Consider the following 64,168-nt stretch of genomic DNA (forward strand, 5'->3'; position numbering starts at 1 on the left):
AAATCACAATTTTTACATGGTATATTATAAATACATCCTTCTTTACTTCTTGGGGAATTTTTAATTAACAGACTCTTAATGTTGTTATTATTTTTTAATACTATCTGGATACCAAATTTTTCAAAAATGCTAGGAAGATGGATTAAATTTTCGTGGTACGGAATTGTTAGCATATTTTTATAATTAAATGGTTTGACCTGCGACGTATTAAGAAAACATTTCCTAGCTTTGGTTTTTGTTTTATCAATAAGATGTTTTGGATATTTTAAATTTTCTCCAATGTCATAGATGAATTGTATTTCTTGATCCAAGAACTCAGGGGAACAAATTCTATAAGCTCTCAGGAACATTGAAGAAAAAACTGACAGCTTGGATTTTTGACTGTGATACGAGTAAAAATGAATGTGCGAGAGGACATTGGTCGGCTTCCTGTAAACGTCAAATTTAAAGTATCTTCCACATCGGTAAATATTTACATCTAAAAATGGTAACATATTATTTTCTTCAACCTCTACTGTGAATTTAATGGAATGCACCAAATTATTTAAATCTGACAAAAAAAGTATCCAAATGTTGATCATTAGGCCAAATGCATAATATGTCGTCAACATACCTGTACCAAACTGCATTAATTGGAAGAATGTTTGGTAATAACTCTCTTTCAAAAAACTCCATATACAAATTGCTAAGAATTGGAGACAGACAGTTCCCCATGGCCATACCAAATGTTTGAGTATAAAAGTTTCCATTAAATTCAAACTTAGAGTCTATTACACATAATTTGATTAAACTAATAATAGTATGAGCAGGGAGTGTAAAGTCATGTTTCTTTAATTCTTTTTCTAGAAATCCTAACAAATCTAAAACCGGGACTCGGGTGAATAAACTTTTAATTTATATAGGCCAAACAGGCAAAGGCTTAGAAAAAAGAATAGGCCAACATAAATATAGTATTAGAACGGGGCAAGTGTCCAGTGGATTATTTGTCCACCAAAGGGATTATGGTCATAATATTGACTGGGGAAATTCTAAAATAATTACTTCTTGTAATAATATTATAGAAAGAAATATTATTGAATCTTGTTTTATAAAAAGAAATTTTGGAAATAACATGAACTTGAGTTTAGGTTTATTTAAATTGGACAATTTTATTATTGACAAAATTGTGTGTGATAAAATGTAACATGGGACCTCTCCGAGTATCCTTGTCTTCGTATGTATTTATTGTTTATTTCTGTATTGATTTTTTTGTACCTTTGAAAATGTCTAAATAGACGAAAACGTTCGGTATCTGTTTTTTCTATTTCCCGGTGGTTTCTGCAAAAATATTTTATCACGTGTGTTTTGTGATTTCTTTGCATATATATATATATATATATATATATATATATATATATATATATATATATATATATATATATATATATATCATTATTAATATACAGGTAATTTGATATTAAAAACAACTGTATATTAGACATGGGTATATATACACTAAAAACCCACTGTTGAAATCGTTATTTCCTTTCTTTTCTTATATCCAATCAACAGTGGGTTTTTAGTGTATTTATTAATGTGTTACGACATTACTGGACAATGTGTATATATGTAAATAGTTCCAATCATATAAACATATGGCACCTTAAGTGAAGCGGTTGTAAGCGTACCCAAGGACGATCATCAGTTCCTTTGTCCTCTTCCCCTTCCTCCTCCTCCTCCTCCTCCTTCTTTTTCCCTTCCTCCTCTTTCTCCTCTTCCCCTTCCTCCCTATCCTCCTCCTCCTTTTTCCCTTTCTTCTCTTTTCCTCTTCCCCTTCCTATCCTCCTCCTCCCTTTCCTCCTTCTCCTGTTTCAGTCCCTTCTCCTTCCTCCTTCTCGTCCTCCTCCTTTTCCTCCTTCTCCTGTTCCCCTTCCTCATCCTCATCCTCATCCTCCTTCCACTCTTCTTCTTCCTCCTCATCATCCTCCTTCTTCTCTTCCCCTTTCTCCTCCGCCTCTTTCCCTTTCTACTCCTCCTTCTCCTCTTCCTTTTCACCCTCTTTCTCCTCTTCTTTTTTCTTCTCCTTTCTCCTTCGCTTCCTCTTCACCCTCTTCCTCCTCATCCCCCTTCACTTCCTTTTCCTTCCCTCCTCCTCCCCCATTTTGGCCTGGCACTCTCGGTGAGGACAGAGGGGACTCTCCCTCTCTCAGGTGTTTTGGTTAAAAGTTGTAAATAAATATATAGATAAACAAATTTAAAGAAATACCTTTCTCTCTCTGTCTAGGTGATCTGGTGACATAACCGGAAGCGTGCGAGTTTGGCATTCACTTAACTCTGGTTTCGAATCCCTCACCCTTCTCAGATTCAAAGCAATAACAACGACAACTGCCACCAAATTCCTCCAAGCGCATAATACAACAATCGTGACTGCTTCAGCCTCAACTACTCAACGCCTCCTGGCGTAGGGTGTTTCTGACCATCACCTCGTTGACGGACAAATATTTCGGATACGAGAGTTATCCCGGGTTGATATCACGGACAAGGGGCAGATTTCAAAATGCTTTATACATATGTTAAGTTTAATTTCAACATACCTTAGGTTTAATATGGTGGTTATATTTCAGTCCCTTTTTTGGTTTTTAATTACATTTGATTTGTGATTTAAATTCAACTTCAACATCCTTTTCTTATATATATATTTTAGATTTTAGTTATATCTCCTATTTTCTGCATCATATTTCATATAGGTGTTTATCATACCTCCACTAGCTGGGTCACACCTCAAATGCGTCCAACAACTGTTTAATCGTTTAACGCCTCTGGGAGTTCAGTAAAAAGCCTTGCATGTCAAGTGATGTCATATCAATTTCCCTGAATCACTCAACATTGCCAGCCGAGCTAGAGGTCATTACAACAAAGAAAGTGCAGGGCCTGGATAGCTTCATGTGCACCAAGAAGCACTGTGCCAAGTCAGTGGATGATATCAGCATTGTGCATTGTTTATTCAAAGACTACCTAGAGCCTCACCGATCCAAGACTATTTAATGAACATGTAGCGAGTGACAACCGTGAGCGGCAGGATTTGTTAAAGTCATCCCTTCAACTATATATATATATATATATATATATATATATATATATATATATATATATAAATATATATATATATATATATATATATATATATTGGTACAAGTAAAAGAGTTATTTTAAATCCTGCTGCGCAAATCTGTCACTCGCTGTAAGGACAACCACCTTGCTGACACTGTGGGATATCAGGTGGAGCAGGTTCGCCAGTTCATGAAGGGTGAGGCTTCAGGTACCAGTGACCGTCCCAACCAGATCCTCCCCTTCATGCTTGAGGCTCGACCTAAGGAGGTCAAGACATAGGACTGATGCCAGCAAGCGTTTCCTTCGCCTCTCCTGGTCACAGTTGCACGCAGATGAGGGGGTTGGGAGGCGAAGAGGCGGTGGCTCCCGGCATCCAAATGGGGAAGGGAGTCCAATTTGATCATTTAGGTGAAAATTAATTAATAGTTTTGGTTTACTTATGTTTAAAACGAATAAAATGTTTATTTTAGGTTTCATCTGCGTTTGAATTTCCAAAATATCTTCCGTTTTCATAATATTTCTCAATGTTGGCGCCACTGTCGGCCCTCATTTTTTGATATGGCGACTTACTTATTTTAGTTGTTGGTCTTCTTCGCCAATAGGCTTCTTCCCCTCACTTCACTATTTCTTTATTTCTTTATTTATTTATTTTTTTGTCTAGGAGAATTAAATTCTAGATTTTTCTATATCCTTCTTCTATTTAATCCAATTAAGAGTATACAACGTATTCTCCGAGGTCTTTCTAAGGAATTCCACGAGAGTTCGTATACAAGATCCTGCGTGAGCTTTGCAGTGATGTAGTCATTTCCTTAGTTCAATGATTTTTAACTTTATATTTAAGATCTTCCACAAAGGGTGTGTGATCTTACATTCGTGAACCAATAAGAATTTTCTCCTCCACCCTTTCACAAACCAGGTTCTTTGTTTCAAACATTTACTGCAATATTGTTAACTTTTACAAAGGGTTACAAAGGAGGAGCATGCCGACAGAAGACCTTTTGGTCCATAACTAGGTCGGATGCAAAAATATATAATAATGATAAACAAATGAGTAAATAAATAAAAATTATAATACTGTAAATGATAATTAATTAGATAAATAAATAAGTAAAGTTAAATAATACATACAGATAAATTATAATAAATGATGATTAAGTAAATATTAATAAACAAGCAGACAAATAATAACAAACAAATGATATAAAATAAATGACAGTCATTACAGCATCTTGTTAGGTTGTTAGGTGTTTATCTTAACGAATTTTAAAGCTTCGAACTGAACTACATTGCACTGCCTCTGCAGGAAGTTTATTCCATTCATTAACTACACAGTTGGCGAAGTTGTTTGTACCCACTTTTCAAATTAAGTCTATTTTCTGTCAGTTGGGACCATTATTCCTTGTCGGATTCTCATTCTGTATGAAAATTTTGTCACTTTTGATGTTATCAATTCCCTTTAGAATCTTAAACACCTGTATCAAGTTACCTCTGAGTGTACACTTTTTTTTTAACAGATTCATATGTTTTAGGCGATTTTCGTATGATTTATTCTTTATATTTGGAATCGGTTTTGTGGCTCGCCGTTGTATTTTTTCCAATCTGTCAATGTCTTTAATGAGATTCGGTGACCATACGGATACACCATATTCCAAATGTGGACGAACTAAAGATTGTTAATGAGAGATATACTTTTGAAGCCAAAAGATCGCACAATCAGTCCTAGAATCTTATTTGATTTCTCAGAGGCTGAAATGTACTGCTTAGATGATTTGAGATCGTTACTGATAATTACGACGAGATCCTTTTCACTATCCACTTTTGTTAACAAATTTCCAAATAACTTGCAATCGTACTTACTGTTATTTTTGCCTATGTGCATAACCTTGCATTTACTTGTTAAATTTCATTAGCCACTTTTCAGACCATTACTGTAGTTTATCTAAATCTTCTTGAATATCTAATTGGTTTAAGTGATCATTTGCCATTCCACACATTTTTGTATCATCAGTAAATTTGGAGACAATAGATTTCAGTCCGTGGTCTATATAATTTATATATACTAAGAATAGAAATGGCCCAAGAACAGAACCCCGAAGAACTCCACTCGTAACATTTTTCTATCTAGAAGTTTTGCTACTTAACAACTCTCAGTTTTCGATCATTCAACCAATTACTAGTCCAACTTAATAGCCTATCACTTATTCCGTGTAAAGCTAGTTTACTATTCTTTCGTGGGGAATGGTATCAAAAGGTTTTGCAAGGCCTGGATATATTAAATCTATATTGTTTCTTTCGTCATAATTCGAGATGGCTGTGTTGTAGAATTCAAGTAAGTTAGTCACTCATGAACGTTTCCGTCTGAATCCAAGCTGGCTATCGTTTATCAAACACTTACTTTCTCAATGATGTTCAATAGCATGTCTGATTATAGTTTCCACAATTTTTCTTACGATTGAATTCAAGCTTATAGGCCTGTAGATATTTAGTTTCTTTTTGTCACCTTTTTTGAATATGGCAGTAACGTTAGCTTGCTTCTCTTGGGACATCTCCGGATATGTAGGATTTCTTGAAAATAATTTCTAATGGAACAACAATCTCATTTTTCATCTCCTTTAATATTCCTGGATGCCAACCGTCAGGCCCTGGTATTTCATTAACTTTGAGTTTTCCTATACACCTTTTAATTTTTTCTTTTGTTATATTTACCGTAATGAGTAAGTTCACCCTACACTTTTCACAGGTTTCAGTTTGGAGTTCACGTGAGGTGTTTCGTTTACGAATATTGAGCTAAAATAGTTGTTTAAAACATCACACATTCCTTCATTTGAATATTCAAGCTGACCATCAGCAGATAATAGTGGGCCACTGTGATTCCTAATAACCTTTTTATATCTAATGTCACTATAGAATTCTTTGGATATATCAGCGATATTCATTTCGCATTGTCGTTTTCGTTTTTTTATTGTCTTTTTTTAAATCTCTCTTTATTATTACATAACTTTGATAGTCAATAGGTGCACCCGAGCACTTGTATTCCTCATAAGCCTGTCTCTTTTTAGCAATACTTTTTTAAGTTTCTTTGTCAAACCATTTTGGGGGAGCCTTAAATGGGATGTATGAATCATCATGGCGTATTTTGAAATATTTTCCACGTCTGATCTACAGGTCTTTCGCTTAATTTTGCCTCCCAATCTATAAGCTGAAGCTCCCGACGTAGTCCTATGAACCGAGTTTTAATGAAATTTGTTTTTTAGATACACAAGTATCTATTCTAATTTTTAGCAGTTTAAATATAATTTGTGATCACTACTTGTAATAGTTTTACCAACTTCTACATCGGTTATCAAGCTTTCGCGGCTAATGATCAATAGATCGAGTAAATTTCCATGTCTTGACTTGTGGGTTTTTTACATACTGAACTAAGTAAATGTCACCGAGAAACTCTATCAAATGACTTCCTATATAGCCATGTTCAAGGGTCATCCAATCAATGTCAGTAAAATTGAAATCACCCATTATCAATAAGTTCTGGTTGCAGAAACTAGACAGTTCTTGAGACAATTGTTTGTCGTCTGCTAATGATAATGTTCTTTTCGTTCTTTCCTCAACAAATCTGTCAATGATTCTGCAACATTTGAGAAATTAGGACAGAATTTTTTATAGTAACCTACCATTCCTAGGAATCATCTCTCCTCTGTTCGTGGGTGTATTGAGGTCTTTGATGGCTTGAAGGGGGATATTTCAGACTTACCTACTTTGAAACCTAAGTATTTTAGGCCATGTATTTTTTTTTTTTTTTTAATTTATGATTATGTTAGCCTTGTCAACTTTTTCCATGAACTCATGCAACAGATTTAGATGTTGTTACCAAGTGTCGCTAAAAGTCACTACGTCATCTACCTACGACTCCTCTCATATTAGTAATAATCTTAGTTATCATTAGGGGTGAGCGGGTTCCGAGTGCTAAACCCGAATCCCACGGATCAGAGAGCTGACGAATCCGTCTACCGACGCTGGTACTCAAATCCACTCTTTGAGACGAATACTCATACGATTACTCAGTATTTTTTTTTCTTTTAGCTTCGATATTGAATATGAACGTTATTTGTGCTGACCATCATATTTATAACGAAATCGATATTACCATTGATGAGTTAAAAACAGTTTTAGTTATAAGTATGAAAAACATCTTGGCTAGCGACGTAACGCAGAAATTTAGTGTTACCACGCGCGTGCCTTTTTTACGAACGTTGATTGGCTGGGCATGTTACGTTGGAGCCTATGTGTTATCATTGTATTTCACAAATTTATTTTTGTTATGTATTGAATGGTGAATATTAATTTCTATACTTGGTGATATATTAGGTACACTTTGTTTAGAGTATGCAATGCAATATATATATCTATATATATATATATATATATATATATATATATATATATATATATATATATATATAACATGTGTGTGTGTGTTATATTTCACAAGTTTATTTTTGTTATGTACTGAATGATGAATATTAATTTGTTAGTTCTATACTTGGTGATATATTAGGTATACTTTGTTTAGAGTAAGCAATGCACTATATATATATATATATATATATATATATATATATATATATATATATATATATATATATATATATATATATATATATATATGTACAAAACTGAATGGGTCCCAGTGAACAGATATACATTCATACATATACCAAAGGCTTTTTCCTCCTTACAACGGAGGTAGCCAAAATACAAAGGCATAAAAATCACTCCCACCCATTCCATCCCCACATACTTCATTCCCATCCACCCCCTCCCTCTTATCTTGGCTCCTCCTGGAGGATGGGTTGTCTCTGCATCTCACCCGCTGCCCTGGGTTAGAAGCAGTGTCGCATGACACAGCATATCCACAACAAGGCCGCTTCATTAAATCGGCGACCCCCCCCCCCTCATATTCGTTCTCTCATGCAGAAATGGAGAAAACTGGGAGAACTCCCTTCGGACTGTGTCAATTTATTCTTCACACATACTCTCTCACCTCCCCATCCCCCACCCACTCCCCCTCATGCATCACAGCATAATCCATACACAACCATTCTCCATTAACCTCTATCTTCTGTCCTCTCTCATCATTCCTCAACAGACATTCCCCTCTTTCCTAATCCTAGTAACCCTTATCATGCTTCTCAGGCACCTCACCTCAAACACATTCAAACTTCTCCTCTCTTCCTGTCTTATGTTCCATGTTTCTGCCCCATACAGTGCTGTCAGCAGAATCACTCCCTCATACAATCTTTTCTTAATATCCATTCCCAAATGTCCATTTCTCATTGCACTTTTTAATCCACCAAGGCATTTATTTGCTTCTCTTAATCTACATTTTACCTCCACCTCCACTCCTCCCTATCCCACCATATTCACACCCAAGTATCTAAAACTGTCCACTTCCTCCAGTCTCTCTCCCTTAATACTCACTTTCAGTCTGCTGCCACTTTCTCCCCTTGTGCATCTCATCACCTTACTTTTACCCATATCTATCTTCAACTTCCTTCTTTTGCACACCTTCCCAAACTCTGTCACTAACTTCCTCAACCCCTTCTCTGATCCTGCTGCAAGTGCAGCGTCCTCAGCAAACAACCACTGGCCTATCTCCCACTTTTCTCCATTTTCTTTAACCATCTCCAATCCCTGACCCACTACCCTTGCATTTACCTCTCACACCACCCCATCCATGTATAAACTGAACAGTCAAGGTGACATAACAAATCCCTGACTAAGTCCCACCTTTACCTCAAATCACTCTTTCCATTTCTGATTCTAACACAAGTTCTACTACTCTTGTAAAAACTCTTGACTGCTCTTAAAAGCTTTCCTCCTATCCCATATATCTGTAATACCCACAGTATCTTCCTATCTACCCTGTCATTACCCTTTTTCAAATCCATAACCCTCCCCCCCAAAAAAAAAATCCTTACCTAAATCTTTCTCACATATGTCTTACCACAAAAACCTGATCCATGCAACCCCACCTGTCCTAATCCCACACTGTTCCTCACCAATTACTCCCTCTATCCCTCTCCTAGTCCTCTTAATCGAGACCCTCCCATAAGCCTTCCCAATTACACTTAAACTGATCTCTCTGAAACTACTACACTCACACTTGTCCCTTTTTCCCTTGTAAAGTGGATTTATACAGGCACTCCTCAAGTTCTCTGGCACTCTCTCTCTCTATATATATATATACAGGCGCGGATCCAGGCGGGGGGGGCTGAGGGGGCTGAAGCCCCCCCCCAAATTTGTTCTTCCATGAATCATTGTAAGGATTTCATTTAATCGATTTTAGTACTTTCTGGTCAGCCTCTGCGCTATTAGATGGGTTGAGCGACACGACTCGGTCATTGTGTTTATGGAATTCCTGCCAGTTATTGCCGTCTTTCTAGAGAACGAGAGCAACTCGGACGCGACGGCGGGACTACTACTAATAGCAATCCGAGAGCCGCGCTTTCTGATTGGTCTTGCCGTCGCTGAGTCTGTGCTAGCTCACACTGTGGAGCCGAGCCGAGCCCTGCAGTCCCCTATGGTCGATCTAGTCTCAGCGTACGCTAGGATTGGTGATGTGGTGACGCATCTAAACAAGACCCGGGAAGGTGCACTGACCAGCTTCCAGAACATCTTCAAGAAGGCAGAGGGGCTCCTCCAGGAGATCGGTTCATCACATGACACCATTCCTGTACCTCGAGTTTGCAAGCGCCAAACGCAGCGAGCGAATTTACTCTTCCAGAAGCTGAGGGAGTATTACCGAAGATCTGTATATGCAGCGGCGGCGCCACGAATTTTTAGTTGGGGAGGCTAAGGGGGGGGCTGAGCAAATTTTTGGTGGGGCTAATAGTAATATGATAATACACATATATTATCCTCATTTCAGAAGGGGAGGAGGTTAATGGTTGGGCTAGCACTGATGGCTGACAAATTTTTAGCCCTGGCAATTAAAAATTCCACTTAATAAAATTATTTCAATGAGTGTTTTAAATTTTAAATTTGCTCATTTCAGTTTTTGGGGGGGCTAATGGGGGGGCTGGCCACTTTTCCAAGCCCCCCCCCCTGGCGCCGCCACTGTGTATATGTCCCATTCCTCGACCATGTATTGACTGAGCTGCAGACCCGGTTCCTGTTGGCTTCAAGATCAAGAATCTGCTCAGCAGCGCTGACGGAGATGTTGCTGCTGTACTGGAAGCGGCAAAGGTTTATGAGGCTGACATCGAGACCTTGAGCCTCGTGAAGGTGGAAGCAGAGCGCTGGTATTCAACAACAATGAAGTTCGAATCCATTGGAGATGCCCTTGCCCACGCCCAGACCCGAATGTATCCGAACCTGGCCAAGCTCCTCCGAGTTTTGATCACGCTCCCAGTCTCGAACGTAGAGGCCGAGCGTTCATTTTCAACCCTGAAGCGACTGAAGACCTACCTAAGGAATACTATGGGTCAAGATAGCCTCAACGGCCTGGCGCTACTCGGCGTTTACAATGAAATCAATATTGAAATTGTCACAGATCACTTGTGACTCGTAAAAATTTGGCTGAATTATACATATACATAAACAGCTCATTAACTAATACATCAATTACAGTTTGAAGAAACTAAGTGGTTTGCGAGAGTATCACCAATTTGCGTAATCGAAGTTCGAAACTCTGAAGCATCAAATACCAAGACTTGGAAACTCTGAAGCTTCAAACCTCCGAAACTTCGAAACTCAAACTCCGAAGCGCGAAGAGTAGAGGAAGGGAGAATGACCAGAATGGACAGTCAAGAATCGACACAGCTGGTGAAAGATTCTGACATAAATGGCGCCCATCGTGGGGCCTTCTTGTGCGTTATTCACACTCTGGCAGTAAAACTTTTATTGTAACATTGAAGTTGATTACAGAAGTGTGAGAGCCATGTCCGTGCAGGAATTGACGAGTGAGGCGGAAACCCTGGGGTATAAGGATACTGAGGAAATCCGGGAGTACGTCCGAAAACGGCAACAGCAACTTCGGGACGACAGAGCGCAGGAACGAGAGTTCGAGAAACTAAAGTTGGAACATGAAAAGGAGAAACGGCTGCATGAGAAGGAGATGCTACAGCTCAAACTTTCCCAACCTCAGACCGATGGTACCAGCTCGCCAGGTGTCAACCCTGTTGCTCACACCCAGTTCTCTACACACCGGCTCAACATTCCAAAGTATGAGGTAGGTCAAGCGATTGAGCCTTTTATTGACAGGTTCCAGATGGTGGCGACTACGTACAAATTGAGCGAAGATGTTAAGAAGGTCGAGTTTATGAACCTCTTCGACGGGAAACCTCTCGACATCATCCACCGTCTTGACTCCTCAATGCGAGATTATGAAGGTATGAAGAAAGCATTACTTCTAGCTTATGGTAAGACATTGGAGGATGCGCGTGACCAATATCAGCGAGCTATGTTGCAGGATAAGGAGACGGTAGCCCAGTTCTGCGCTAGATTGAAGAGTTACTTGGACCATTGGATGGAAAAGGACGAGACTCCGCAGACTGTCGAGGGTCTGCGCGACTTGATGCTGCGCACCCAGCTGGAAAAGTCGTGTCCCACGGAGCTGGTGGCTAAATTCAAGACACAGAAAGTAAAGGACCTCCAGCAAATGACTGACCTGGCCGACACACACTTCGCAGCTTACGGGTACCACACGAGGAAACAACTTCACAAGAAGTTGCCTCCCCCTGTACATTCTCAGACACCACAAGGGTCTAACACGCAAGCCCAACACCACAATAAGTTACCAGTCATCTCCACAGCAGTCGAAACCACAAAGATTTACTCAATCTTTTTTTTCCTCACAGCCAACCACAGCAAGTGAGGAACCAGCCCTACTCTCAAGGTGGTTGGAAGGGTCACAAGGGTCAGAAGAATCAGCACGCTGCAGCAGCAGCAGTACACCACGGAGGAGCACCTGAGGAATTTTCCCCAAAGGTTATTCCACAAGAAGAGTGTGTCACCGCCGGTTCCGTGTCAACTCCCCAACACGTGTACTTATCAGCTGCATTGAGTTCTAGTCTCAGAGGTACAGGGCTCCTGGTTCAGCCTGGCAAGGTAAATGGTGTCACCGCGGAAGTCTTAAGGGACAACGGATCGACGGGGTGTTGTGTCAAGGAGAGGCTTGTAACGCCTGACAGTTACACTGGAAATTATGTAACCGTGAGTCTTATCAACGGGACTCGGGTGATCTGCCCCTTAGCTACGGCTCACACGAAGACACCACCCAAACCTGTGCAGCGGCGGTTACCAGAGGAGCCGCCAGAGCAACCAACCAGGTAAAACCTTTGATACTTTCATCTGTTTCAGATCTTGCAAATAGTGAGGACGTAGTTGCCGAGCAAACGACCGATCCCACACTTGCCATGGTTTGTAAGAAGGTTCTAGAGGGACATTGCAGAACTTCTCGGGGAACGGAAACCAGAGTCCTTAAGAAAAGGGGAAGACTTTATCGCAGTACGGTGTATCCAAGCGGGGACTCGAGACTACAGTTCGTCGTTCCAGAGAAGTACCGCCTGGCAGTGTTTAAGCTGGGTCATCATGCTGCACTAGGTGGACACATGGGAGTACAGAAAACTCAAGATAGAATTCAGTCTCAATTTTTCTGGCCTGGGATAGGCAGAGAGATAGTGAGGATGATGAGGTCATGTGACGTATGTCAGAAGACTACAGATCGCGGCCGAGTGAAGCCTGCACCACTCTGATCTCTGAGTCATTCCAGCGAGTGGCTGTGGACATCGTTGGACCTATCATTCCAAGGGCAGCTGACGGAGCCAAATACACCCTTACCTGCGTGGGCTTCGCGACGAGATGGTCTGAAGCAGTACCCCTTCGCAATATTGAAACCATAACTGTCGCCGAAGCAATGTTCGAAATCTTTTGTCGCGTGGGCATTCCTAAGCAAGTGTTGTCCGACCGGGGGAGCCAGTTCACTTCAGTCATGATGGAAGAGTTGCTGAGGCTACTGGCTGTAAAAGGGCTCAGGACTACCCCTTACCACTCTGTGAGCGTTTCAATGGCACCCTCAAGAATATGCTGAAGCGGATGGCAGCAGAGCAACCTAAGGAATGGCCACGATTTATCGCCCCTCTACTATTCGCCAACCGCGAAGTACCCCAAGCTTCACTACAGTTCTCACCATTTGAGTTAGTCTACGGCAGGTCAGTTCGTGGTCCTCTGCAAGTACTGCGAGAACTCTGGGACGAAGAAGAGCCTGACCCCGCAGTGAAGACAACTTATGCATATGTGCTGGACTTGGCCGAACGACTACGAGAGACCTGTAAAGTAGCAAAGCAAGAGCTACTGAAAGCTAAGGAAGTTCAGAAGGCGTACTACGACAAGAAAACTAAGCTGAGGATCCTCGAGGAAGGAGACCAGTGCCTCCTCCTTCTACCCATCGCGCACAACAAGTTGCTGTCGCAATGGCAAGGACCTTTTGAAGTAGTCAAACGTCTCAATGATTTGAACTACTTGGTGCAAGTGGGACCAGACCAAAAGAGGTTCCACATTAATATGCTGAAGAAATATTACACACCTCAAGTTACATGTTCGGCAGTTGGTCAAGAATGTTTGCTGAATAGGGGAGATCGTGTGCTATCACCTGAACAGTACGAGTGTCTGCAGATTGTCGAAGGCCAGTTTAAGCAGTCGCAGATGGTCTCTGCTGCCGTGGTTATACCAGAGGTTGAGGAATTGACAGATTGCGCACCCCTTACCCGTGAAGCTATTCAAGGCGAAACGGTGGAGGATGTGCAAGTACCGAGGCTTGGTCCAGAGCAGAAGAGACGTATAAATTATATTCTCCAGCGACATTCAGCAGTGTTCTCCGATAAACCTGGAGTCGCCAAGGTGGATTGCTACGAAATACGGCTGACGAGCAGCGTACCCGTCAGATTGAAGCCATACCCGATACTCATTCGTCTGGTGGATGCGGTCAAGAAGGAGATAGACAACATGGAAGCTGCAGGCATCATAGAGAAGTCATCGTCTCCCTACTGCAGTCCTATAGTCGTTGTACGCAAGAAGGATGGAGGTGTACGAATCTGTGGAGATTACCGCGGAGTAAATGCAGTAACCCAGGTGGATGCAGAGCCAATGAGCAATCAGCAGGAAATATTTGCAAAGGCCGCCAACTCCAAAATCTTTTCCAAGATGGATTTGGCGAAAGGATTCTTCCAGATTCCGCTGGAGGAGAGAAGCAAACAGGTCACGGCAGTCGCAATATCCAACGGACTTTACCAGTTCAAAGTACTACCTTTTGGACTTACCAACTCCCCAGCAGTTTTTAACCGTGCCATGCGTCAGGTTCTGCGCGGCATCCATGGAGTGGAAGCTTTTGTGGACGATATACTCATCCACTCTTCTACCTTCGAGGAACATCTGGAGATCCTGGAGAAGGTACTTAAGAGACTTAGTTCAGTGAATATGACAGTCAAGCCGTCTAAATGCGAACTTTTCCAACAGGAAGTACAGTTCCTGGGACATACCTTAGGCGAAGGACGATGTGGAAGCCAGGATAGCAAGATAATAAAGATCAAGAATGCATCTCGGCCGACCACAACGAAACAGGTCCGATCGTTCTTGGGACTTGTGGGCTACTACCGCAGGTGTATTCCTAATTTTGCTGTCCTCGCCTTGCCACTCACAGAGCTTCTCATCAAGAATGCTCCTAACAAGTTGACATGGAGGCCTGAGCAGGAGGAAGCGTTTACGACGCTTAAGAACCTCCTCTGCAAGGAGCCGATACTTCAACTACCGGACTTCAACCAGCCTTTCATCCTCCGGACCGATGCGTCCCAAGAAGGCATTGGAGCTATCCTGATGCAAGAAAGGGATGGGGATATTTTTCCTGTTAGTTATCATAGTAGGAAGCTGAAGCCAGCGGAGTTGAACTATAGTACGGTGGAAAAGGAGTTGCTTGCAGTTGTAGAGGGCATCAAAAAGTATTATTATTTCCTCTACGGAGATAAATTTATTTTAGAGACTGATCACTTGCCTCTTTCGAGCCTTAGGACCTCCAAGAACGCCAACGCCCGAATCATGAGGTGGGCATTGTACCTCCAGCAGTTCAACGTGGTCATCCGGTACATCAAAGGAAGTTCAAATGTTGGAGCTGACCTGATGTCCCGACTGCTCGAGAAAGACGTAAAAATGTAGTAATTGTACTTTTATAGAATATTATAGTTGTGCAGTTAGATTTCAATTCAATTACAAATCAGTGTCTCTATGTAATTATTACTGGAGTAATTGGTTAGACATTGCGTGGAGCAATATCTTTTTGTGTGGGTGAGTGTCACAGATCACTTGTGACTCATAAAATTTGGCTGAATTATACATATACATAAACAGCTCATTAACTAATACATCAATTACAGTTTGAAGAAACTAAGTGGTTTGTGAGAGTATCACCAATTTGCGTAATCGAAGTTCGAAACTCTGAAGCATCAAATACCAAGACTTGGAAACTCTGAAGCTTCAAACCTCCGAAACTTCGAAACTCAAACTCCGAAGCGCGAAGAGTGGAGGAAGGGAGAATGACCAGAATGGACAGTCAAGAATCGACACAACTGGTGAAAGATTCTGACAGAAATAGACAGTGTAATCAATGTATTTGCCCCTCCCAAAAACAAACAAACAAACAGGAGGTTGATGTTCGTGAGAGATCCCATGAACAATACTGTGTTATTAATGTAATTTAGATACTTTTATTAACAGGTTCAGAAGTTCATATACGTTTTTGTTTGTATTTCTGTTTTTAAAGCTACTTTTATTTTTTATTACTTCCATGAGTCCATGTGCACTAACACTACACACGGATCCTACAATAATTTCTGTCTATGCGAGAGTATACGCGTGCCAGTGCCTTATCACTGACTAGCACAAGCGTGTAACAGTATAAAACGAATATTTATTCTATTATATATGTCTAAAATACAGAGAAATCTGAAAAACCTTATTAAGTATACTCCAGACTTCTGATACATCACACTACTCAGAGGAAGGAATTCAGGTTAGCCCCCCCCCCAAATTCTTATCCTGGATCTGCCACTGTATGTATATATATATATATATATATATATATATATATATATATATATATATATATATAATATATATATATATATATAATATATATATATATAATGGGTGGGTATGTATATACTTGTAGGTTTTCCTCCTGTGACCAGATTTTTCATGGTAGCCACATGAAATTCTTCATGCGAGTGCCTTTGTGCCCATAAAATATTTAAACTTGGTATCACTGGTAGCTCCCCTTGCCGTAAAATACAACTAGGTAAATACTAGGTAAATACATATGGAGCAAAACATGACGCGTATCTATCGAGGTCCCACGTGGCTATGTAGCGCTATGCATCAAGTGACCCAATTATGTCCTGGATGCCTATTCCATACATCTCCATGTTGTCTTCCCTCCCCTCTCCCTTCAGCAAAAGTGAGGAGGATAACAACCTCTTGCACAGCAGGTGTCTGTCTTGTCCAAGGACAAATAAACAAAACAAACAAAAGTAAGTAAAGGGCACCGCTGCCACCTCAAGGTCACTTCAGCAATCCTTATCTTATCATTGGTGCCTTGACAGTTGCAAGAGATGGAACGACTGATAAGGCATTGTCAGTCATCTCAGGATAATTTTTTTTCTTTATTTCAGGGCCAAGGAGTACGTCTATGCTTTCCTTTTGTTGACACTCCACCCCTAGCATCACACCCAGTACCTGAGGGATTTCCCATCATCATTTCCAGTGCCTGAGGGATTTCCCATCATCACTCCCAGAGCCTGAGGGATTTCCCTATGCAGTTAGAGCTGAAAACATTCCCATTACCAGGATTTTTTTTAGTAATACTTATACTTTCTCTTTACAGATATTTTTGCTAATATGTCCCATATGAACATGTAATGACCTAGGTTTTATCATACACAATACAATAACATGAAAATATAATATTCATTGTCATCAAAGTCTTGTTATTTTATATATCTCCCATCATATGAATATATACTTCTAGATGAAGAAAACACTTCTGTAAAGCTATTCTTTTTGGGAGGGGGAAGGGGCTAAGCCCCCCATAACACTCCACTACCCCAACATGGTTACAAGCTAAATGGAAAGTCACAAAAAGGTGTGCATGGGGATGGGGGGGGCTGATTCATGGTCTTGCCACAACACATCACGAAGAATTAATTGTGTTCAGTGTTGAATCCCTTATTGTGTGGATTCTCTTTAGATACACTTTGTTTATTTCTGTTACTGTGGACCAAGGACAGGTACCTGCATGTAGTGGTTCTTAAAGATGGAAAGCATAGCAGCCCATTTTCAAAACCTGTTAACACCATCATCTCCAACTGGAAGTTCATAGCCCTGAGGGGCTGCACCTCATTCTCCAGACTGGGGCTAAAAACTCTCTTTATCAACTGTATTTCTTACACTTTTTCACATATGGACAGCTGACAACTACTCTCCTTTCTCTACCACTTTGAACTGGTGATAGAGAAACAGTTCCAGTGACATCAGCCCATAGTTTCTTACAAGAGAGATCTGTGAGAGGTTCCGATGACTGTTGCCAGCCACTGTGGGGCTGCAGTTTTTCCACTTAGTTAAACTGGAGGCAACAACTGATTGATTGTACCATGTCTTACAGAGCTGCTTCCTTCCTTAAACACCCATAGCTCCCACTCAAGCCTCCTGGCTTCCTGCATTCTAGAGTAGGGTGCAGCAATTGCTGGTGCAGTCATTTGAATCTATATACAGTGAGTCCTCGTTATACGGTACATATGCGTTCCTGAAAACCTTACCGCAAATTGAAATTACCGTATACCAAACCCAAGTTTCGACGTATGGCAGACGTACATTCTCCCTGCTCTTTCCTTTTCAAAATATCTAATTTTACCTCCAAAACACGAGCGGATACTGTATCTGAATTTTTCTTAACACAAATAGAATCAACGGTAGTAATTACCAAATACCCAAACTGTGAATTTACCGAATAAAGAATTACCGTATAAGGAGGACTCACTGTACAAATTCACCACAGTAGATCTTGTTAACTTCTTCAATACTGTACATGGTCATACTCCTTAAATTTTTGTTCTGACAAACAACAGGTGACGTTTAGTTCAGAAGGATGCAATTGGGTGCCAAACTGGTGTCCTCTGGCCAAGAAATAGGGCTTGATCAATCATGACCCAGTTTTGACTGAAGGACCATTACTTCAAAACCCATCACCATTTGTATGTACCTGATAGGAATGACCTTGACATACTGGCCGATTTTGAAAATGACAGTATAAAAAAATAGTGTCACCAGTTCAGATAAAAAAAAATGTGATAAGATATCAAACTGAAATCAAAACATTCACTAGCATTTATCCATTTTAGCAAGACAATGACTGCATATAAATGTGACAAAACCTTGCATATCAAAAAGTATTGTTAACATGCCACACTCCCCCAGATACAGTAAGTCCTCATTATTTGGTACATATGTGTTCCTGAAAACCTTACTGCAAACTGAAATTACCGTATATTGAACCCATTATAACATGTAATAATAGGATGTGGCAGATGTACCTTCTCCCTGCTCTTTCCTCTTCAAAATATCTAGCGGATACCGTATCTGTGAATTTCTCTTGCCGTAAATAGAATCAAGGGTAGTAATTACCAAATACCATAACTGTGAATTTACCGGATAAAGAATTACCGTATCAGGAGGACTCACTGTATACCTATATATTCATGTACATATCTAATTTGACCTGTATATCAAAGGTTTATTCCCCTTTATAAGGGAAATAACCAGCCAAGGCATACACCCCTCACACTCCCGCCTGTCATTCATTTGTTTCCTTTTTATCTTAGGTCCTTGTGGATGAAGGGTCATCTCTGCCTCCTGTCCATTGCCTGAATCAGAGGCAATGCAGCAAAACATAGTACAGTACTGCCTCTCATTAACGGGCGTTAATTGGCTGTGTTTGTGGTGTGTTTGCTGTGTTTTCGGTGTTTTTGGTGCTGTTGTTTAGTGCATGCAATCACTATGCCACCCAAAAACCACTCCAAATCAACGGATTATTCACATCAACGGACACCGTTACCCCCCTTTTAGTCCGTTAATGAGAGGTAGTACTGTACATATACAGTAGGACCCCATTGCTCCATTTGCTTGGCAAGCCTCCTTCCTCGTCCTCTCATGCAAAAATAGAGAAGGCAAGGAGAAATCCCTTTGGGCAACATCAATTTATTGTCCATTCATAACCATTCTCCACTCAAACTTATCTCTTGACTTTTTCTTTCCCTACTTGACAGACATAAATGCACCAAAAAGCCTTTATCCCTTATAAGGAGTGTGGCCTAGTCAAAGCATACACCCACTCACCCACCAACACCCATTTGTTGTCCCTTCTATCTCACCTCCTTATGGATGAAGGGTCATCCCTGTCCCCTGCCCATTGCTTGGGCCAAAATCAATCCAGTAAAATACATAACTACAGCTGATTTACTCCTATTACTTCACTATATCGTGACTGTCCCCTTCATACATTTAAGAAATCTGGGTAGACACACAGAAATCCCGTAGGGCCATGCCAATTTCTCATCCATTCACAACTATTCTCCACTCTTACCTATCTCTATCCCTTTTCCTTCCCTGCACAGTAGTTCCGACATACCCATGGCTCCCCTTCATCCCATTTTTAATCTTCTACTCAATTTCATGCCATCCACCTCCTTCCACATTCTTTCTTCATCCATATTTTCCATGTACTCAAACCACTCCAGTATTCTTTGATCAACCCTGTCTGCCAGTTTCCTTTCCTACCCCACTCTCTGCCTTACCTCCACATATCTCAATCTCTCCATCCTCATAACTGGCTTCTTCAAATTCTAAGCCCCTTCTCCATACAGTGTTGTGGATACAATCACTCCTTTGCACAGTCTTCTCTTACAGTTCATCCTGATATTTATTTCTCATGACACTTTTCAATTCTCTTTACTTTAAAATTCACATCCACCCTCACTTCTCCATTTCCTACTACATGTGACCCCAAGTATTTATAGTTCTTCATTTCCTCCTGCTTCTTGCTTTTTGAACTCACCTCCAACTCACTACCACCCTCACCCCTTGTGCAATTCATCATCTTAATTTTGCCTGCATTTTCTCCTTTCACATACCTTCCCAAACTTTGCTGCCAACTGCTTTAGTCTATTTTTTGACTCAGCTAAAAGTGCAGTGACATCTACAAACAATTGGCTCATTTCCCACTCCCCTCCACTCTCATTTACCGGCATCACACCTTTGCCTATCACCCTCACATTTACTTCCACACCACTCTATCTATATACACATTGAACAACCATGGTGACATTACACAGCCCTGGTGCAACCCCACCTTCACTTCATACAATTAATTTTGCATAAACACGGCAAAGGAAACATGGACTGGAAGTGAAGCATTTATTCCTGACGTTCTGTCTATTGACTTTCTCAAAGGAATGAGCATACTGGATACTTCCAGTCCATGTTTCCTTTGCCGTGTTTATTTCTTTCTCTCACACATGCTATTTCACTCATGTAAAACTTTTGACCCTCCATTAAGACTTTTCCCTATCCTATATATCTCCATCACATCCCATAACACTTTTATCAACCCAATCACATGCCTTCTCCAAATCTATGTAAAAAAAATTATCTACCCTTTGCCAGAAACTTCCCTCATATGTACCTTACTACAAACAGAATCATCTACACTTCTTCTTCCATCCCTAAACCCACACAGATCTTCCTCAGTTACTACCACTGTTCCTCTCCTAATCCTTTAATTACCACCCTTCCATATGCCTTACCAACTACTCATACACTAAACATACTGATCACTCTAAAGTTACTAGATTAATATATGTCCCCTTCTCCTTTGTTCAGTGGAACTATATATGTATTCCTCCAGTCCACTGGTGCACTTACCTCCCTGTAACACTTATCTCGCTAACCAATCTAATATAACTGCTCCTCCCTTTATCAAACTCTAAACCCATCTAACAAAGTTAGTGCCACAAACATTACTTTGATTGTAAAGAGGGTGACTAGGATAAAAGCTAGATCACTCATTTTTGTTGTACGATATGTGTAAGGTTTCTCACATCATAAATGTTAACACTATGTTTTTTTGTAATCCCTATGGTTTGGAGAATTCTATGGGCCATGCTTCAGATTGCTACTCTTACCTGACAAATATAAATTATTTAACCACAAGCTCCAAGCACATTTTTTAATATTCTAAATTACCATCTGCTTAGATCCAAATGACTCACAGCCAGGAATTGCCAATGCCAAAGCCTCCAAGAAACATGACACTGAGTGACAATGAATTTGGTGATGAGGTAGTTGACCAAATAAGAAAGTATGCATCAACATTTAAAACAAACTGTTTTTCTAGTGAAACACATTAGGTGAGTCAAAAAGATCTTAATAATCTTATCTGTGACTTTAAATTTCTCTAAAAAGCAAGATGAAGTTATGGTTTTAGGAAAAGTGCAATTTTCTCCAGAAAGGAATTGGTTTTTGATCATGATCTTCAAGAAGTTTTCATGAAAGAATTTTTCTCTTCTAAAGATGGTCTAGTGTTTTGCAATTATGCTTATTCTGTTACAGAGGTACTTGGATACGAATACAATACATATGAGCGATGCTAATTTAATGATTTATAAAAATTAATCTTGACAACTGTTTTATTCCACAATGGATATAAACTCCCTTTGTTCCTCTGGCTTACCTGGGTAATATGAAGGAATTCTATATAAAGATTCCTTGGGGGGAAAAAATTAAGTGAAATGCATATGGTGGCCTAAAGGTTGTGGCATTTCACTTGCAGAAATACAATTTAGTGACACAAAGTTTTGTTGTTTCTACAGAGTAAGATAGTTGGAGAAATAAAAATATTTCTGTAAGGAAAATCTGACCAAAATGAACATCATTAACTCCAGTGAATAAGAATGCCATCATTCCTCTCCTTGTTAACCTTGAAAAAAATTATCTGCCTAATTTGCACATCAAGTGTGGGATGATGAAGAATTCTGTCAAAGTTATGTATAAAATTGGTCAAGGATTCACATATTTCAGGAATAAATTCCCTAGAATCACTGATGTAAAAACCTAACTAATTACATATACCAAAGGCTTTTTCCCCCTTACAAGGGAGGTAGCAAAAAAAAACAAAGGCATAAAAACCAACCCCACGCATTCTATCCCTAATACACTCCACTCCCCTCCACCCTCTACACTCCCTCTTATCTTGAGATGAAATGCTTGAGGAGTATGGTAGGAGTTACTAGGCTGGATAGAGTGAGAAACGAGGAATTGAGGAGGAGAGTGGGGGTAGAAAGGGAGTTGGGAAATAGGGTTGATGAAAGAGTATTGAGATGGTTTGGACACATGGAAAGAATGAGTGATGAAAGATTAGTAAAAGAGGTGTGGAAGGAGTGAACATGGGGCAACCAAGGATGAGATGGATGAATGGCATAAAAGGGGCACTGGGAAAGAAGGGAATGTCTGTTGAGGAAGGGAGAAGACAGAAAATAGGGGTGATTGGAGAATGGTTGTGTATGGATGATGTTGTGATGCACGGAAGGGAGTGGGTAGGGGTGGGGGGTGAGGGAGTATGTATGAATGATATTTTGATGCAGCCTGAAGGGATTTCTCCCCATTTTCTCTTTTTCTGGATGAGGGGACAAAGTGGGGGGATTGCCAATTAAATGAAGCAGCCTTGCTGTGGATGTGCTGTCTTGCTGCACTGCTTCTGATCCAGGGCAGTGGGCGAGATGCAGGGATAATCTGTCACCCTAAAGGAGCCAAGAAAAGAGGGAGGGAGGGGGTGGTGAATGGAAATGGAGTATGTGGCTTTATGCCTTTCACTTTAGCTACCTCCCTTGTAAATGGGAAAAGCCATTGGTATATGTATGTATGTAAAGTAGCCTTACTTATGAGTGTGTAGCCTAATGTACTTTTATTATGAAATTTCTATAAAATTTAATTAAATCCAATTCTTCTATCATTTAAAAACCATGTTTGATAGAAAAATTCCAAAAGCAAATCTGAATTCAGCATTAAAAATAATGTACAGTACACCTGTTTTAATTTGTAGAAGAGAGAGAGAGAAAGAGAGTAATAGTTTTCAAAAAATATATAAAATTGTATATACAAAATAACTGTATTAACTATATTAGATACAATATTTAAAGAATAAAATTCAATATCTAACATTAAAAAACACTTAAAATCATACAGAATAATATTGTTTCAACTAAACTGGCATAGTACCAGTAATCAGTTGTTTTACTTCACAGTTAATAACTCTTGATCTCTTTTCCATAACTTATCACATATAAAATTTAGTGTGGGTGCAATTTCTCGTAGTTCATCCTTATCTGGGGTGTATACATTGCTCATACGAATCACAGGAGTCCCATGTTCAGCTTCAAAGGCCTCAATTTCAGGTTCACTGATTTCACTGTGAGCATGCTGATCAAACCTGTCAAAAAATTACACAACAAATATATAAATTGGTGATTTTAGCAATATCTGTAAAAATAGTCTTATGTACTCTCTGATATATGGATGATGTTGGTTGCAGGAAGTAGACAGCTATCATACAAGGAATTGTTAATGCCTGAAATGGCATTTGCACAAGCTAATGACAGGTATCTGCAAGTGGTAATCCTGTTGGACAGATGTCAAAAAACCATCTCAATGCTGCCTGTCTTAAAAAATTGTCAGTACCCTAAACTACATCTGGAGGTGCATCCATGAAGGGTTGACACTTAGTTCCTGGACTGGGCCCAGTATATCTATAAACTAAAAGTGTATTTCCTCTACCTTTTCCCATTAGGTGAGCTGGTGACAGCTCCTTTCCTCCTATTTTAAGTCATTGACATAGAAACAGCTCCTAATATAACACATATGAAAATACAATATTTCTTCCTCAAGAGAGGGCCTGAGAACTGTTGCCAACTACTGTGAGGCCATGTGTTTCCAGTCAGTAAAACTCAAAGCAACAACTATTATCTTTATCATGATTTTTGCTTTTTTCAACTGAAGATCAAGAATTCAATCTATACACCATAAGGTTTTCCCCCTTATAAGGGAAGTAGTCAAGTCAAAGATACACACTCCCATCCACCACCCTTTCCCCCTCTCATCTTAGCTCCTCATGGATAACAGGTCATCCGTGTATCCAGCCCATTGCCCTGGGTCATAATCAATGTAGCAAGACACAATACATCCACAGCAAAGTTGTTTCACTTAATCGGTGAACACCCCCCCCTCTGTCCTCTCAATGTGGAAAAAGAGAAGATGGGGAAAAATCCCTTTAGGCTGCATCAAAATATTGTTTACACATAAGCACCCCTCCCCCTCCCCTGCCCTTTCTTCTTTGCATAGTATTATTTATACACAGTCACTCTCCATTAATCCCTATCTCCTGCCTTCTCCCTTCCTTGCTCAACAGACATTCCCCTCTTGCTCAACACACTATTCACCCCATTCACCCCATCCATCCATCTCATCCTTGGCATTCCCCTCATGTTCATTCCCCCCCCCACACCTCTTTTACTAATCTTTCATCACTCATTCTTTCCATGTGTCCAAACCATCTCAATTATCTTTCATCAGCCCTATCTGCCATCTCCTTTTCCACTCTCGCTCTCCTCATTTCTCACTCTATCCAACCTAGTAACCCCTACCATACTTCTCAGACATTTCATCCCAAATACACGAATGTCCAGACTAACAACATGTAAAAATTGGAGCTCCCCAGAAACACATTAAAAGTGGAACGTCTCAACAGTGCAGCAATAGCAGGATACCTAGGTTGTGTTAAAAGGGAAGGGGAACACTCATGGATGCAAATAGTGAGTACTGAAGAAAAATGGAAGATAATGAAAACATGAACCCTGAGCCATCTATCGGCACTATAGGGAAACTAAATGTAAACATGAGCTTCAGATTGCCAATAGGTAAAAAATATACATATATTTTTAGATAGTGACAAAGAAGAACTATTTTCTGGATTTACTGGGTACAAGAAAAGACTTTTTGGTCAAATTATAGACAGCGAGGGAGATGAAATTTATACAAAAATCATGGAATCAAGAGACTAACAATCTAAAGAAAGTGAATCATGAAATACATAAGGAAGTGAGTGACTTAAAGAAAGCAAATGCTGAAATAAATAAGGAGGTAAGTGCATTAAAAAGAAAACTGGCTGAGTTAAAATGTGAAAATGAAAGGTTGAAAAATACTTATACCACTAATAATGTGACCATAAAGAAAGAGGTAAATGAACAAATAAAGGCAATGACTGAGAATACTGGAAGAAATATAGGAGAGGATGATTTACAACAACTCAAGAAAGAATGGAAGAAAGACAAAGAAAATGACAAGATAATTTTCAGAGAAACTGTTCATCAACATAGATTGGAGAATGACAAAGATGCAGTCATTCAGGTAATTAGAGAAAAAGAAAATCTAGTATGAGATACAGTGGGCAAAAAGAAACATATAGTAGTATATGGTCTAAAGGAAAAACATAACCATAATTGGTCCCTGAGAGATAAAGAAGAGAAGGAATTGGCAAGAAAAATTCTAAAAGTAGTATATGAGATGAAGAGCAAGAAATAGAAAAGGAAACAGAGGAAGTGCACAGGATGGGAAAATATGCAGAAGGAAGAAGTTGACCCCTAAAGATCAAATTAAGGCCACAAATGGCAGCGAAAGAGATATTAACAAAAGCTGGAAAGTTAGTAAAAAGTACATACATATCCCAAAGGCTTTTTCCCCCTTACAAGGGAGGTAGCAAAAAAACAATGACATAAAAATCACTCCCACCCATTCCATCCCCAACATACTCCACTCCCATCCACCTTCTTCCCTCCTTATCTTGGCACCTCCTGAATGATGGGTCATCACTGCATCTTGCCCACTGCCCTGGGTCAGAAGTAGTGTCGCAAGACAGCACATCCACAGCAAAGCCATACATACATACATATACCAAGGCTTTTTCCCCCTTACAAGGGAGGTAGCCAAAAAGGGAAAGGCATAAAATCATTTCCACCCATTCCATCCCTGAATACACTCCACACCCTCCCTCTTATCTGAGCACCTCCTGGATGACGGGTCATCCCTGCACCTTGTCCACTGCCCTGGATCAGAAGCAGTGTCGTAAGACACAGTATATCTACAGCAAGGCCACTTCATTAAATCGGCGACCCCCCTCTCTGTCCCCCCATTGCATAAAAGGAGAGGACGGGGAGAAATCCCTTCAGGCTGCGTCAAATTTTGCTCACACATACTACCTCACCCCCCATCCCCCTGCCCATTCCACCTCATGCAATCACAACATCATCCATATACAACCATTCTCCATTCACCCCTGTCTTCTGTCCTCTCCCGTCCTTCCTCAACAGACATTCCCCTCTTCCCCAAAGCCCCCTTCACCCCATCCATCCACCTCATCCTAGGACGTCCCCTCATGTTCACTCCCTCCACATCTGCCTTCCATACCTCTTTTACTAGTCTTTCTTCACTCATTCTTTCCATGTGTCCAAACCATCCTAATATTCTTTCATCAACCCTATCTCCCAGCTCCCTTTCCACCCCTGTTCTCCTCTTCACCTTCTCATTTCTCACTCTATCTAGCCTAGTAACCCCCATCATACTTCTCAGACACCTCATCTCAAACACATTCAAACTCCTTCTCTCTTCTTCTCTTATGTTCCATGCTTCTGCCCCATACAATGCTGTTGGCACAATCACTCCTTCATACAGTCTCCTCTTAGCATCCATTCCCAAATGTCTATTCCTCATTACACTCTTTAATCCACCAAGGCATTTACTCGCTTCTCTCAATCTACATTCTACCTCCACCTTCACTCCACCTTTTCCTGCCACATTTGCACCCAAGTATCTAAAACTATCCACTTCCTCCAGTCGCTCTCCCTTAATGCTCACTTCCAGTCTACTGCCACTTTCACCCCTTGTACATCTCATCACTTCATTAAATTGGTGACCATCCTCTCCATCCCCTCATGCATAAAGATGGGGAGAAATCCCTTCAGGCTGTATCAATTTATTTTTCACACATACTTCCCCACTCCCATCCCCTACCACTCCCCCTCATGCATCACAGCATCATCCATACATAACCATTCTCCATTCACCCCTATCTTCTGTCCTCTCCTGTCCTTCCTCAACAGACATTCCCCTCTTTCCCAATGCCCCTTTTATCCCATCCATCCATCTCATCCTTGGTCGCCCCCTCATGTTCACTCCTTCCACCTCTGCCTTCCACACATCTTTTACTAATTTTTCTTCACTCATTCTTCCTATGTGTCCAAACCATCCCAATACTCTTTCATCAACCCTATCTCCCAACTCCCTTTCCATCCCCATTCTCCTCACCTCGTTTCTCACTCTATTCATCCTAGTAACCCTTATCATACTTCTCAGGCACCTCATCTCAAACACATTCAAACTCCTCCTCTCTTATGTTCCATGTTTCTGCCCCATATAGTGCTGGTGGCACAATCACTCCTTCATACAATCTCTTCTTAGTATCCATTCTCAAATGTCTATTTTTCATTACACTTTTTAATCCCCCAAGGCATTTACTTGCTTCTCTTAATCTATATTCTACCTCCACCTCCATTCCTCCCTATCCTTCCACATTTGCACCCAAGTATCTAAAACTATCCACTTCCTCTTGTCTCTCTCCACTCATTTCCAGTCTACTGCCCTTTTCTTACCTTAGGCATCTCTTCATCTTACTTTTACCCACATTTATCTTCAACTTCCTTCTTTTGCACACCTTCCCAAACTCTGTCAATAACTTCCTCAATCCCTCCTCTGATCCTGCTACAAGCGTAGTGTCGTCAGCAAACAATAACTGGCCTATCTTCCACTTTTCTCCATTTTCTTTAACCATCTCCAATTCCTGACCCACTGCCCTTGCATTTACCTCTTGCACCACCTCATCCATGTATAAGTTGAACAGCCAAGGCAACATAACAAATCCCTGATAAAGTCCCACCTTTACCTCAAACCATTCACTCTCTCCCATTTCTGATTCTAACACAAGATCTACTGCTCTTGTAAAAACTCTTGACTACTCTGAAAAGCTTTCCTCCTATCTCATATATCTACAATACCCACAGTGCCTTCCTGTCTATCCTGTCATAAGCCTTTTCCAAATCCATAAACCCATAAAAAAAAAAAAATCCTTACCTTTTTTTAAACCATCTACAATCTCCTACCCACTACTCTTGCATTTACCTCTCACACCACCCCATCCATGCATAAATTGAACAGCCAAGGCAACATAATACATCCCTGATGAAGTCCCACCTTTACCTCAAACCACTCACTCTCTTCATTTCTAATACTAACACAAGCTCTACTATTTTCATAAAAACTCTTGACTGCTCTGAAAAGCTTTCCTCCTAACCCATATATCCGCAATACCTCCCACAATGCCTTCCTGTCTACCCTGTCATAAACCAAATTCATAAAAGCCCGAAAAACATCCTTACCTTTTCCTACAGCTTTCTCACATATCTGTCTTACCACAAAAATCTGATCTACACTACCTTTACCTTTCCTAAACCCACATTGTTCCTCACCAATTACTCCCTCTGTTCCTCTCCTAATCCTTTTCATCAAGACCCTCCCATAAGCCTTCCCAACTACACTTAACAAACAGATCCCTCTGAAACTACTACACTCACACTTGTCTTCTTTTACCTTGTAAAGTGGAACTATACAGGCACTCCTCCAGTCCTCCAGTACTGTACCCTCTTTTAAACAAACATGATATAACCTCACCAGCCAGTCCATCATCACTGTACCTCCTTTTTCCAGACATTCTGCATGACATCCATTCAACCCAGGTGCCTTACCTTTTCTCATTATCTTAACAACTGCTTTCACTCCATCTTTCCTTATTTCTCCTCCATTTTACTCACTCATGATGGTCATTTTCTTAGCGCTTCCCACTGCAACTATCTTTTACTTCCTATCTTTTACATTTAGCAACCCCCTAAAATATTCTGCCCATCTTCCTTCTCTTCCATTATCATTTATCCATCTGCATCTTTTACTTTTTCTTCTCTACTTGATTTGCCTCCTCTTCCTCACTATAAAAGTATGTGGATAAAAAGAGACATGAATGATGAGGAAAGTGAAAAGACATTAAGAAACGAAGCTTAAGAAAAAATATGAAAATAATGGAGACCGAGAAAACAAAGTTCTATTGGAGAATGTTAGATATAAGACTGAAAAAATGGTACATTCTAGAAAGAGAAACAAAAGGAATAGAGAATGAGATGGAGACAGTAGAAAATTAAAAGTGGCTTATACTAATATAGATGGATTAATCTCAGGATTAAATGAACTAAATGATTACCTGTCAGAAGAAAAACCAGACATAATGGGAACTGTGGCAACAAAATTAAAGGGTCCACCATTACCAAACAGTGTTGGACATGGATTATAATCACTGGCTTAGAAGTAGAGAGGAGAAACAGGGTGGAGGAGTCATGTTCTTGACTTGGATAAACTTAAATGTGACGACAGTTAAAAATGGAGAGAATAGGGTGGAGATATCACAATAAGAGTTGAAGATTGTGACATGAAAAGTAGAAAGTTTGTGGTGATTTATGTGCCACCAAAAATGGGATCTTGGGGAGAGATTATTCTAAAATGTTACAAGATACAAGGGTTTCATTAAATGAGATGCTGACAGAGGAAATGTGGTACTTATGGGAGATCTTAATTGCAAAGAAATCTGTTGGGAAGAGATGACAGTGAAAGGTGGAGAAGATCTATGGGGAAATGTATTACTTGACATTACTATAGAATACATAATGACACAATGGGTAAAAAAAAAACTAGATTTAGAAATAATGAAGAACCACCAAGACTAGATTAATTATTTACGTCAGTACCTAAAATTGTGGATAAAACTGAATACAAGACACCAAATGGGAAGTGACCACATATTACTTGAGTTAGTACTAAAGGAGGAAAAATATACAGAAATGAAAAATACAGAAAAGGAAAACTGATGTACAGTAAAACGGATTTTGAGAAACTTAGGATTTTTTTTTCTTAAAGCAAGTTGGGAAAAATTCTACTACAAAAACACCAGTGGAAGAAAAATGGATGATTCTGATGGAAATCTATAATGAAGGAGTGGATAAATATGTCTCAAAGCAAAAACAGGAAAAGGTGTATATTAAGTGCTGGTTTAACAGAAGGTGCAGCAAAATGAAAGATAAAAGAGATAAAGCTTGGAAAAGATGGGAAAAAGACAAAAAAAACTAGAAAGTGGCAAATATATGTTAATCAAAGGAATGAATATTTAAAAATGTGTAGGGAGGAAAAAACTATGAAAAAGACATAATAGAAAAATGTAAGGATCAGCCAAAACTATTCTATAGATATGTGAACAGTAAACTAAAAAACAAACAGAAAATAGTGAAACTACACCAAGAGAATAAGGAATACACAGAAGACATAGAAATGGCTGAAGTCATGAGCAAACACTTCAAGTTGATTTTCATTAGAGAAAATGTACAAGTTGAAACACAATGGCAAAAGCTGACAAGACTGTGAGAATCAACACTGTGTGAGATCGAAACCTTTATTGGTACGACGTTTCGCTTGTTACAGCTTTTTCAACAAGCGAAAGGTCGTACCAATAAAGGTTTTGATCTAACATGGTGTTGATTCTCACAGAAAATGTACAACATTGGGATGAAGGGCGAGAAGTGAAATCCCCACCAATGAAGGAATAATAGTAATACAAAAAGAAATAACAGACCAAATAATGAAGCTTGATGTCAGGAAATCACATGGCCTGGATGGAATTGCAAACCGGATACTTAAAAAATGTAATAAAGAACTAATAGGCAAAGTATATAACATAATAAGTTGCTCACTCAAAGAAGGAAAAATACCAGAGGACTGGAAAAATGCTGATATCACACCAATATATAAAGGAAGAAACAAGGACGACCCAATATATTACAGACCAGTTTCCCTTACAAGTACAGTAGCCAAAATTTGTGAAAAAGTTATGAAAAGTAGATGGATAACACATCTGGAGGAGAACAACATACTAAATCCAAGACGATTCGGATTTAGACAGGGAACATCATGTGTCACAAATTTAATCTGTTTTTACTCAAGACTACTAGACATAAGACAAGAAAGGGATGGATGGGCTGATTGTGCTTTCCTAAATCTACAAAAAACTTCTGACAAAGTACCACACAAAAAACTATTAAGAAAGCTGGAAACCATAGGGGGGATACAAGGCAAACTACTGAAATGGATGGAAGACTTCTTGGATGGAAGAAAATGAGAGTAGTGCTCAGAGATAAGAGTTCTACTTGGGAAGAGGTGATTAGTGGAGTTCCACAAGGATCAGTATTGGCTCCAATAATGTTTGCTATTTATGTGAATGACATGGACAAGGGTGTGGAATGTTACACAAGCTTTTTTGCAGATGATGCAAAACTGTTGAAGAAAGTGAGTACTGAAATGGATTGTGACTCGCTGCAGAGATCTGAACAGGGTTTGAGAATGGAGTCAGAAGTGGGAAGTGGACTTCAACATTAAGAAATGTAGCATGATGGAATTTGGAAATAGTAAAAAAAGGGAGTAATCATCACAAAGGACATACATACATACATATACCTAGGCTTTTTCCCCCTTACAAGGGAGGTAGCCAAAAAGGAAAAGGCATAAAATCATTCCCACCCATTCCATCCCTGAATACACTCCACACCCCTCCACCCTCTCTCTCATCTTAGCACCTCCTGGACATGTCCCCTGATAAACAGATATACAAAATTGTCAGAGAAACCTACAACTTGCTAAGATCAATATGGGTGGCTTTTACTTACTTGGATGAAGAAATAGTACAGAAAATACTAGTCATACTTATAAGGCCAAAATTGGAGTATGCAGCAACACTATGGTCACCCAGTACTAAAAAGAATATAAGGAAAATTGAGAGAATCCAGAGAGCAACTACGAAGATGGCCCCAACACTATCAAATCTGTCATATGAAGAGACTGTCAATACTAGAACTACTGACTCTGGAACAAAGGAGAGAAAGAGATGACTTGTTGACCATCTTCAGAATCATGAGAGGTATGGAAGTCCTTGATAGAAAAGACTTACTAAATTGGGATAAGAGAAATACAAGGGTACAAGGAAGGAAGCTCAAAAAGGACAGTTATAGAAGAGACCTAAAAAAGAATAGCTTCCCCCACAGAGTGGTGGATGTATGGAACAAACTAGATGAAACAAGAGTGTGCGCAAAACCATACATGAATTTAAGAGCAAATTAGACATGGCGAGATACAGAGATGGGACACCACGAGTATAGCTCCCCTTCTGGTAAGGTACAACTAGGTAAATACATTTAAACTTTTCTTTTCTGCCTCTCTTAAGTCCAAGTCTCTACCCCATACAATGCCATCAGCATAATCATTCCTTCATACAATCTCCTCTTTGCATTCATTCCCGGATGCCTATTTCTCATAACACTTTTTAATCCCCCAAGACATTTACTTGCTTTTCTCAATCTACAATTTACAATGTTTCCAGTCAATGAAACTCAAGGCAATAATTATTCTTATTATGCCTTTTGCTTTTTCAATGGAAGATCTAGAGTTACCATTAATATACCTTAGTACCTCTGATAATTCAATGATGATCCTCCATTTCCAGAATGATGAAAGTCTTCTTCCTCATGGTATAGTCCAAACCTACTTCACAATTTTATTTTTTGTTACCATCAATAAAACTATGAGTAAAATTGAGGTCATACCAAAAAAAATCAAATTTAAAGTCATTCTCTCTCATTCTTCCATAATAGAACAAATGGAAATTTATATATTGGGTACAGCATTTCTTTAGTGTTCTTGAAACCAATATTGTACAGGATATCTCAATTCAGTTAGGAATGCTATTCAAATGTTGCATATATTTTTTCTTTTAGTTCACATCAGTTGTTCAATTTAGATTAATCCCTTCAATATGGTGACATGTTTTCTTCCAAGGACAGATGATTTTATAAAGCTGAAGAGCCATACTTTGGCCTGAAAGATGTCTCCACTTTTTCTCTATTTGACTCACTTTCCCCACACTTCTTTTTACTTCCTTCTATTTTTTTCTTTCTTTCAAATACTGCCTTGCATCTACTCTCTTCTTTCCTCCCTCAGATTTCATTCTACTCCAATCCTCTTTACTTTGAATCTCTTATATGCTTTACCTTTTTCTTTTTTTTATATATCCAATCTCTATATGCTTATTTTTTTTCTGCCATCAGTGCCTTCACCTCTTTATCTGCCTCTCCTTCTGTTCCTTCCCATTCCCTTCATTCCAGATACCAGGTTTGCACACTTAAACAATTCCTCTTTGAACCATACCCATTCTTCCTCTAGTCTTGTTTCTCTGTTCACCTTTACTATATCCCATCCTTCTCTCAGTTTAATCTGGTTTTATTTCTTTTTTTAATTTCAATTTAACTTACTCACCTTCAACACTTCTCTGCCTCTCTTTTTTTTTCCCTCTCCACTTAACCTCCACTTTTAATTGGTCTTCAACTAAATAATGATCTGACAATTCCCTGCTTTCTCCATTGAATACATTTAAAGCCAGACCTATGTGACATGGAAACTTCATCATTTTCTCAAAACATGGTGGCACTGCATGTTTTGTCCAATTACTCTGTCAATTCTAAGTAAATATTCTAAACTTAAAAAAAAAAACAGTTTCCTACATTTTCTTTGATAACTTACAGGCATTTTTTCTTGTGTTTGGAATAAGACGTTACTGCAAATAAAAACATAGTATTTTTACTGCTATTTTTGAGTGTCTGGGAAAGCAATCTTTCTTCTATTTGGTGATATATACAACTAATCACCTTCCAATCAATTTTCATGTAAATAAATCCATTTGTATAACAAAGTACAAGTGTACTTTACTTTTACAGACATAAGCAAAACTTACCTGGTGGCAATGGCAAAGACTGCTGCTCTGTCAGCCATTTGAGCTGATCTTATTATGAGCTGTGGCAGCTCAACCCAGCTACCTCGGTCTGTTGAAGAAAAGCAAACAAAGATTCCATCTACTCCTTCTTTGCATGCCTGAAACAAATCAAATATATGGTCATAATTCTCTTACATCAATGTCTACATTACTGTACTATCTTTCACTTAATGTTCAATGTCTACATTACTATCTTTCACTGAATGTTCAATGTCTACATTACTATCTTTCACTGAATGTTCAATGTCTACATTACTATCTTTCACTTAATGTTTTTTGCTGTCTCTAAATTCTCTTACATCAATGTCTACATTACTATCTTTCACTTAATGTTCAATGTCTACATTACTATCTTTCACTGAATGTTCAATGTCTACATTACTATCTCTCACTTAATGTTTTTTGCTGTCTCTAAATATAGTCAGAACTAATGATTTCTGAATGAGTGTCTAGTTATCAGTTACCCCCTGTTAAAGATTATAACCATCCACTTTTTTTTTTTTCAATTCTATCTCTTCTTCTCTCTCTCATGGAACAAGTCTGGGTCTTAGTCGACAGTGTATATACATCTTTTCCTACACTCCTTCTCCTCCATTTGCCACTGCATCAACCATACAAAAGCTTATCAAAATCCTGCTGCAGTATCCCAGCATCTTCCCCCAAACAAATATGGCATCCTATTTTAGTGTCATCCACAAATTTACTAACATCACATTGTCCAAATCTTTTATATACATCAAGAACAATAAAAAACCCAAAAATGAGCCCTGGCAAACTCCAATAGTAACATTACCCAATCTGGATTTTATTCTGTTAACTCTGACCCACTGTTTTCTGTTAGAGATCCATGCTCTAATTCATTCAAACACTATTCCTCTTATGCCATGTGCCTTGATTTTATTTAGTAGTCTTTGGTGGGGCACCTTGTCAAACACTTTGCTAAAATAGGGGTTTATAGCATCATAACTATCATTGGAGTACTATTATATATTTACCACTTCATTAAAATGATGCCTACATAGGCATCATGAGGCGTGAGTGGGTACACCAGGGTGCCAGCTTCGGCATCTTGATTATATTTATTTTTTGTACACGAGTTACCCCGGATTCTGTGAACTTGTTTGATCATGTTTTCTGTGTTTATTATTACTTAGAGTAAAAGAGAATGAGTAATGCAGCTGTGCCTTTATTTTTTATAATGAGAGTAGTGTGATGCAAATTACATATGGCAGCTGATGCTGTGTGCGAGAAATTAAGTTGCACTGAAGTGGTTAAAAACATGTGCTCAATCAATCAATCCATTGCCACAGATCTCTTGCAGAATCCAGCAACAGTCTCTGGTTTAAACCACAAATCACTTAGCGAAGAGGCATTGTGTTATTTTCTGTATATTGCCAGTAAGGGGCACAGTAGTAAGAGGTGTTCTATATCTTCTGTGTAGTGATTACATCTGGGGTAGTTTGAATCTGTGTTGGTATTGTCTTACTGATGGATGGTATTTAGAGCACAGTTGTACTGATGTGATTCTTCTTTGCTGTGGAAGGGTTTTCTCTGTTGGGTTTACATCTGGGGGTTCTTGCTGTAATACTGAGTTTGGTGGGGTTTCTTGAAGGATCAAATAAGTTATCTGGGTGTAAATGTGTGGATGTTTTGTGTGGTTTGGGTGTAAGTTTGTTGTACATGCTTGAGTAGTCTGCTACTGGTGCAGCAACTACAAAGAATACATTGGCAAACCTTCTCCCTCCAAATCTTGTACATAATATCTTTGTTCTCCATCTACAGTTTATGCCCTGGCTTTTCTACCATGCAAATCAGCACCTAGCAGATTCATCTGCAAGTCTGTGCAATACAAAATATATTTTGTTGTTGTTTCTGGGAACAAAGTAGCAATGCATGTTTTGTCTCAGTCATTTTTTTGGTCTTTAAAAAAAGAAGAAAAAAAAAAAGGCTAAAAATATTTAAAGATTATAAAAAATGAAAATAGCTCTGGAAGCATAACTTAAGAAAAAAATTCACTTAAAAATTCTTTCATGTTTTGAATAAATGTTATTGAAAATGAGAGTATTTGAGTATTCTGTTATTTTTTCAGTGTCTGGAAACAATATTATTTTTTCCATATGGTCATTGCTACACAATTGATTGTCTTGCAACTGTTCTTTACAGAACAGTACCAAATTATAGAATATGATATGCCTGTACTAAACTTGATTGCTCCTACCGGCAAGATGTGGTTGTATCTCTTAAGTCCAGCTTCACCTGCATCCCACAGTTCCAGTTTGAAGAGTGTTGGTCGACTGCCCAACTTGACAGGCCAATACACATTGGTGATTTGAATTCCCACTGTCTCATAGTGATTTCGAGGAATCTGTTACAGAAAGGAAAATAGCATTTGCAGTTTGAAGCTTGAATATAATCTGAATTCTGATGAGAATGACACCTGCTTCTGGTGTTTTTCTGTTACCAGGGAGAATACTAACTGGCAATGAAATATTGCAACTGCAACAGTGAGTTGAAGTTTGTCACAGCTTTCAAACAAAATCTGTTCAATAAAGGTAGCTTTGGTAGACTGCTTTTCTAACTCTTCTAATTAGTTGGTTACTTAAGCCTATACCAATAGATAAGAGAGGACAAAACATAACACAAAGGTGGACTTGCAACACAAACACAAAATCATACCATTCTCCAACATAACAAGAGAAACTAAGCAATCACTCATACACAACAGTATAAATAACTATCACATAAATACAAATAAAGAAAATAATATACATTAGAAACATCTGCACTCCACCAACCACACAGATTATCAATATATCAAAGGCTTCTTCCCCTTTATGAGTAAGGTAGCCATCCAAGGCATAAGATCACCACCATCCATCCCACTCCCATTTATAACACCAACCGTTTCATGTCATAACACATCCACAGGAGGGCCCTTCCTTTTCAATTACAAGGTGAATCTCCCACCTTGTCCCCTCAAGTGAAAATAGAGGACAAGAAGAAATTCCTTTAGGGCCAGATTAATTTATAGGCCATTCACAATCATTCTCCATTCACACGTATCTCTTGCCTTCTTCCTTTTGTGCTCAAAAGACATTCCCCTTTTACCGGTACTCAAGGCCCCCTTCACCTTATCCATTCATCTCATTTTTAGTCTTCCCTCAAATTCACTCCATCTTTGCTTTCCACATTCTTTTTGTTAGTTTTTCCTCAATCTTTCCATGCACCCAAACCACCTTAGTATTCATCACTCCTATTTGTCATCTCCCTTTTCACCCCTGCTCTCTTCCTCACCACCTCATTTCTCACTCTATCCATCCTCATAGCCCCATCATACTTCAAAAACACTGTTGTAATCTTTTCCTTTATTTATTGTTGTTGGTACTCTCTTTGTTTGCCTCTTGTATGTATCAGTTCTGGCCCCAATAATGTTTGCTATATATATTAATGATATGGATAAAGGAATTGAAACTTATATGAGCTTCTTTGTGGATGATGCAAAATTGTTGAAAAAAGTGAACACTGAAGAAGATTGTGAGTCGCTACAGAGTGATCTCAATAAAGTATGGAAATGGAGTAGGAAGTGGGAGATGGAATTCAATATTAAGAAATGTAGTATAATGGAATTTGGAAGAAGCAAAAAAAGAATAGTGGGATCATATAAATTGGGAGAAGAAGAAATTAAAAAAGTAGAAAATGAGAAGGACCTAGGAGTCATTATCATGAATAATATGTCCCCTGAGAAACATATAAACAAAATTTTTGGAGAAACTTATAATTTAATAAGAACAATCAGGAGGTGCCAAGATGAAAGGAAGGGAGGAGGGTGGAGAGGAGTGGAATATGTAGGAAATGGAATGGGTGGGAGTGGTTTCTATACCTTTTTCTTTTTGGCTACCCCCCATGTAAGGGAAAAAAGCCTTAGATATATGTATTTATTTACTTAGTTGTATTTACCTAGTTGTAATATACGGGAGGGGAGCTATGCTCGTGGTGACCCGTCTTTGTATCTCTCCGCAACAAGTTTTATCTTAAAATCTTGTATAGTGTTTGCACATACTGTTTTGTTGTCTAATTTGTTCCATGTATTTATCGCTCTGTGTGGGAAACTGTTCCTTTTCAAGTTTTTTCTATAACTATCCTTTTTCGGGTTTTTTTCTGTGTCTCATTTTACCATTGTCCCACACTAACAAGTCGTTCCTGTCTAAAACTTCCATTCCTTTCATTATTCTGTAGATAGTCAGCAAATCTCCTCTTTCTCTTCTTTGTTCCAGAGTTGGTAGATTCAATTTGGACAGTCTTTGCTCATATGTTAGTTCGGCGAGAGTCGGTGCTAGTTTGGTTGTCGCTCTGTAATCTTTCTAGTTTCTTAATATTCTTTTTGGGTATTGGGTGTCCAAAGTGATGCTTTGTACTCAAGTTTTGGTCTTATTAGTGTAGTTAGTATTTTTTTTATAATTTCTTCATCCATATAAGCAATAAGTTGTAGGTTTCTCCGAATATTTTATCTATATGCTTATTTGGTTTCATGTCCTTTCCAATCATCACTCCAAGATCTTTTTCCAAGTTTGCTTTTTTTATTTTTCTTCCCCAATTCTGTAATCTTTTGATAATCTGTTTTAACTCTTTCCAAATTCCATTATACTCCATTTCTTTATTTCAAATTTTACTTCCCACTTTTGAGTCCAATTCCAGATCTAGTTGCAATGAGTTGCAGTCCTCTTCCGTTTTTACCTTCTTTAGTAATTTTGCATCATCTGCAAAGAAATTCATATAGCACTCCACGCCTTCATTCATGTCATTAATGTATATGGCGAACATAATCGGGCCCAGTATTGATCCTTGCGGGACACCGCTTTTTACTTCTTCCCAGTTGGAGAATTTTTCTCTAATTACAATTCTCATTTTCCTCCCAATCAGGAAGTCTTTCATCCATTCCAATAATTTTCCTCTGATGCCACCTTTTGACTCTATTTTATTTATTAGTTTTCTATGAGGTACCTTATCGAATGCCTTTTGCAGGTCCAGAAAAGCACAGTCCGCCCATCCCTCTCTTTCTTGTATCATGTCTATTAATCTTGAGTAAAAGCAGATCAAATTTGTTGTACATGATCTCCCTTGTCTGAATCCAAATTGATTTGGGTTCAGTATAGATTTTTCTTCCAGGTATTTAACCCATCTGTTTTTGACAACTCTTTCACAAATTTTTGCTTTTGTGCTTGTTAGACTGTAATTAGATGGATCTTCCTTATCACCTCCCTTATAAATTGGTACAATGTTTGCCTTCTTCCAGTCCAATGGCACTTTTCCTTCTTTAAGTGAGAATTTAATTATATTATATATTTTGTCAACTAATTCTTCCATACATTCTTTCAGTATCCAGTTTGCAATTCCGTCTGGGCCATGTATGTGTGTATGTAAGAACAATCAAAGTGACATTTATATACCTGGACAAAGAAATGGTGTAGAAAATACTAGTCACTTTGATAAGACCAAGATTAGAGTATGCAGCAATGACGTGGTCACCAAGTACAAAAAAATAGGCAGTTCATTGAAAGAAGGTAAAGTTCCAGAAGATTGGAAAAGAGCAAATATAGTACAAATATATAACGGGAGAAACAAGGAAGAACCTACTAACTACCCTACTAAGTACGATAGCTAAAATTTGAGAAAGAATGATCAATATAAGATAGGTAAGGCATTTGGAAAAAAAAAAAAGAAAAAAAAAGAAAAAAAAAATGTACTAAATCCAAGGCAATTTGGATTTAGACAAGGACGATCATGCATCACAAACTTAATGTGTTTCTATTCAAGGCTAATAGATGTAATACAAGAAAGAGATGGATGAGCTGATTGTGCATTTCTAGACCTGAAAAAAGCTTTTGATAAGGTGCCACATAAGAAGTAAAAAATTAGAAACTGCAGGAGGAATACAGGGCAAACTGCTGAAGTGGATGGAAGACTTCTTACATGTAAGAAAAATGAGAGTGGTGATAAGAGACAAACGCTCTAATTGGGATGAAGTGATTTGTGGAGTTCCACAAGGAACAGTTCTGGCCCCAATAACGTTTGCTATATATATTAATAATATGGATAAAGGAATTGAAAGTTATATGAACTTCTTTGTGGACAATGCAAAATTGTTGAAAAAAGTGAACACTAGAAGACAGTGAGTCGCTACAGAGTGATCTCAATAAAGTATGGGAATGGAGTAGGAAGTGGGAGATGGAATTTAATGTCAAGAAGTGCAGTATAATGGAATTTGGAAGAAGCAAAAAAAGAATAGTGGGATCATATAGGTTGGGAGAGGAAGAAATTAAAAAAGTAGAAAATGAGAAGAACCTGGGAGTCATTATTATGAATAATAAGTCACCTGAGAAACATATAAACAAAATTTTGGGGGAAACTATAATTTAATAAGAACAATCAAAGTGGCATTTACATACCTGGATGAAGAAATGGTGAAGAAAATACTAGTCACTTTAATAAGAACAAAACTGGAGTATGCAGCGACAACGTGGTCACCAAGTACAAAAAATGTTTAACACAAAACTTGAACGAATACAAAGAGCAATCACGAAATTGGCACCAACGCTCTCAGAACTATTATATGAAGAGAGACTAGCAAAACTTGAGCTACAGACATTAGAGCAAAGAAAAGAGAGGAGACTTGAAACTATAATTTATAGAATCATGAAAGGCATAGAAACTACTGATAGAGAGGATCTAATAAAATGGGATAGTAGAGATACAAGAGGACACAGAAAGAAAATCAAGACAGTTATAGAAGAGATCTGAAAAAGAACAGCTTTCCCCACGGGGTAATAGACGTTTGGAGAAAAGTTAGATGAAAATGTGTTTGCAAAAACGATACACGAATTTAAAAACAATCTAGGTAAAACGAGATATGAAGATAGGACACCACGAGCATTACTCCACTTCCCGTAAATTAAAAATACAACTAGGTAAATACACACACACAACTTTCTGCCCACGAAACCTGTGAAAAGTCTGGGGTAAACTTACTCACTACGGTAAATATAACAAAAGAAAAAATTAAAAGGTGTATAGACAAACTCAAAGTTAACAAAACACCAGGGCCTGACGGTTGGCATCCAAGAATCTTAAAGGAAATGAAAAATGAGATTGTTGTTCCATTAGAAATTATTTTCAAGAAATCCATCATATCCGGAGATGTCCCAAGAGAATGGAAGCTAGCTAACGTTACTCCCATATTCAAAAAAGGTGACAAAAAGAAACCAAATAACTATAGGCCTATAAGTTTGACTTCGATCGTAGGAAAAATAATGGAAACTATCATCAGAGATGATATCGAATATCATTTAGAAAGTAACCGTTTGATAAATGATAGCCAGCATGGTTTCAGACGGAAACGTTCTTGCGTGACTAACTTACTCGAATTCTACAACACAGTTATCTCGAATTATGACAAAAGAAACAATATAGATTTAATATATCTAGACTTTGCAAAAGCTTTTTGATACCGTCCCACACGAAAGACTACTTACTAAATTAGCTTTGCATGGAATAAGTGGTAGCCTATTAGGTTGGACTAGTAATTGGTTGAAAGGTCGAAAACAGAGAGTTGTTTTAAATGGAAAAACTTCTGGATGGAAAAATGTTGCAAGTGGAGTTCCTCAGGGTTCCGTTCTTGGGCCACTTCTATTCATAGTATATATAAATGATATAGACAATGGACTAAAATCTACTGTTTCCAAATTTGCTGATGATACAAAACTGTGCGGAGTGGCAAATGATCACTCAAACCAATTAGATATTCAAGAAGATTTAGATCAATTACAGCAATGGTCTGAAAAGTGGCTAATGAAATTTAACACAAGTAAATGCAAGGTAATGCACATAGGTAAAAATAACAGTAAGTACGATTACAAGTTATTTGGAAATTCGTTAACAAAAGTGGATAGTGAAAAAGATCTCGGCGTAATTATCAGTAACGACCTCAAATCATCCAAGCAGTGTATTTCAGCCTCTGAGAAAGCAAATAAGATTCTGGGATTGATTGCGCGATCTTTTGATTTCAAAAGTCCATCACTCATTAACAAGCTATATAAATCGTTAGTTCGTCCACATTTGGAATATGCTGTTTCCGTATGGTCACCGAATCTCATTAAAGACATTGACAGACTGGAAAAGGTACAACGGCGAGCCACAAAACTGATTCCAAATATCAAAAATAAATCATACGAAAATCGACTTAAGCACATAAATCTGTTTTCCCTAAAAAAGCGTAGACTCAGAGGTGACTTGATACAGGTCTTTAAGATTTTAAAGGGAATTGACAACATCAAAAGTGACCAAATTTTCACATTGAATGAGAATCAGACAAGAAACAATGGTCTCAAACTGTCCGGAAATAGATTCAATTTGGAAGTAGGTAGAAACAACTTTGCCAACCGTGTAGTTAATGAATGGAATAAACTTCCTGCACAGGTAGTGCAATGTAGTTCAGTTCGAAGCTTTAAGAATCATTTAGATAAATACCTAAGTAAGATGCTGTAATTATTATAATTTATGTTATATTATTTGTTTTTGTTTTGTTATAATTTGTCTGTCTGATTTTCATTTATTATTAGTTATATGTCAATTTATTATCATTTACTATTTACCTGTTTGTTTGTTATTCAACTATACCAATGCATTTATTTATGTATTTTAATTGTTATTTACATTGTTATAGTTTTAATTTATTATTAATATGATTTTTTTTTTTTTTTTTTGCATCCGACCTAGATATGGATCAAAAGGTCTCCTGTCGGCATGCTTTGCCTTTGTAATCCTTTGTAACGACTCGCAACACTGCAATACTGAAATTATTTCAGCCCTGGATTCGAACCCAGACAGCCATAGCGGCAGCCAGGAACTCTACCACTGTGCCACAAGTCGTGTGTGTGTGTAATGTTTCACAGAACACACATGAATACACTTTTATTTTTTATTTTCTTCTCTTTTTTGTTTATGTTTCCATTTTCTAAGTCTCAGATCCAGTACTCTCTTAAAAAAAAGTCTTCGATCTTTTCTTGTTTTTTCCTCAGCTTCATTTTCCAATGCCCCGTCTTTCTCTATTTCCTCTTCGTTCATTTCCTTTTATATCCACACATTTTTGTAATTTTCACTGTTTGCTTCATTTGCCGCTTTTGATAGTCTTTCTTCTGCTATCATTTGAGTTCTTAATTTGAATTATTTCATTGGCCTGTAATGTGTGTGTTTGTTGGTAATAAAAATATAAAAGATATTAAGACCCCTCAATATTATAACACCAATACTATCCTACCACTACTAACATTATTATATATATTATTATTTTTTTCCCTCTTTATAAGGCCATTTTTTTATGAGCACCTGGTTTAGTTGCATCATTTACACCTGGGTCTACTATAACCCCAAACTGGAATAACCTGGATGACCCTTTTCCTTTAATGCTTACTTTCGTATTGCTTAACCCAGGGCTAACACAGAACCCCAACCACGCAAATCCAATTCTTCTCAGAGAAATATATAGACTAAACATTAATTCTACGCTTTTGTAACACTATTATTAACTTTTTTGTCCTATAACCTATCTTACTCTTCCTAACCAACTGCTATATACAACAGATTTTCGGAATAAAATAAAACAGAAACAATGACAATATCGACAAACACAAATTTTCTTAACATCTCATCGTCTAATAAGAATCACAGTGACTCTTTCAGACAATCGTGAGAACATTCGCCGTATTCTTCTTTTCTATATAGAAATGAAATTCAGTTTATCTTTACAAAAATATATATAATAATATTCCCATACCTGTAAAATTATTAATGAACAGGAATTCATACTAATCTAAATGAAATCTCATTAAATATCTACTATTTGGAAATTAACAAAAAAAGATCGACGAAATGTAAAGTCCAATATGCTATAGTCTACCCTCAACTCTTAGTCCTTTGACAAAAAATAAATCATTATGAATTGATATTTACAGAAGAAATAAAATATAATATACATATGTATCACACATTATAAATATACATACTGTTATAAATAAAACCGTATATCTATGGTGTAACGACTTTGATTAGTGAAAATAAAAGAAAAATCTATTATATGCAATCATTTTGAAATTACTAATAGTTATGAAAGTTGTTGTCATCAGTCTTCATTGTTATACTTTTTCAACTATTTCTACATAAAAATCATGAAATTTGAACGAAAGGGCTTATTATAAACACTATTTCGAAGATGTCACCGGGAAGTCCATGCACTGGTAATGTTTATTTTTGCAGAATAGTTTTCTTGTTAATAAAAGGGTGCTTGCCGCTTCGTGGCACGTGGGACCACCGTCCTGCGGGGTATGGCTCTCAAGACATACCCAGCACATAATTTTTTTACTTTAGGGAAGTTCGACACGATAGTTCGGACGCCCTAATCATACCATTGCTGTTGTTGAAACTTTGACTATTCCACCTCCGCCATATATGACGATTATGTAGGCCTGTGGCCACATTTACTTTTTTTTTTGGGGGGGGGGGACTTTTTATACTATTGCGCATTTGTCTATCAAAACGTTTTGTTTGAACATATTTGGAAATTTTGTTATACAATAAAGTTCCATCACACACTCATATTATCCTTTATTAAGGTATATTTATTACTAATATCATGGTTAGAGTGCCCGGGTATCACTATGGTGGTCCGGGTTCGAATCTCGCCCAGGGCTGAAGTAATTTCACTATTGCTGCAAGTCGTTACTTCAACTCTCGTGGTCGGGGAGTTGGTTGAGTGTGCATGTAAAGTCACAGCATTACCCATAGATCGTTCATATATGAGCTGAGCTCTCTTCCTGGATGGAAATAGCTGTCGATCACGAGTCCAACATGCGATTCAGGACCGTGGTGAATCACACACATGTGCAACCTGTGGCCATCTTGTCACTTGCCAGCAGAGCATGCCTTTCTTTTCTTGGCCACTCATTACTCCTGACACCCTCCCTACTACACTCCAAAACTCAAACTTGCTCCTCCCTTTTAACTTAGTTTCACCCTCTGCTAACACATCTATCTTCCTCCTAACAAACATACTGACAGTTTCTTCCTGTTTGTATCACAAGCACAATGACCCAGTCATCAGGGTTCTTTTTGGAGTCCTCCTCTCAGACCCTTTTATTCCTTGAGTTTTTGTGGAAAGAACATACACGGTGGGGGATCCTTAGTCCCCTCATTTCATCCCATTTAGTCACATTTTACAATATGCATGAGAAATACAGAGGCCTTTTTCTTCTTCACCCTCCTCCACCACCACAGGGGATCAGGAAGAGAGAGAGTAATTGAAAAGGTGAAGAACACATTCAAGGGAACAGTATTAAAGAAGTACAGCAGGAGCACAAAAGTATTATCATTCCTTTATGAGTACAAATCTAAAACTCTGACACCAATGAATTACATGTGGCTATGGTCCATAGGGGCACCACTCAATAGTCCCTTAAATATTGACTGCATGTTACCATGCAGTCAATGCCCTAGTTTTGTATTGTGTAGTTTAAATATTATAAAAAATATTAGTGGGTGCAAGTGGTCCTACAAGATGGATGCTACAGATTCAACTCCCTACTATCTTTAATACCCATAAACACCACTTTTTTTTAAGAGGTGATACAGAAACAGCCCCACATCAATGTAATGCAGACAATAGTCCAAAATTTCTCTCCAGAGAGATCTATGATAGGGCTTTAGGACCATTGTTATCTACTGTGGAGCTGTGAGCTTTCAGTTAGAGAATGTCAAAGCAATATCTATTGCATCTAAAAGTACTGTACCTTGCAGCTGAATTAAGAGTTTAGGTTTGCAAGGTTGATTATGAAGAACTTCCACAGTGTGTTATACTATATAGAATAGTGCTCTGTCAATCCATCAATAGCCTATGGCCCTTAGCTAACTGCAGCAGCTTCTGGCCTGGACTACATATCACTCAAGGAGCATATGCTGAATGGCATTATAGAATGTGGTGTTCAGTGTTTTCTTTGTACATACACACACCAAAGGCATTTTCCCCCTTACACAGGGGGTAGCCAAAAATAAAAAGGCATAGAAACCACTCCCACCCATTCCATTTCCTATATATTCCACTCCCCTCCACCCTCCTCCCTCCCTCTTATCTATGTGCTGATTGTATTTAAGGTAATTTGAATCTGTGGTCAGGCTGATTCTGTATTAATAATTCTTCAGTGCTGGATGGTGGCCTGAATATAGTTATGTCAGTGTGGGTCTTACCTGCCAGAGAAGTGATTTCTCAATAGGACTAATGTCTGGGGAAGTATGATGTGGTACTAGGTTAGGAAACTTTGGAGATCTTGGAGTACTTGCTTTGTGATCTGGTTGCATAGGTATTTACCTAATTGTGGTATACAGGAACATAGCAAAGCTCATGGGGTCCTGTCTCTTAATCTCCATTTTATCATACATACATACATATACCAAAGGCTTTCCCCCCCCCCCCAAAAAAAAAGGCATAGAAACCACTCCCATCCATTCCATCCCCTACATATTCCACTCCCCTCCCTCCCTCTGATCTTGGCACCTCCTGGATGATGGGTCATCCCTGCATCCTGTCCATTGCCCTGGGTCAGAAGCAGTGTCGCAAGACACAGCACATCCACAGCAAGGCTGCTTCATTAATTCGGCGACCCCCCTTCTCCATCCCCTCATGCAGAAAAGGAGATGGGGAGAAATCCCTTTGGGCTGTGTCAAATTATTTCTCATACATACTTCCTCACCCCCCACCCACTCCCCCTCATGCATCACAGCATCATCCATACACGATCCTTTTCCATTCACCCCTATCTTCTGTCCTCTACCATCTTTCCTCAACAGACATTACTCTCTTTTGTAATGCCCCTTTTACCCCATCCATCCATTTCATCCTAGGATGCCCCCTCATATTCACTCCTTCCACACCTCTTTTACTAATCTTTCTTCGTTCATTCTTTCCATGTGTCCAAACCATCCTAATACTCTTTCATCAACCCTATCTCCCAACTCCCTTTCCACCTCTGTTCTCCTCCTCCTCATTTCCCACTCTATCTAGCCTAGTAACCCCTATCATACTTCTCAAGCATTTCATCTCAAACACATTCAAACTCTTTCTCTCTTATGTTTCATGTTTCTGCCCCATACAGTGCTGTCGGCACAATCACTCCTTCATATAATCTCCTCTTAGCATCCTATCCCAAATGTCTAATTCTCATAACACTTTTTAATCCACCAAGGCATTTACTTGCTTCTCTCCATCTACATTCTACCTCCACCCCCACTCCTCCCTTTCCTGCCACATTCAGACCCAAGTATCTAAAACTATCCACTTCCTCCAGTCTCTCTCCCTTAATGCTCACTTGCAGTCTGCTGTCACTCTCTCCCCTTGTACATCTCATCACCTTACTTTTGCCCAGTTTATCATGCCTAGCTTTAATATTTTTTTTTCTAAGGTCCTGGTGGGAGGTTGTTGATATCTACATATTATGATGCTGGAGTCTTTTTTTTTCTAACTCAGTTGGTTGTGCTGCTTATGTGATAAGGTGGTAAGTATGGGTTCAAGGGTTCTTGTATATATTTTTGTCTATAATTTTTGTGTACTGTTCTATGAGAAGATACTTAGTTTCTGAGTGTGGGTGATTAATTGGGGAGTGGTTTTGATGCATCTGTAGTGATTCCTTTCTTACTTAGCTATTGCATATATTTATTGTATACCTAACTCTCCTTTATTGTATATGTAATACTCATTTATTATACATGTATCATTCTTAATGTTTTGTTTTGTATTGTCTGTGGGATGTCTGTTTTCTTGACTATTGAAAACCATGCTAGGGAGGCATGGTCAATTAAGGTTCTTATGAGTTGTTTGTAAATTGTAATTAGGGTTTCTTTCTGTTGGTCACATCAAGTGTTTGCCACTGATCTTAGTATATTCAATTTCTTATTTGTTCTCACTGTAAAGTCCTTGATGTGAGGACTGAAAGAAGTGTGTATCAAATGTGAAGTTTAGGATTTTTAAAGTTTTGTTCAGTGGCAGAGTTTGTCCATTCAACTGGACTGTTGGCTGTTTCTTTGATTCATGGTTGTCTGGAGTAAGCAGCATCATCAATGATTTTTAAGGTGATGCTTCTATTCAGTTTTGAGCCAGCCATAGCTTTAGTTCATCTAAGTATTTCTTTATGTTCTTGGCAGCTGTTCTGTAGTTGTTGTGCTATGTTATAATGGTTGGTGATCTGTATATGTAAGAGCTTTGATGTACTTTGGGTTTGAGGTGGAAAGGTCACTTGTGAATAAGTTGAATAATACTGGTGAAAATAAAAGATCCTTGGGGGACTGTTGTACAAACTTTTTGTCTCCAATATATAGCTGCCTTGAGTCACTCTGTATTCTCTACCAGATAAGAAGTATATCTGTCATTTCTTGCCATTGTAGGTGTCTGTTGTGATAAATTTTTTTAACACATTGTGTCTACAAATCTTGCTGAAGACTGCTTATATCTACTGCCACTCTTAATGCACTATCTAGAAGCACTGTCTTGTTACTAACAGTCAAGTATTTGATGAGTGATATTTGTGAGCATTGTGATGGTGGAATCCTCTTTTAATATTATTCGGGAAGGTAGGTAGTTGGGTTTTAATTCTTTCTATCAATCTTCCTATCAGTTTGGATACAGTAGAAAGGAAGATGGGTCTATATGATGTTGGGTCTACTGGCAGTTTGGTTTTAAAATGGAATTATGGAATTGGGATTATGATATATGTTCAGAGGTTGAAGGTATATGTTAGGTCTGTATTTCAGCTGAGCCTGAATTTTAGGCAGTATTTTGATATTTTGTCAGGGCATTTGATGGGATGGGGTGAAGGGGGCGTTGAGTAAGAGGGGAATGTCTGTTGAGCAAGGAAGGGAGAAGGCAGGAGATAGGGATGAGTGGAGAGTGGCTGTGTATAGATGATACTGTGATGCAAGTAAAGGAGGAGCAGGGGATGGGGAAGGGGTGCTTATGTGTGAATGGTATTTTGACGCAGCCCAAAGGGATTTCTCCTCATCTTCTCTTTTTCTGAATAAGAGATGGAGAGAAGGGGGGGGGGTTGCCACTTAAGTGAAGCTGCCTTGCTGTGGATGTACTGTGTCTTGCTACATTGGTTCTGACCCAGGGCAATGAGCAGGATACAGGAGTGACCCATCATCCATGAGGAGCTAATATGAGAGGGAGGAAAGGATGGTGGAGGGGAGTGGAATGGGTGGGAGTAGGTACGTACCTTTGACTTGGCTACCTCTCTTATAAGGAGGAAAAAAGCCCTTGGTATATAGATAGATTGTCTAGGCATTTGGTGTGAAATTTTTCATTTCCTTTATTCCATTTTTTAAATTTTAATGAGTGAAAGGTGGAGTAATTTCGTGATCCATTTTAATTTTGAATATTTTATTATATTCTTGTTTTCTGGAGCTGTGGGTTTGAATCCTGTTCTACAGAAGTGTCTACTTATGATGTACATTACATACATTTAAGGTTTGGTGTGATAAATTGGAGAGTAGGAGATAGGACCCAATGAGTTTCTCCATTCCTGTATGCTACACAGAAGGTTTTTTGATTAAGTGCCTCACAGTCAATTAATGTGGAAATATGAGCCCACCACAGTGGGCAGGGTACAAAATTATGAAAGGAAAAGAATGCCTTGATAGAGAGGCCTATTATAACAGGACAGAGGAAAAACAAGAGGACATGCAATGAAACTCAAAAAGGATAACTACAGAAGAGACCTGAAAAAGAACAGCTTCCCACATAGAGTGATAGATGTATGGAACAAATTGGATGAAGAAATAGTGTGTACAAACACAATACAACAATTTAAGAACAAACTTGATCTTGCAAGATACAAAAACGGGTCACCACGACCATAGCTCCCCTTCCCGTATAATAAAACTAGGTAAATACAGGGATGGCCCATCATCCAGTGAGGAGCTAAGATGAGAGGGAGGGCGGTGGATGAGAGTACAAAGGGTGGGGGTGGGAATATGCCTTTTGACTTTGACTACCTACCTGGAAAGGAGGAAAAAGCCCTTGGTACAGTAAGTCCTCATTATACGGTACATATGCGTTCCTGAAAACCTTACCGCAAATTGAAATTACCGTATACTGAACCCATCATAACATGTAATAATAAGATATGGCAGACGTACCTTCTCCCTGCTCTTTCCTCTTCAAAACACAAGCAGATACCATATCTGTGAATTTTTCTTGCCATAAATAGAATGGAGGGTAGTAATTACCAAATACCGTAACTGTGAATTTACCAGATAAAGAATTACCGTATAAGGAGGACTCACTGTACTTGTATATAGATAGATAGATGAGCATGTTGGAGGACTAGGAGGCAAACTACTTGAATGGATAAAAGATATTTTTTTTTAAGGAAAGATACAAGAGGACAGTAGTAAAGGATCAAGATGGACAGCAATGAAAAGCTTGGTTCCACAAGGTTTAGTGTTTGGACCAATAATGTTTCTGATCTATGTTAATAACATAATGGAAGCTACAAGCTATGCCAACATGTCTGTAGATGATGCAAAAATTATGAGAATAGTGGAACACAAATAGGACTGTAAGCTACTGCAAAAAAAATCTACATGCTATTTTTACATGGAGCCAAGAATGGAAAAGGGATTTCTCCCCGTCTTCTTTTTTGCATGAGGGGACGGAGAGGGGGGTTGCCGCATTTATGAAGCGGCCTTGCTATGGATATGCTGTGTCTTGCAACACTGCTTCTGACACAGGGCAGTGGACAGGATGCAGGGATGACCCGTCATCCAGGAGGTGCCAAGATAAAAGGTAGGGAGGAGGGTGGAGGGGAGTGGAATATATAGGAAATGGAATGGGTGGGAGTGGTTTCTATGCCTTTATCTTTTTGGCTACCCCCCATGTAATGGGAAAAAGCCTTTGGTATATGTATGTATGTGTAAGAATGGAAAATTAATTTCTATACTAAAAAATGCAAAGTACTGGAAATGGGCAATAGCTGCAAAAAAATCTTTAAACTATTCCTTGGGATCTGAATTCATTACATAAGTAAAAGAGGAAAAATATTTAGGAATATAAATAAGACATCCTGTCATTTAACTGACATATCAGCAGGATTATGGAAGAAATGTACAGACTGCTGCAGAAGATTAAAGTGGCTTTTCACTATATGGATGAAGAAGTGATGAAAAAAGTGATACCCTGATCCCTCCAAGATTAGAATACATGTCAGCACTATGGTTCCTACACAGAGTGAAGGATGAAAACAAGATTGAGAGAATACAAAGAGTAGAAACCTAACTGTTTCCCAGCCTTGCAGATAAACTATATGAGGAGAGACTAAAAGCACTGGGTCTACCAACTTTGAAAGATCAAAGAGAAAGAGGTAATATGATCACAGTATTCAGGTCACTAAAAGGAATAGACTACACGGACTAAAGACATCTCTTGATTAGGGATAGGAGGGCTGGTCATGAAAACATATTAAGATATGGGGGCTTTAAGAGGTCATACATACATATACCAAGGCTTTTTCCCCCTTTCAAGGGAGGTAGCCAAAAAGAAAAAGGCATAAAATCATTCCCACCCATTTAAGAGGTCATGAGAACAAATTAAGGAATAATACATGTTTAAAGGATGTGAACAAAAAGTTTTCCATACAGATGCATAAATACATGGAAATGTCCAAACTGGAACAATGCATGAATTAATCTAAATTTGATAATTAAAAATCAAGGATATAGACAAAGTTATACATGAATTTGAGGCTAGGTATGATAAATTGGTGAGTAAGAAACGGGAGCCAATAAATGTTGCTCCTTTTCCTGTATACTGCAATTAGATAAATATGTATATGAGTGGAGTCAGAAGTGGAAAATTAATTTTAACAGTAATGCAAATTACTGAATATGGGTCAAAGTAAGAAAAGGTTATGGATTATGAAATAAGAAATTAATTATGGCAAAAGCAAAGAAGGAAAAGGACCTAAATATCATAATCAAAGACTACCTATCACTTTAAGCACACAAGGAAAATAACAGGAGGTATCTATAATCTGTTGAAAAATGTATGAGTAGTGTTTCACTAAATGGACGAGGTCAATGAAGAAAATCATTAAATGCTTGACACAGCCCTGAAAAAAAGTCTACATGACATGATATATGAGGGAAAAAAAGAAAGAAAAAAAAAGACTTCCCTGAGAGAGGGAGATAGAGAAAGAAAAAGAGAGGGAGAGAGAAAGAGAGAGAGAGAGAGAGAGAGAGAGAGAGAGAGAGAGAGAGAGAGAGAGAGAGAGAGAGAGAGAGTGAGAGAAAGGTACTACTGGACTGGAAATCAGCAAGTTTATAATGGAGGTAAGAGAGAGGTACTGCTAAATCATAGACCAGTGTCCTTGGCTAGTACAACAGGGAAAACATGTGGGAATATAGTAAAAGATAAATGGATCAAACATCTTGAAAAGCATGGAATGATGATAAACAATAAATACTACATCTAAAAAAATACACAAAAGATACTGCTTAGCTAGGGAGTTTAAACACATATACTTCATTAAGGGTAATAACAAAAACACTGCTGAGTTAGGGTGATAAAACTCCTGTTGAGTAAGAGGAGTTTGAAAAATCTTAATGATTATGGAGCTGATAAGGATATCATATATTGAATTTGGGTGAAAAATTCACTCCTTATTTAGGGTAGGTATAAAAATTAAAAACCACTAGAGCAAGTCATATGTCAACATATGGAAAAACATAGACCTACTTCATCTTGGATTTCTCTTGCACAAAACCTGACTTGAGATTTGGCTCCTTTACTGAATACATAATAAAATTAAAAACTAAAACTGTTACATAATCAACAATTAGTAATATCTAACCTCTTGTCCTGCTAATCGACACACAGTGGAAGTCTTTCCAACTCCGGAGTGACCACAAAGAAATATCTTATATGTAATATGTGATATGGATGGAGGTAGGTTTGGCCTTTCTAAGATACCTAAAAAGAAAATTTTTGTCAAAATAATAATTAAATTGCTAACAAAGAAGTACAGTATTTATAACAATAACATACATATACCAAAGGCTTTTTCACCCTTATAAGGGAGGTAGCCAAAAAACAAAGGCATAAAAACCACTCCCACCCATTCCATTCCTAACATACTCCACTCCCCTCCACCCTCTTATCTTGGCACCTCCTAGATGATGGGTTATCCTTGCATCTTGCCCACTGCCCTGGATCAGAAGCAGTGTCACAATAAGAAGCCATATTATATAAATATACTAAATGCCCTCTCCGCCTTATTAGGGTGGTGGCTGAATCAAAGCACACACCCACTTCACAAACAAATAAAACTCACTGAACCCTCCTTTCCATTCCAGCATCTAAGGGATGGTTGTCCATGTTGACCACCCCAACTGCTAAGGTATAAAACAATGCAGCAAGACACAGTTTTTCTACAATGAGGCCTAGTTTACCCTCACTGCTTCACCACATGACAATCCCCTTCCTCATCCACTCAATATAGATTACAAAGTAGGTGAGAAGAATATCCCTTCAAGCCATGTAATCCCTTCATCCATTTACAATCTCCCCCTATCTACCCTTATCTTTTGCCCTCTTCTCTGCTCAACAGATATCCCACATACATTCAAAACCCTTCATCCCATGCATCCATCTCATTCTTGGTCTTCCTCTCAAGCCCACCTATCCACTTCTTTCCACAGTCTTAATTTTTCTTAATTTCTTCTTTCTTTCCACATGTCCAAACCACCTAAGCCATATTTGTTCTTCCCTGTCCAACAGCATCCTTCTTACCCCCATTCTCTACTTCATATTCACATTTCTTACTGTATTCATACATGTTATCCATCCCACTTTAGTTATTTTAATAGGAAGCAAAATATCAATAAGACAATAACATACAATAGCCTACATACACATTCAAAAAAAGGAAAAAGAAAATCATGACAAACCAAAGAGCTTGCGTTTTTTTGTTCCTGGTATGAGCAGTTTTTGTTGAAATACTTTCCCATCATTATGTAACCAGTCTGGAATGACACCACCACTGCACATCATTACTGAAAACAAAAATTCCTATTAACTTTATATTTCTCCTAGATTCTATCAATGCATATTTTCAGTTTATTCAGTTGTTCCAACTGGCATTGATTTTTGGACCTTCCCACAGATCTATCTGGGAAGATGGCTTAAAATAGTAAGAGAGGAGCTGTTGCTGGATGTCAGTTTTCTTTATATATGAAGGTGGAGGATGTACAGATGAAATTCATGTATGGGAATCCTGGGCCCAGTCTGAATGCTCCTCATGTCTACTCCTTAAAATGGAAGCAGGAAAGCAAATAGGATGTCAAGATGGGTGGCACGAAGATGACTCTTTTTAACCACTTCAGTGCAATGACACCATAGGCATCATGAGGCACAAGTGGGTACATGAGGATGCTAGCATCGGCGTCTAGATTATATATCTTTTTTGTTGGTGTACATGAGTTACCCCTGGATTCTGTGAACTGGTTTGATCATGTTTTCTGTGTTTATTATTACTCAGAGTAAAAGAGCAGTGACTTTGTATTTTATAATGCAAGTTGTGTGATGCATCATTTATAAGTCAGCCAATGCTGCATGCGACAATTTGACTCGTACTGAAGTGGTTAATGTTCCCTTTGCATGACCAACTCATGTAAATATCCATTGCCAGTTTCTTATCAATCTATTCTCATACACAGTGAGTCCTCCTTATACGGTAATTCTTTATCTGGTAAATTCACAGTTACGGTATTCGGTAATTACTACCCTCGATTCTATTTACGGTAAGAAAAATTCACAGATATGGTATCTGCTAGATATCTTGAAGAGGAAAGAGCAGGGAGAAAGTACGTCTGCCATATCCTATTATTATATGTTATAATGGGTTCGGTATACGGTAATTCCAATTTGCAGTAAGGTTTTCAGGAATGCATATATACCATATAACGAGGACTTACTGTATATTTAAACTGGTTTCTGCTTGATGGTCAGCTAAGGTAAAGACCTAGTATCAACATATCTCCAATCACACTAACCATCACCTAAGTGTATAAATGCAACAATATATAGCTTTTGTATACAGCCTTGGTATGCCACACTGTTTGCAAAGGTGTCATATATAGCCACTTTTGCACCCCTAGTGGGTTTCTGATCAGTGCCTTAATTTGGTCAGGATCAGTGTTATAGATTCTATCTGAAATTAAAAACACAATTTAGATATCTAGATCTTACTAGGTGGTGCATATCATTATACAAGAGTTAATAAATAATTTGATGATACTTCATATAAGAATTAACCCTGGGTAATTTTTAACTATTTATTGCAATGCAATGTTGATACAATAGTTAACTAAAGTGCTTATAGTTATAATAATAACTAAGGTTATTTCATATTTAGACTATCCCATGTAAAGATTCTCATGTTGATATAGTTTCTATGTAAGATACCAATACTTCCCAACCATGGCACATATTCTGGATGTCGCCAAGCCATTCAATTTGTCTCAGTGGTATCCCCTCAGTATTGAAGGGGTACCTTCCATTCACCACTTCCACATGGAGTGGCAGTTGGCTCTGTCAGGTTATTTTGTTCACCTCTGAAGAAACCCCTAATTATTGGCATCAAAATAGCACACCATGTGGTGAGGATGTGTAAAAGTTAGGCTCAAGATATTGATGAGTAACAATGGAGATATACATTAAGGACATAAGGCTAGATGTGGAAAAAAAAAATCCAAAAAGAATACTGAAAGTTGTGAAGTGCTGTTAATATACTTTTTTCCCTTGGAACAATACTATGTTAAAGAGGTGGAATAATAGAGGCAGTAAAAGAGATACTGAAGAAAAGAGGGACAGTAAAAGTTAAAAGTGATCAGCATTCTTTTCTGAGTATCAATTAGCCTCTAATCCTAAAAGAATGCTGTGCAACTCTGGTCAATGAAGATGTCACTATAGTACTGAGAGCATAAACATTATGTAGTCAATACCCGATATGAGGTGTTAATGAAAGTCATGAGAAGGCATCAGTTAGTTGGTGATACACAAAAGTTTGGCTTCCATCTAAGAATATTGGAAATGAAGTCGATGATTTTTTTTTTAAACATTAATTCGTATTAATAACAAGAGTGCTCATCCATACATATGTATACATGATATACTCCAGAATACTGTGCAAGATGAGCAAAATAAAGAACACAAGAGGGAGAGGACATGTTAAGTAAAATTAAGAGCACAAGGGAATATAGAAAAGACAAGGCCTGATCATTCTAATGCCATGAACAAAGCACCAATACAACAATATACCTTGCAGAAAGAAGATGATTGACTATCCTACGGGTCAAGCTAATCTGGATTGACTGCCAGGTTATAATAGAGGACGGAGGGTGATTTTTCCATGGCTTACAAAAAATGTGACTTATAACATTTCTACTAAGTTAAATCCAATGACACCTATTGCAGATGTTCTAACTAGCACCAGGTACTTTCATCCAGCTGAATGAGGTAATTCTGAAAAAAGTCTCAATAGAAAGACCCCATTTTCAGTAAATGTTTATTGTTTACGTTCTTGCAACCTATCACAGGTAACTACATAGCCACAAATTAGTGGGCCTACATTTATGGGACACCATGTATCCTGAAGACTAATCTAGGACAATTTATAGTTTCACCTAACCAACTATTTTCTGATGTGATCTATGTGTTTCTGGTGAGATATGTTGTGTATTGATTGATGGTGTACATCATTTCCGTCGCAAATGCGTAGTTTTCAAGTAATGACTTTTTCAACTTATGCCTACATCTCCCCAACGATCTTGGGGGGACCTATGGGAAATCGGGGTTTTTGGGTGGGGGATTATTAAATCGAGCATATATAATATATTATATTATTTGAACCGAGGAATAATTAAAAAAATAATCCATTAATCAATTAAGGTTTGCTGATTTCGATAAATAAAACTTCATTCCCTCTTCTTACGAGTTTTATGGACATTTACCCAGATGGCCCTGAGTTCAGGTGAGTTTTGCATTGTATGTAAACAACAGGTAACGTTTGTTTACATTTAGTCAAGAAACAGTGATACAGTTCTACTGGAATCGTTAGGGATTACTAGGTCCGGTTGTATCAAAATACGTTTACTTTACTTACTCTCACACCTAGTATATGTGACTAATAATCTAGTTTGACTTGGCATTTCTAAAAATACATAGAAACTGGAATTAAAAGCAAAAAATAAGTAACTTATTGTATTACTTCAACGCTCCCTACCAGGTATACAGATCTTCTTAGGAGAATGGGAAACTTACACCTCTTGCAGAATGTTGAGAAATTGAAGGGGTTTACAGGTGTTAGTGATGGTGCGAATGAATCATCGACAAAATGTTAATTACAGGCTATTGAATTTCATGTAACAATCTAATAAGAAAAAACGAAATAAAACCAGGAAATTATTTATGGAAACTTTTGGGTAATGTGAAATGTCCCAAAGGTTTTACAGGCATAAAAAAAAATCATGGCGTCTATATATAAATTCTTATATAAATATAGACATATAAATATACAAAATGCAAAAAAAAAAAGTTATGGCGTCTAAATATATATATGAATATAAACGTGAAACAAAAGTATACAATATTTTTCAATAATGCGTAGCTATTCATTATCATTAATATTCCTTTCCGAGAGTTGACACATTGACGTGATGGATAGGCTTGAAAATCTTAATGATCACAAAAGCTATGTTCTTGCAGTAACCTTCTCTCTGATACAATTTTTGTTAGATTGGATAGCCGCTGACGTTCTGTGTAGCTGATCGCTAAAAATTGCGGAAGACCTTTTTTTCCTCATTGTTCAATGTGGAGCGGAAGTTTCCGATATTGATCTGTGAACCAGTATCTGCAGATTTCGAGGTCTCTTACATCTTCTTCAGCTGGGTGGTAATAATAAATATTTTAATCCTCTTAGTCTATATGTTCACAAGTGAGAGTGACCTCACCGAGTGGACTTTTTTCCGTAACTTTTATGTCCAACCGTCACTATGGTGTTCTAGTCCGTTTTTTTTTTTATCATTTTTTTTTATAAGTATCAATTGATTCTGCTGTGTATATAAAGGTGGTCTGAGTTTTTCGATTAAAACAGTTTCTACTATTTGTAGTCTGCGGTGATCATTTGCTCGTTAAATGATTGAAGTATTATTTCTTAAATCTGCTGTTTGTGGTCTTTTGTCATATTGTGCTGTGTAGTGAGCGAAAATTCCACCATTGTAACGATGGTGATAAAGCCTTTTTTTTTTTAGAGAAGTTCTGGTGAATCCAATGTAAGTATTTTGAAGGGATGCACAATTCCCTGTCTGGCATGTGTTTATACACTACATTGTTTTTACTTTGTTCTCTGGGGTTAGCTGTATTGTTCCTCATAATGATTGACGCGGTTTTATTTGGTTTGTAATAGCAGACTAAGTTTATCTTAATATTGTGTGCTGGGGTAACTCCGTTTTTAACTATTCTGCGAATAGCCTTTTTCTATTCTTTGTTGTGTTCATTATAAAACATCTTATAAAAGATGTTGATAATTTCTAGATTGTCATTTTGTTTCGATGAACCTACCCTAGATTGGTGGAGGTGTGCCAATTGGATACACACTTCGCATTTAAATTTTCGCGGGCTTTTGTGTCCTTAATTAATAATGCTTATGTGGTAACTTTTATTGTTTGAGTTATCAGTACTGATTATATTTTTTCTTTTAATGATGTTTTTACCCCATCTGCATATATAATATAGCCCCGCTAAGGTAGTGTGTATCCAATTGGCACACCTCCACCGTTTACGTTACGACTGTTGACATCGGATGGGGAAAGTCACATCATTATATTTCTTCACATGGTAGCTTAGAAACAAAAATTGTGTATTGTTTAGGTATAAAAAACACTATAATTGTATACACAACTCTATAATAGAGAAGGAATTGTCATTATGTAGTTTTTCAATTTCATTTTAGGTTGTCGTAACTAAAAATGAAACGTACTATATACTACACTGAAGATGAGTTAGCACAGCATGTAAACTCTCATGAGTTTCAACGTGGTTGTGATAATACGGCGGAGACAATAAATGAAAGTAATCTAACCATCGTGACTGTGGATGAGGGTTCTAGGAGAGAGTACCAAGATGGCACAGTGCTCGCATCACCACCTATCTATAGTTTTTGCATCGCCAGAGACATTTATTGAATGCTCAGAAGGTCCTCATGGGGACCTGAGTGCAGGTCATTACATCCTGCCTTCCCCTCCCCTCTCACACTCCACATCCGGTTACCTCCTCTCCCTCAGTGCATAGGCCTACGCACCAATCCCCCTCCCCCTCTCACACTCCACTTCCGTCTCTATGTAAGTGCAATTTGATACAAAGAATATGTTTTTCACATAGAAACACAATTTCATAAAAGAAAAATAATTACATGCATCATTTTTACACATTACACATAAAAATGCATTTCCAAAATCACCCATTTTCATTTACTCAGGACAAAGGTTTTTTTGTACAATTGAGGTTTTATAGGTTTCGTGTGAAATAAATTGACATATGTAGGTCATTTTCATAATGTTTTTTTTTTACCAAGTTCCTCTTATATTAGGCTCGGGAACACATAATCTTAATACTTTGATTTTCTGTCAAAGTTTTTTTCAATTGTTCATAGTTGTCATTTTTTATATTGGAATTACGTTAATTTTGTATTAGCAGGACTCTACGAACCCTATATTTATATTACAGTACCTTTAAATGGACAAAAAACACATGTATATATTTTATTTTAATTTTTTATTCTGTGTATCCATTTGGATACATGCCCACCGGAATCGCCATCGCGCGCGACCTCCACCAATCCAAGGTCTAAATATACAGGTCAGACCGTTGGAATTCTTCTGCGCAGCTTCTGACGTCATTTGGCTGAGTCCATTTTCTCTTTGTGATACACTGAAGAAAACTGTGAAACGCCAAGGAAGACAGGAACTATAATATTTTATATATTATATATATATATTATATATCATATATATTATATATTCATATATATAGACAGGAACTATAATATTTCATATATATTTATATATATATTTTATATAATATTTGTCAGAATATAACTAATTGCGTGGAGCAGTGCGAGCGAAGGCGACGTCATTTTCGAACGACGGACCAGCTTCAACTGACAGCTATAGGACCCGCCAACCCCACTTTGAACAGCCAGGTGACGTTCACGGGCCCGCTGCGCCAACTCCCTCGAAATTCGGTCGGAAGTGGTTAGACCTTATATTCTTAGATCTTGCACCAATCTAGGGAATCTCCATTGTACGGCATCGGGAAACCCATTGCTGTTTATAACTAATAAGAGTTGCCTAATGCGTTCAAGTTCGTTATGAGTATCTTGCCAGGTGCTGCAGTATGTGACGGCTCTTGGCAATTGCAGTAACAACACCTTTTTTTGTAATTGCTGCTGCATTCGCCCCTGGTGTTCATGACAGTCCCGTTATTAGTGGCCTTAGTGAATACGGAGGTTTTAATTTTGGTGTCGTTGATATCAACGAGGACGTCAAGGAAAGAGAGTGTTTGATTCCGTACTAAATTGTAAGACGGACTTTTCTGTGAACTTCTGGACTATATGAGCAAGGTCTTGTGGGGCATCGAAAGAGAGGAAGCAGTCGTCATTGTATCTAGTATACACCTTAAGTCTTTTTGTTCCTTCAAATACACGTTCTTCGACTGCTCCCATATAAAAATTACCAAATAGGACGCCCAGGGGGGGATTCCATAGCCACTCCATCAATTTGTTGAAACAAGTCTCCTCGATATGAGTAAAAGGGGAATTCTTTAGTACAAGCGAGAAGTAATTGTCGAAGGATCGTTTCTTGAATAGGGACATGTGTAAAAAGACTGGTAACATCCATCGAAGCGATGTGCGTCATTCATTACGAGGAACAATACAACCCACCCCAGAGAACAGTGAAAACAATGTAGTGTATAAACACACATGTCAGACAGGGAATTGTGCATCCCTTCAAAATACTTACATTTAAGGTGGCCAGACGTCCTCCTTTAGGCCGGACAGTCCTCCTTTTGAGCACTTTGTCCTCCATCCGGCGCAACCTCACGCCGGACGTGCATTTGTCCTCCTTTCTTGGGGTGTGACAAAAATAAATGAATAAAGAATAAATAAATAAATTAATAACCCTAGGTATACAATAATGCAGTACAATTAAATCATGTGGGAGTACTTAGGCCAAGGTCAACGTTGGAGCTCGGCAGCCAAAGTAGACAGGAACTACACAGGACCAATGTTGTGAACGCGTGATTGCATGATTCACATCTTATACATTGAGCTGCAGTTCTAGGATGGCCACGGTGCAGTGTGGTTTGGCAATTAATTTATGAGGTTAAGGAGTCTGAAAATGTCTAAAAGACTTTGTTTAACTTTGACTGAGCCAAAGAGTTTGGCAATCAAGGTGGGGATACAACTAGGTTTTGTTTGTGTTGTAACTTAGAAATACATGTATTTGTTTTTGTCGGTTTCATTAGAAGTGAAAAATATTATTCACTTTCAGTTTTTTTTTATTATATTATATATATATATATATATATATATATATATGTGTGTGTGTGTGTGTATATATATTATAATAATCGATATGCAGTGTCCTCCTTTTTGGAAATTAGCTGTGGGATCGCCGATTGTATCCAGACCATCAGGGAGCAAGTGTGAACGAACACGGTTACGATTGTTCATACGGGAAGTAACGATGTGGGTAGGTTGAGATCAGAGGAACTTGTTCAGAATTACAAAGACATTCTTCAGGAGATGAAGGAGCGTGGGAGCCGTCACGTAGTCTGTGGGAACCTTCCGAGGATCTACGCAGGCTCATGTTGGAACAGTAGAGCCATAGGGATCAATGAGAGGATATCACGATTGTGCACGCAACTGGGATATCGCTTTCTTGATCCTTGGTATCTCTTTTCCAGGCATCATGACCTTTATGCTTCTGATGGGATCCACCTTACTCGCAGAGGCAAAGATGTTCTTACCTCATTGTGGGAGTTTGTAATGAACTAGTTCCTTTTTTGGGGATAGAAACTCAAAGGGAAGGGGAAATAGAGTGTATTGGGGGAAAATAGAGCAGGGTATAGCAATAAAGTAGAACACTATGTCAGTGTAGGACAAAATATCATTTTAGGATATGATGTCGATAGAGGACGAAATACTACATTAGGATGTAATGTCAAAGGACAAAATATCACGATGGGATGTAATAATAGTGGAGGACAAAATATCACGATGGAATGTAATGATAGTGGAGGACAATAAAGAATACTAATGCTTGCCAAGTTCACCCTTTACGAATCAGCACTTCTAAACAGAATAAAATCGTATAACTTTTTACACACACACACACACACACACACACACACACACACACACACACACACACACACACACACACTTTCAACGAACGGACGGCTTGACGAACGCTCTGAAGAAAAGTGCAGATTGAGGATACCAACGCAAAGAGAAGTGCCTTTTTGTATTTGCAGGGGGGGGGGAAATTGCTCGTGAGGTAGTGGGAAAGTAAGGAAAGAGGAGAGGGGGAGGGATTACTGGGGAAATGGAAGATAATGAGGATGTGGAGGACTTGGCCCAGGCAGACGGGCGGAAGATCAACATGAAACGACCACCGGATGACGAAATGGCAAATAAAAATGTAAAGATTAGAAGTATAGAGAGGAGAAATACAGTAGAAAGTGACGAGAATATGTTCCAGGGATTTAAAGAGGGTGGGGGGGACACAACCCCCCCCCCCCCGACTGATAAGACTAGAGGAGAGAGTTGATAAGGTGATCGAGGACTTGGAACGTAAGTTAGGTAATGTAGGCTCCATTCTCCAAAGAATTGAAAGATTGGAACAACTAGAGAAGGCTAACAGAAACTTAACTGAAGAAATAGAGGACCTAAAAAGACAGTTAGGAAATGTAAAGGAGGAGAATGAGAAATTGAAGAAGAATAGTAATGAAAACAGTGAGAAAATAGCTACAGAAGCTAAAAATTGGAGAATAACTCAAGAAGGGAATAAGGTTTCATTCACTGACATAGTCAAACAGCAATTGAAAGAACATAATGAAGACTCAGTTATTAAAGTGATGAGACAGAAGGAGAATATAGTAAGAGAATTAGCTGACAAAAAGAAATGTATAATTATATTAGGAATGGAAGAGAAACATAACCCAGATAGAACCGCAAGAATCAAGGAGGAAAATGAAAGGGTAAGCAGTTTATTAAAATTAGTCCAGGAAGATGAACCAGAAATTATAAATGAAATTGAGGAAAAATTCAGACTCGGAAAATATAGTACAGATAAGACCAGACCAATTAAGATTAAATTCAGGTCACAAACAACGGCAGAGAAAATTCTATCCAAGACAGGGAAACTAGCAACAAATGATCAATATAAAAAGGTATGGATAAAAAGAGAAATGAATAAGGAGGAAAGAGAGGCAGAAAAGCAGAAAAGAATTGAAGCTAAGGCAAAAAACGAGGAAAGAACGGAGTCAGAGAAAGAGAGATTCTATTGGAGAGTAGTGAACATGAAAATAAAGCAGTTCGACATACTAAAGAAAAACATAAGGGAAACAGAGAACACAATGGAAGTGGCAGAAAACTAAGAGTGTCTTACACAAATATAGATGGATTGATAACAGGATTGAATGAACTGAATGATTATTTGAAAGAAAAAGAACCGGACATAATTGGAATTGTAGAA

At 38.3% G+C, this 64,168-nt stretch overlaps 1 protein-coding gene and 1 non-coding gene across 7 annotated transcripts; one reads left to right on the forward strand and one right to left on the reverse strand.

The window, feature by feature from the left end:
* Window positions 1–21,824: 21,824 nt before the first annotated feature.
* LOC143032447 (ciliogenesis and planar polarity effector 2-like) lies at window positions 21,825–57,722 on the reverse strand. 6 transcript variants are annotated; one of them, XM_076197249.1, is made up of 6 exons: window positions 57,672–57,722; window positions 54,299–54,403; window positions 53,203–53,321; window positions 36,480–36,626; window positions 34,223–34,359; window positions 21,825–23,674 (listed from the first exon to the last, which is right to left on the reverse strand). In XM_076197249.1, exons 2-6 carry the CDS (start codon window positions 54,399–54,401, stop codon window positions 23,479–23,481), a joined length of 702 nt encoding a protein of 233 aa, XP_076053364.1. In that variant the 5' UTR covers window positions 54,402–54,403; window positions 57,672–57,722; the 3' UTR covers window positions 21,825–23,478. The 6 variants fall into 6 exon arrangements, with proteins under 6 accessions (XP_076053364.1, XP_076053362.1, XP_076053363.1 ...); XM_076197247.1 differs by having other exon boundaries at window positions 57,634–57,710; XM_076197248.1 differs by lacking the exon at window positions 57,672–57,722 and adding an exon at window positions 57,619–57,660.
* On the forward strand, window positions 44,587–44,711 carry LOC143032496 (U11 spliceosomal RNA). Its single transcript, XR_012967118.1, has one exon. It is a non-coding gene; the product is annotated as a U11 spliceosomal RNA (small nuclear RNA).
* Window positions 57,723–64,168: the final 6,446 nt, after the last annotated feature.

Source organism: Oratosquilla oratoria, chromosome 13 (genome assembly GCF_046742065.1).
Source record: "Oratosquilla oratoria isolate Oo_2021 chromosome 13, ASM4674206v1, whole genome shotgun sequence".
NCBI lineage: Eukaryota > Metazoa > Arthropoda > Malacostraca > Stomatopoda > Squillidae > Oratosquilla > Oratosquilla oratoria.

Coding starts and splice junctions, on each gene's coding strand:
- LOC143032447 (XM_076197249.1), bottom strand. CDS start 54,401: ATGATGTGCAGTGGTGGTGTCATTCCAGACTGGTTACATAATGATGGG. Junction 34,360..36,479: donor GATACAACCACATCTTGCCG/GTAGGAGCAATC, acceptor GATTTGTTTCAG/GCATGCAAAGAAGGAGTAGA. Junction 23,675..34,222: donor GTCTTTGCCATTGCCACCAG/GTAAGTTTTGCT, acceptor ATTTTTTGACAG/GTTTGATCAGCATGCTCACA.